The sequence below is a fragment of the Cydia fagiglandana genome, chromosome 17 (genome assembly GCF_963556715.1).
Source record: "Cydia fagiglandana chromosome 17, ilCydFagi1.1, whole genome shotgun sequence".
Taxonomy (NCBI): Eukaryota; Metazoa; Arthropoda; class Insecta; order Lepidoptera; family Tortricidae; genus Cydia; species Cydia fagiglandana.
Window position 1 is genome coordinate 14,481,119 of NC_085948.1, and position 60,948 is coordinate 14,542,066.

The window sequence follows — 60,948 nt, forward strand, 5'->3', positions numbered from 1 at the left end:
TCGGATGTAAATAAATAAAAACTGTTCATTTTACAGTACTTTTTCGGCAACATTCAATATGTTTTAATATTCCACAATATAGTGATATTTTTAACAGATATTATCTCCAGTTAGATACAGTCAACTGTAATGTTTTAATGTTTATTTGGGCACAAACGGTACAATAATGCTTACAGATATTAATATTATTCAACATATGAACCAGTGAAGTTGCCACTAACTACTAACACGTATACAAAAATAAACTACGGTATATTTACAGAGCAAACAAACATTTGTCGGCATTGTTAATGAATTTAAAAACAAAATAGAATAATGAGAAAAAAAAAATCAGTTAAAAGTTAATACATTCTAAACATTAGTATTCAAAGTACTAAGAAGTAATATTTGGGTGTGGCCAACTTGTTCAAAATTATGTCCCATAGTTCTTAATTCGTTGACAGAACTATGGGACATATTTTTGAGATGATTTGTGCACCCATATTTTTACAGTTGACTGTACTTATACAGTTCCTATGATTTAAGGCTTGCGTTGTGGGTACTAGATAACGATATATGTACCTATACCTACCTATAGGTAATAGACAGATGTATACAATCCTTATATACATAGGAAATAGCCATAACTCATGAACACCTATCCCTGATAAACACAAATAAAAGCCCTTACTAGGATTCGAATCCGGGACCTCCTGCTTCGCAGGATCACAACCGACTAACTGCCCGATTCGAATTTTAAGATATGTACGTCTAGTATTACGTCTAGATACGATATGGATTAGATATGTCAGTGTCAAAAGTTCCTTTTTTGTTTGAAGTAACGCCACATTGGATACTGACATATTTAATCCATATCGTATCTAGACTTAATATTTAACGTAGGTATCTTAAGGGGCCACACAGACGGGGGCACAGATTACCAGTTCAGCGGACGACATCAGCCTGTCAGTTGTTCGGAGCTGTCAAATTTTGCTTTTAACTGACAAGCCGATATCGTCCGGCGGACTGGTAATCAGTGGGCCCCTTAAAAGTTCGAAACGGGCCGTAGGTTAGGAGCTAGGAATGTTGACGGTCTGTTATCGAAACGGGTTCCGTTGCCCGACAAAAAAGTTTTTTTTTCGCCACCTATGTAATTTTTTCTACCACTACAACTAAATATCCGACAAAAAACCATGGCGTCGATCTCATGGGGTTTTTCCGATCAAAACAGCACCTAAAGATCATTGACATGAAATCATGTCAAAAATTCCAATCATCCGTATCACCGTCATACTCATCTAAACCTTAATTAATCTTAGATATACAACATAACCATACCCAATTATCGTCGCTATCTTTAAAACACATCTAATATTAAACCGATAGTTCAATAACAATAACATTGTAAGGTAATATCGACTTTATTATGTAGGTAATAAGATAAAGGATTTATTATTTAGGTACGTGTACAGTCAGTATCACGTATAACAACAGTATCTGCAACTATCGATTACTTTTCTAAATATAGATACAATGAAAATGAAATTTCAACTACGGTTCATACTCTGCGTAGTGACTTTACAGGTTATACAACATAACATAACAACTTTTATTATAGGACCGTTCCATATAGTTCGTTTTTTTTGCATTAGAAATAAGGTAAACAATCTTGATGTGTCTTATAATTGGAAACACATTTTAAAAATAAGTTACGGCAAATATGTAACAATTATGAATCTAATACGATCATTTATATTCTTCTGCTTCCATAAGTAATAGTTACTGATTTTTAAAACGCGTTTTTCAATTAAAAGACATGTCAAGATCGCTTACCTTCTTTCAAGGTCTTTCTAATGCTAAAAAACGAACTATAGGTAGAAATGAGCGGCATCGCATCAGCTGGAATTTAAGAAACAGCTAAAACTATACATCTTATAAAACAGTCCCCCGCCACGTCTGTATGTTCGTGATTACCACCAAAACTACCGTACGGATTTTCATGCGGATTTCACCTATCAATAGAGTGATTCTCAAGGAAGATTTAAGTGTATAATTTGTTAAGAGTAACCCGTGCGAAGACGGGGCGGGTCGCTAGTTTTTTTTAAGAAGGTTTTAGTGAAGCCTTGTTTAGATAATCAAATAGAACAATGCTTTGATAATGATATTTTGATTTGTTGACGGCTCTATAATGTTTGAAACGGTTGTGATAGCGATCCTTTGATGGTACTAAATAGATAATTACAAACGGTCAGGTTTGAATAGTATTATAATTGTAACAAACTGTACGTAATAATAAGAGGCGTAATTCTTTGATTAGTGATATTATAATGCTAATTCGGTGAGATATGTACAAAATATCACTTTTTTTCTGAGCCGTATACCTACTGTAGGTAGGTATATCGACGAGAAAAACATATTATAGTACTGTAAAACTATAATTGCATAGTTGGGTAACTTTAGCCCAAAATTGCTCAACTATGGCAAGCGTGGCTCACTCCGCGATTTCGTCGCTTTGCTACAGGCAGCTAAAAATATATCCGTTCCACCCCAATTTTGGGGAAAGCCATAAGCCGCGCGTGACGCTGTCGCCACCTAGCGGCCATATCTGTGCTGATCGGAATAGACGCGTTTTGTTGGAGAGTGAGTCTTCTGTACCTAGTACTATTATTTATTCTGTGACTATGGTCCAAATGTAACTCGAATATTATCGATTAGGTGTGGGTAGGTAATTATTATAAACCAGAAATATTGTTGCAGTATTAGATAAGAGTTGTGTGGTTTTACGGCAGTTACTTGTTACAAAGTAAAAAAAAAAACATTATAATGACTAACAAATAATAATTATGATCTGACCATCAAAGTTTCAAAAATATCCGATTGTTGCGCGACAATAAACATAATTATAGTTGGACATCATTCGAATTGACTGCAGTAGGTCATTAATTATTTTATTGGGCTCTCTATACCTACCTTTAATTTCAGTGCTTTTTATATTAAGTATGTGTGATGTGTTGTAAGTACATATTTTTTAAATCCATTAGCAAAATAAACATCGTAAAGCCGGCGTATATAACTTCACGGTAGCTTATTTCGTGCATCGTGGCGCCATCTATTGGCGAGTAGCGGAACTAAATCACTAACTCTTGCTTTCAGCCTACGTCTTGACGTTGAGAAAATTAATATTATTCAATTAGTTTGTGTCTAGGTAGGTACTTAATATATTAAAGAAATATTATTTATTTACTACAATATAACATATCATAAAACTACCTAGTTATATTCTAGTAGGTAGTAAAATAAAAAAATACAAAGTACCTAGGTACCTACTTACTTAATTACCTTAATTTTGTTATAAATTGGACAACTATTTATTATTACTGTGAGTACTTAAAGGTGTCCCGTTTTTACCCTTTGGGTACGGAGCCCTAAAATTATAGACAAAATATAAATTGGTCCAAAAACGTTTATGAAATACCACAAAGTAATAGCTACAAGTCTTAATAAGTACTTAAATACGGTAAACGTTAAGCCACGTACAAAATACTGAATAAATAATACATTCACTAACATAGGTATTAAGTAGGTAAGCGTAAGGGTCTCCCCAAATATATCGACGCGCATTCGGCAAAAGCCGATAGGAAAAAGCTTTATGTCCGCGCAATAAGAGCGAAAAAGCCGTCGACGCGCTGGCAGGTGCCGGCCGATGCGAGCCGAGCCGAACGACGACTTTTTCGCTCTTATTGCGCGGACATAAAGCTTTTTCCTATCGGCTTTTGCCGAATGCGCGTCGATATATTTGCGGAGACCCTAATGCGCGTAAATATGCGTAAATACGCGTAAATGTTCGACATTACTTAGACGGAGTCACGCGTACATTGTTAATTTGCTCTAAATATTATAGCTTTGAGAACGCTCAATATGAAAGATACTCAACTGTACAGGCTGATTATAATCTTATTGAAATTAAAATATTATATAGACTGGGTAAAGTCGGACCAATGACAAACGGCCCGATTCGAATTTTAAGACACGTCAGTTAATAGATCTAGAAACGATATGGACTAGATGTGTCAGTGCCAAAAGTGACGTTTTTGTTTGAAGAAACGTCACATTTCACACTGACATATTTAATCCATATCGTATATATCCAGATATTGACGTAGGTATCTTAAAGTTCGAATCGGGTAGAAAGTGTGGCAATGCCATGTTTTTGTTTGATGTCATATTTCTATGAAAAAAGGACGTTTATATTTTTGGCGTTTGTACACTCCCTCGCCTGAGCTTTTTCTGTCCAAAGTTAGCTTAATTCATCATAAACGTAGGTACAATAATAAAACCTCACGATTAGCTCATAATTTCCGATAAAACTCGAAACACATCGAATCTCCAATGAATAAAATAAGCAAGACGTATGCGCGAGGCGCCGCCGCCGCCGCAGAGAGGAATGAATTTAGAACACCCCGTAGATTCGGTGTTTTCTTAGTATTAACGTGTAGCGGTTTGGATTCTGCGATGTGTGCTAGGGTTGACGCGCTTATTATTATTAATATCTGGAAGACCGTGCTTTGCTCGAAAAACATATAAAAACTCAAAATTGCGCGTTTTTACGTACAGAGATAAGACGTAGTTAGATCTAGTTTTCGACCCCGAAAATCCCTATAATTATAGCAAATTTCATCGAAATCGTTAGAGCGGTTTCCCGGATCCTCGAAATATAAATATAAACAAGAATTGCTCGTTTAAAGGTATTAGATTAGATTTGTATGTCTTTCCATATCTCAGGACCTTTGAACATACGAGAGGCCGAAGCCAACAGCACAGAGCCCTTTTAAGACAAGTTTGATGTTATGTAATACATTATTTTTATTTAAAAAAATATATGTTAAGAAATAATTATGTTTTATTATACTTAGTCGTTAGTTTTCAAGCCGGCCCTTACGGCTACCACTAAAAGTAAAGTGCTCTAGTGCAGAAACGTGTCACTTTCTGATCATTTCTTACTTTACTACCCAAAGTACTTATATTATTACACAGTTGACAGCCCTACGCGCCCCGCAGCACAGTATGTCATAATTTTTGGCGAACGTGAACAAAAGGCGGCTTAATGAACGTATCGCCTGAAAGCGTTATTAAGCATTGTTGGAAGGGTTCCTTTTATTTAACCACACATTTTGGGAATTATGTGACGAAAAACTTGCGAAATTGGAGGGTAATGAACTTGGGCTGCACTAATATGAAAATATAATATTTTATTCTACTTAATAATGTCTTTCAGCCCGATTGATGTGAAGTGGCGCAGAATAGGGCAGAGTCGCATCCCGGGCGAGACAAGCGAATTTAAAAAATCTTTAAATGCAGGTTTGTTTCTTTAAAAAAAATAATAGAATGTGCCTTGCTTAATAGGTACCAGGAATGTCTTCAATAATAAAGTTATGATAATAAAAACGTTCAGAAACCGTTCGCGACAATCTTCATCACACGTTGCTCTGAATACATGAATGAGAATCAATTTGATTAGACTTGCTTTGCTGACCTTACTCCGTAATGTGTGCGGTTCTTATCTACTGCCTTCGGGACTAAAGTACGGATAGCAGAAAAAGTAAAATTTTGTGTTTCAATTTTTTTGTGAAGTTTATGTAATTATAAACGGGGTTAATTTTTAGCATTGTTATTTGTTTAATAGACTTCAAATTTAAGAGCCCTTCAACGTGCACACTAGCGCCACAGCTAAATAATCGTGATTTTTTAAATTTGACGAAAGATATTGAAAAAAGGGGGCCGCTACGTACTGCATTGTGTATATAAGAACCTTTTGAATACATCAGACTAGTTTTTATGTTGCTGGATTCGTCAATCTATGCGTCCAAAGTTAAAACGGCCGTTTTTGTTTTGAGTTCCTAGATCGACGAAACCAGCAACATAAAAACTAGTTTGATGTATTCAAAAGGTACTTAAATACACAATACAGTAAGTAGTGGCCCCCTTTTTTCAATATCTTTCGTTAAATTGAAATAATCACGATTATTTAGCTGTGGCGCTAGTGTGCACGTTGAAGGGCTCTTAACGGGTAATAAAATTTATACCTACCAGATTATGGATTACTTAATAGAAAGATACTGCCGTATTCGAACTTCAAGATATTTACAAGAGACGACACGTACTAGATCCATTCTAGATACGTTATAGTTTAGATATCAACTGGTTCTCTTTTGCAGCGCAATTCGGGCAAACAATGTCACTTTTACGTTAGATAGAGTAGATTTTGAAATAGATATCTATTAGATATCTTTTAGACATCACCAAGATACGATAAAGATATGTTTAAGATCTAACCTGTCAAATTTGACATTTGCGCGATCCTGGAGATACTCTTGAACGATTTCCACAGGATATGACTTAGAAATCCAATTCACACCTAATAGATAGATATCTTACTCTATCTAACCTTAGATTCTAACGTAAAAGTGACATTGGTTGCCCGAATTGCGCTGCAAAAGAGAACTAGATGATATCTAAACTATAACGTATCTAGAATGGATCTAGTACGTGTCGTCTCTTGTGAATATCTTGAAGTTCGAATACGGCAGTCACTCACATCAAGTGACATTTTTCTTTCGTTTTTTGCTAACGCTCCGTGAATATTTCTCCACATTATCGGAACATCGGGCATATTTGAAATATTCATACGGCAACTAGCGAACATTAATGTTCAATGAAGCCCTATCTGTCTGTTCCTCTGTCACGGTACATTTAGTTTTATTTAACTAGAGTTTTAGTTTGGAATTGAGTATTGTGGCGGAAAATGTGGATATGTGGACTTAAGGATGACTCACGCTAGACCGGGCCGGGGCCGGGGATAACTTGCCCTAGTTGCTAAGAGCAGGGAGAAATATAGCGTAGATTGGACCTGGTGATCCGACCCTTGCCCCTCCTTTTTTTGGGGGTGGGTACGGTACGATCTCGACCTACCTGGCCAAATCAGCTTTTTTTGAACTTAGGAACAATCGTGCCAAGCTGCATCGCCTGAGACAAAAGTGCATACTCACTGCTCTTATTTAGCCTACGAATACAAGTTCGAAAAATATTAAAAACTTTGAAAGGCTTTAGCTCATAAACGATTAGATCTACAGAGACAATTTTAGTGTCGTACTGTAGCCAATTTAGTCCATTTTAAAAACGCCCTTAAAAGGTACTATCAAAAATTAGTATTTTAGGGTTATAATCGCCCAAATCTAAAAGAAAACTGAAATTTACGCGGGTTTTTCGATTTTTGACAAAGTTGTGTTCGGCGCTCGAGGTCACCAACTTGGATTATTCATTGGGCTAACATCATGAATAAGTCTGCAAAATATCAGAACTACCGAATTTGACGCAAAAGAGGCAGGTTACAAAATTCGACAAAGTTACTGGATTACTGTGACTTGGTGGCCGAATGGCACAGGCACCTGCCGCGATAGCACAGGACGCTGGTTCGATTCCAGCCTGGGGCACTGGAGGCCTTGGTCACTTTATCTTAGTATAAGACATTTATTTCAGTTTATAGTAGGGATTGTCAGTCTTTACTGCTTATTTATCAAAATCTCGTTTAATTTATTATAACTTTAAACTGCAAAAATACATCGAAATGGAAAACAAACATTTCTTAATTCAAACTCAATCTGAAACCCACATCAACACTTAATTACACAATTATTCACACATTGTATGGAAGCTTTTAACAAATATCTTAAACAAAACAAGCCTTATTATTATGACGATAGAGTCTAATTTGAATTAGGGTGTCCACAATAACGTAGATTCACGGAATAAATTAACGGAATGAGCTTAGTCATTCGTTTCATTAATTAAGATCACATGCGGAGGCTTAAACCAATCTTGGGAACAATTGCCTTCTTATGCCAATAGGGTGACCATGCTACAGTATTTATGTGGGATATATTGGAAACATGTTACAAAATGAGGCCTGTGATCGTCATAGTTATATAATGAACCTTTATGTAATAAGGTTTACAAAAAACATTTAACGTCGACTTACGACAAGATATTGAAATACGTAATTAATAACAAAGAAGTTGTTTGCCTTCTCACAATCATGTTTAGGCCTAAATCGCAAACTTCAAATGTGTAAAAATAGGTAATAAATAGAAAATGTCCATGTAATTAGCATGGAAACATGGTATGGCAGTGTAAATGTACTATGTAGATATGTATATTTGTTAAAAAATAAAAGTGTGTATGATAATACATATCACATAATAAATTTACACATGTTTACTGGCATGAATAATAAATACTAATACAATGTTTGCAAAAGTATAATCACTATCGTACATCGTACAGTATATGAAATATAAGTATTAGCCGCCTGCTTTAATTAAATTAAGTCATATAAGTATTATTTATTTTTCATTTCATTCCATTTATTTGCTTAGGTTGTTAAATTACGTGATATTAAAATGGATACGTGAAATTGACACATGAAACTGATATAATGCAAGGTAGCAAAGGCAAACTAAGCTCTGTACACGATTACATTTTGCACAGCATATCCCGTATTTTCAAAGCAACCTTGTCACCCTATTCGCAAGACGCCGTGTATTACTCTTACTCAAACTTTTGTATAGAATCATGAAAAGAATGGAAGGGAGGGTGATATCACTCCTGAATAATTCGCAAGAATTTGCTTGCGTGGATTAACCGTAGGTATGCATATTAATGATACACAGTACCGCTGTCAGTACGGAACAAAATTATGCTAATAATAGAGGTTCTTAAGAGCTACTGATTTGACCCCCATTTAAAATAATCAAAATATATTTATTAAGGGCAATAAGAAGGAGAATAAGGAGGAGGGTAAGGGCATTTATTTGTGTGATGAACACTAATATTTGTTCCTGAGTCATGGGTGTTTTCTATGTATATAAGTATGTATTTATCTATATAAGTATGTATATCGTCACCTAGCACCCATAGTACAAGCTTTGCTTAGTTTGGGGCTAGGTTGATCTGTGTAAGATGTCCCCATTTTTTTTTTTTCAAGAAATTAACATTCCAAGAGAAGCAGTACCTAGGTACAGTGATCCCCACACTGGGTTCAGCCTGTAACGTGGGAATCTTAATACAGAATACCGATATGTTGCTGCTAATATTTTAAAAGAATATGTTATAATTATTATTGACCTACATTAAAAATAAGAATTTTTATCATTTGGGCCAATTTTTATTTAGTAGTCATTTTTTTATGTTAATTAGATTATAAATTTGTCTGGTTTGAAGAGCCTTCATTCTGGGCGGAATAAATACGAAATAAAAATTTGTCTCGAAAAACTGTAAATAAGTAATATTCGGATTTAGGATATAAAAAACAGGATTACTGCTGTAGTCTTTCAGCGCGACATCGTATGTTTGTCTAAATCCGGAGGGAACCTTTAATGGTGACAGTTCCACACTTTGCAAAGTTATATTGACCCGACTCTAGTAATTTCTTTGCTGGAATGCTAAGTTTTTTTTTGTTATCTACAAAAGTAACGCATGTAACTAAGTTAAATATCTATAAAAGTTTATGAAAATATGTCAGGAATATATTTGCTGTAAATTAATGTGCTGATAACACTTAGTTATTAAAGAATGTATTGTGATAATGACTGAAGGACTAGAATGCACGGTCATAAAAAAATATACCAAATATATAGCAAAGCGATAAGTGTACATAGGTACCTACATAAACTGTTGTATCGTTCTGTAGTTAGTCAAACACAAATTACTGTATAAAGACTTGGCAATGACAAATGAACTAAATACAATTTGAAGAGCACCAAAGAAACCTGCTTCTAAGTTGACACCATGCGCCTTGTAAGTGCTATCATCATAATCATTCTAATATTGTATCATGCTTGTTGTCAGGAGACGAATAGTATTAGGAAACATATAATCCAACCCCTTGACCATTTTGATCACAATGAAGGCAGGTCATTTAAATTTACGTATTTCGCTGCACCTGATAACGACTATGCGCAACCAAATGCCCCAATTTATATATGGTTAGACAGTTTAATCTCGGACGTTGAGGAAAAACACTTTGTTGATGGTACGACCCTATTAACACAATTGGCAAAAGAGACGAATGGGTCCATGTTCCTAACCACTCAACGATATCAGCGTTATAACGATATGTTGGATTATTTAAAGCCACACGACAAAGATTATTTTAATTTCTTGACCACCGAACAATTATTGGCTGATTTTGCAAATCTTATAAAGAAAATCAAGTCTCAGTCCGGTTTTAAGTCATCAAAGGTTGTGCTTATTGGGACCACTGATGGCGGTCGCCTGGCTGTGTGGATGCGTGTAAAATACCCTGAACTGGTAGACGCGGTTGTGGCCAGCGGCGCTGCGCTTTTGGCTAAAAAAGACTTCAAAGAATACTTTGACGAAATGCACCACGCATATGAAAAATATGGCCCCAAGGAATGTCTCACTAATCTTGAGCATTATTATCATTCAATTGAAGAGTTGTTCAAAACTACCGAAGGCATTAACACCTTGATAAAACGATTCAACCTTTGCGATGACAATAATAAATTTGAAAAGGTCGTTGATAAACAATATTTCTGGTATTCAGTTTTATATCGGATATGTGTTTCATTGCATGGAAAAAGCGACATACAATTATATTGTAAAATGATTTCGAACGAAGTAATTGAAAACGAAAAATGGTGTTGGACTTGTAATGTAAATAAAAGGAAAGAAGAATTCTTTTTCGAAAATTTTCTCTATCAACAATGTTCTGAATTTGGGCAATTCTGGACAACATCCTCGGAGAGGCAACCTTTCGTTCACTGGAATCCTTTAGATTTCAGTCTTCAGTTATGTAAAATTTGGTTTGGTATCGATGAAAAGAGAATCGATGAAGGAATAGCGAAGACTAATGAGAAATTCGGCGGAATAACACCTAACGTTACTAACGTAGTATTCACTTATGGAGAGTTGGATCCTTATCGGCTATTGGGGGTTCAAAATAATTTATCAGATACCGTAGTATCGTTGTCTGTGAAAGGTGCGGGTGCTTTTAATATACTCGACATCAGGGATAACCATACTGAGGAAGTCATTGAAACTAGAAAAGCAGTAGTTTCGCTTATTAAGAAATGGGTATCCCCTTAAAGCGTGCAGCGTTGTCTCATTATTCAGCTTACTTTAATAACTCTTACACCAAGATCATCTATGTGTAAAATAATAAATAAATGAGGAATAATTGTGTTTTTATTATGATCACCTCTTTTATTAATTTAGGCTAAAATATAATGTTATTTAACCAGAGGAGAGGCTTTTGCCCCGCAATGGGACACTAATATAAGCTAAGAAAAAATATTATATTGAGTTATTTTTTCAATTTCATAATTTTTGAACGGAAAATGCTAAGGCGACGTGGAGTGGTGTTTAAGTTTCGTGAATGTTGTGGATTGATTATTGAGAATGGATCGCTAGTCAGGGGCCAAATTCGACATGTACAACTGTCTGATTTCGCATCCACGTCAAATCTACAGTTGATTTTATTGCATACTGAGTGTTGATTCCGTCAACGGTGGACAATATCATTTGGTACAACCAAAACTCAACTGTAAACTAAGGGTGGTTCGGTTTGGTTTGCTTGTCACCCTAACTGTGAATTGTTAATGTCAAAATTTGAGATCGTACGTATTCGAGAACTTATGACTTTCCCCCATCAACGGGAGATCAACACGATACGTCAAACGTCGCTTGTCGAATAGGGGTCCAATAATATTACCTACGAGTCTCTATTGTTTCCCATAAAGTTTTAAGTCATAATGTATTGTTTGTCCGCATTTTTGTTAGTCATAATTTGGATTTTCTCAGAAACGTATCTTTTCAGGATTGCCATAAAACAAAACTAATATAATCGAATATCCCAATATCAATAAATAAATAAATAACCCAATATCTATAGAATAACCTTACGAAAATCCTGAAAAGTTAACAGCTTCAGAATTATGTGTAATAATAATCATTACATTATGACTTTCAATCATTATGTCAAACAAAGGGATCTGATTACTTACATAATATATCCTATTGAGGCATATCTAACCAAAGGTTTTTCGGTTAGTACCGCAAGGTTCGCAACTTTCGTTTTAACTTCCTGAGACCCAGAACCCGTTGTTTTGTTGTTGAATTTGGAATCTTTAATTAAACAATAAAAGTTTAAAATTGATTGTGGAATAAATGTACAAAAAATTGTACAAGGGGTCTCAGAAGGTTGATTTCGGACTAGGCGGAAAAGTTTTGAGGAGTGCGTAGATATACAGCAAAAGTCGATATTTCGAGAATGTTATAAAAAAAATCATGAAAATCATGGAAATTTTATTATATAAACTCTGGAATCGGCAATCTGCCGCTGGAGTCTTGACAGGCTGTACTTTTTCATAACCCTTGCCTCCTTCTTCTTCTTCCTCTTGTTATCCCGGCATTTTGCCACGGCTCATGGGAGCCTGGGGTCCGCTTGACAACTAATCCCAAGAATTGACGTAGGCACTAGTTTTTACGAAAGCGACTGCCATCTGACCTTCCAATCCAGAGGGGAAACTAGGCCTTATTGGGATTAGTCCGGTTTCCTCACGATGTTTCCTTCACCGAAAAGCAACTGGTAAATATCACATGATATTTCGTACATAAGTTTCGAAAACTCATTGTTACGAGCCGGGGTTTGAACCCGCGACCTTCGGATTGAAAGTCCCAAGCTCTTTACCGATAGCTTCACAACCCTCGTATTATCCTTAAACAGGTGCAAAAGCTCTACGATTATTCAATGTTCAAGTGTTTCATTTCATCAAATACCTAATTCTTCATACGGTATGTCTCATCATTATTAGATTTACCCAGTCTGGAAACGAGCATTAACTTTCAAACCCTCATATGTTACTGATTAGCAACCTAAAATATTCTTTATTGTCCTTGAACAAGGTTGGAATTAGAACGAAGTAAAAATCAATTGTGAGGTTCCTAAAAGTACCAAATGAAACGTCTGAGATTTTTATTGAAGCCCGTTGATATGGAGGAAATCGTTTTACAGGATTGATTTTTATTTAAGCAGGACTCTAGTCTAGTCTTCTAATCAAAGTGGTTATAGGACATCATACTCGTATCTATTATTTTATATTAACGCAACGGTAAACCGTGATGTTAGTATTCGCGTGACATTGTTCGGAGAACCTAGGAGCATGACGATATGGAAATGAGATTTTAACAAGTAAGAATATTATAATCAGACATAGAGGTTTTTGTGGCATAATCGATTGTTTGAGAAAATGAAACATCGATAAATCTGTTATCGATAAGTCTGTAACAGATTTATAATTAAAAGGTGTAACATTTACTTAAAATTACCGACAAATTTAAAGAACACAAATCAATTAGGTACAAACTGGTATATAACTTCTTTATTACTATATTTAGTGTACTTAAAAATAAAAACGTAAACTGTAGTATACAGTGCCAAAAGAATAGAAAACTAACAAAATATCAAAGAAGATAGCGAACGTGTCGTCTACTTGACGGTAGCTATGTTATTATACAGTGTTATAAATATCTATGATAAAGTTAAGGTAACATCATTAACAGACTTGTCGATATTACATTTTTTTTATCACTTTATTTTTCCACAATAACTTCTATATCTGATTATTTTAATTACGTGTTGAACTTGTGGACTGTAATTGTTAGTACTGTAGCCTACAGTCTGTAGGGATAAGATGGTCGGCTCTTTATCATTTGTCACCATGCCCGTCACGTTCTAACAAATATGTAAGTGCGAAAGTGACGCATGGCATGACAGGTGATAAAAATGCGACAATGATTCCGTTTCTGGACTATAGTTGGGTGATTTTAAAGTACTGGTCTGGTCTGTACTCCTAAACCACTACCACCAGTTTTGACATTGACAGATACGCTCGCGGCTAAGTAACTTACTTTCTATGCGTCTCGCTCATACTCGCATATTAGTGCAAGCGAGATGTATAGAAAGTAATTTATGTATTTATGTAGTTTAGTTAGCGCCACTTGCACCATCCCTCTAACCCGGAGTTAACCGGTTAAACCTGGAGTTACTATGGTTACCGGTACAATTAGACAATGAGTTAACGGTTTAACCGCTTAACCCCAGGTTAGTGGGATGGTGCAAGTGGCGTTTAGTTAGTTAGCTTACCCCGTCTTAAATATCTAAGCAACTAAAAGGATCTAAATATTTTAACCAAACATGTCCCAATCTCGAAAATCTTGCAAAACTTTAAAACATGGCGTCGACATGTCGCCCTCACGTTTTCTATTAAACACCAACAACCTTAGCTGTCCCTGTCTAATGATCCTTATTTTTAATACCATAAAGTGCAGAATGCAGTGGATCGGGTGCAATTAAATTATTAAGACGTGTAGGCTAACCTCATTCGTACAAAATTACAGTAGACATCTGCGGTTGCGGAGACTTATTCTGGAACCTTTTAGAAGTTGGAAGTCGGACTAAAGTAAAGTAGAGAATTTGTTTTACAAGAGAGCAAAGTTGTCGTTTACCTCAAATTTGAACCACGAGCGTAGCGAGCCTAATTTCACCGTATGTTTTAAAAAATTTCCTCAGAATTACTAAAATTTAATGGTATTATATCTCAATGGTAAATTACATACCTACTTACAGTTTTTTCGGGACATGTTTTGGTTTCGTATTTATTCCGCCCCTGCCCTCTTCAAACCAGCCTTACCTATATAACTTGGCGCCCATAAAGATTTTAATTCTTTTGTCGGCGAGTCAACAACGACACATTCTTAATATTGATCTTGGATCTGCCCTCCTTATTGTATGTGCAGTACTTGCATGAAAATCATCGTTGAAATAAAGAACTTATTCAAAATGAATAAGATAAACAATTGCATGACTTTTCAACAGCGATTACTGCATGCAGAGCCGCTCTCATTTCACATTTATGTTTTTGTTGGGATTGTATTGAAACGACAGGTGTCTACCCTTTGAGTTTGAAAAATATTATAACAACCCCAATTTTGCATTTTTTTCTTCTTCTAAAGATAATGTTTTGTAAGGTGCATGACGTAGGTTTCGTCATTACCAAACTAAAATCGAATCAATGGGAGCATTCCATGAAACTGTCTACCGTTGTCCCGTACAAACGCGAAGTTTCTGAAGATTTAAAGATATAAGAGATTCCTTTTCTATGACAAATGGTCAAAAATATGCACAGAAAAATAATCGCCTGCTTTAAATGCCGAGAAAAAAGTCGCAACACCGGAAATACAATGCGTTTGTACGGGACAGCCCGTGGAATGCTCCATTGGGCGGGACATGTTACTAGGCAGAGTGATGGCAGCTGGACTAAAAATGTTAACAGAATGATGGCCGCTTTCAAATGAAAGAAGCGCCTGGCGTCCGTTGGCTCGTTGGGTGGATGACATCCGGAAAATTGTGGGTCACTTCTGGGTGAGATTAGCTCAGGACCGGGACAAGTGGCGTACTAGAAGAGAGGCCTATGCTCAGTAGTGGGCGATAAAGGGCTGATATGATGATGAAGGTGTAAGATTCAGAATACACCTTCCGCCTTTCAGCGTAACACAGGGAAAAAATTAATAAGCACACAGAATATTAACACCGTTGAACAAATGAGACGGCGGTCGTGTGAGATTGCACGTCTGTCTGTCTGTCGCGAATTACCGCACGAGGCCGGGAAGCGACGAATTCGTGGAGCGGGCATCTTTTTAATATTACAAGCTTTTACAAGCTTTTTTGTCGTTTATTTTTGTTTTACTTCTAGATTTTAGTTTAATAGTTTAATTGTATTGCACAGTATATGGAAACTATTTCTGGAATAAAAACAATTATTTTTTTTTAGGGAAAAATCATTTATTTAAAAACAAGATGTATACAGTGGTATTACTAAAATATGTATATTTATTTATAATTATATATTTCATTTTCATTTCATTTTTACTTAACTTGCAATGTTTGTTGACTCAAGTCAAATCTCGTAAGCTAAATTGGACCCATTCCCATTATTCGTTGAGCTCAAACTTCACATACATAGGTTCAATGCAGTATTATACCAGTGATTCGGTTAAATTATGTTCTAATGTATGGGCAAGAAAAACTAATTATAGCCAGCATTCTATGAATGTAGTATGATACCTTTGGGTATGGTGCTTTACGCACACTAGCGTCCCTCCCCCTCCCCCTGACGCAACCCCCCCTTTTAGCATGAAATATGTTCCGGTTTACGGTTTTCTTTTATTTTTGAGAAAAGTATTAGAGTTAGGAAATAAGTGTCAAGGTAAGAAATAATCCTTAATAAATTTTAAACAAAAAAGCTTATATACAACTTTTTAGTAAGACTCACCATATTCATGTATTAACTTGTTGAAGTTCATTATAAGTTAGTACGTGATAGTACTGAAAAAAATCTTATACGGAAAATAAGCTTGCAAGGTTATTGTCCTGTATGATTTCTTTTAGTACTATCACGTACTATGTTATATTGATCTTCTGCAAGTTTTTCAACTGTTAAATTTTGTCGAAGTTCATCTAGCCATAACATGAATATGGTGCGTCGTATCAAAAAAATGAATATAACCTTTTTTGTTTAGAATTTAATAGGGAACATTTCTTTCATTGACACTTTTTTCCTATATTGTATACTTTCCCCAAAAAACAAAAAAACTCCCAACCGGGACATATTTATGCTAAAAGGGGGGGTTGCGTCTGGGGGAGGGGACGGGACGCTAGCCTGCGTAAAGCACCATACCCAAAGGTATCATACTACATTCATAGAATGCTGGATATAATTAGTTTTTCAAAAAACACAATTTGACCGTATCACAGTACCACCGAAGAACTCTGTGATAAAATAACGCAACCATATTGTGTTTGGTTTTGTTATAATTGTTTCGGTGAGTAGGTATTCGGTTAATGGTAATAATAGAATATACTTACATACTAGTATTTATTCGTAAGCACAAACAATTGAGACAATACATAATAAAAAAGAAAACATAAAATAAGATTAAAGTGCCACGAAATGGCCCCATCTTAATAGAAATAAATTTTATTACAGAATCCTCAAGATAGACAATCATAGGTTATTATTATTTGAAATTATGATTCTTAAAGAAGCTGAAGGCTGAACCCGCTACATCTTAAGAGCCAACAGGAGTGGTCATTTCTCGTGGTCATTTTTTCATACAAACGTACTCGACTGTTTCCTCCGTGGGTTTTGATGCTAGAGCAATGATTTTTTATTATCTGTGTCGGACCGTTTTGCTTTTTTTGATATTTTTGTTTTTTAAGGCACTAGAGCCCTTCAAAAATGACCAAAATGGCCTCATTGACTATGCCGCAATGAGAGGCATAGTATTCAAAACTGATATCAATTAGCCAAAAAAGAAAAACAGTCCGACCCAGATAATTTCATAATCATTTAGATTTCCAAATTGGGTACGATTGGTTAAGTTTTGGGGGAGGAAACAGTCGAGTACGAAACCTCGATTTTTGAGATTTTTACGCAGGATTTTTCGCCTTGTTCTTATCGCACTAGTTTTAGGAGCCGCTTCCGTTAGCGAGACATATTTACTAAAAATATTTAAAACTCATCTCCTGTTTCGTCTTAAAGCGTATCCACACTATTCCACACTTCTGAGATGAATGGCAGCCGTCTGTAATTGCGAACACGGTTGACGTTCGTATTCTTTCCTCACATTTCCTGCAATTTGCTGAAATAGTGAACAATTATGGTCACACTCATCTCCGCTTTAATGAATTTTACACAAATCCCTTTGTCTTGCTGTGTGGTGGGTCTGCAGGAGTACTTGTATAAACTATTACGTAAAAAGGTAAGGGTATTAACTAGACTTGAATTTTAACTGGACACTATAAGTTGAACAAACACATGTTCTAAATAGGGAAAAAACAAGATGCGACATGCAGGTTCTGCCAGGAGTCTGAGGAGACTGCTATGCACATTCTCTGTTCCTGCGAACCACTAATGTCCAAAAGATGTACCTACCTAGGGCGACACATTCTGGAACCCTATGAAGTACAGAGCATTACGGCCCAAAGAATCTGGAATTTCCTGGATTCAACGGGCATTAGTAGTGAACTTTAAAGGACCGTCACAATAGAACACAGCTTGGTCAAAGTGGCACTCAAAGGCCCACAACTCCCCAATAATCAGGGGTATTTACGCTCACTTTGCAGTTTCATCGGCTGACAATGTATGGGAGTGCCATCATGCAAAGAAAATAGAGAAAGAATACCTAAATGTTGTACCTATGTAAAAAATCTACTCGCTCTAATTTTTCCGCATACAAAAAAAAACTAATTTTAATTTGAATTAAGTTTAATTTTAAATGCGAATTTCGTTTGTTTCAACAACAATACAACAAAATAAATGCTATACTTTATTTGGTATATGAAAGAAGAAAACTTGGAACGCAGGGAATATTGTTTTGCACATTTAGGTTTTACGAGTTTAAAAGATTTTTTTAAGTGAGTACCTATACGTATTACTTATACATGCCCCTAAAGTAGGTAATACTCATAAGTAATACAGTAGCAAAGATATATATAACTCCGTATAAGATAAATAAAGTTTAAGAAAAAAACGTGCCACGGAAATCAAGAAAAAGTCATTCTCGAATAGATGGCGCCATGACCTTTGGCCTATTCTCGGCTAGATGGCGTTGACAACACCGTTTGATATTTAATAATTTTAACACATATCAGTGAAAGAACATGGGTCAGTATGGAACAATAAACATTAATAATCATTTATCCGTATACATATTTTGATTAATCTATACATTTTCAATTTTATATTAAGTTTTAATCGTGTGTCGATAGATGGCAGTAAATGTACCGTGGCTACAAAATTTACTATGGCAATAGCCCTCTATACTATCTATTCTCTATATAGCCGGTCCGATTTCTAGGATCAAGTTCGCCATAGAGTTACGACAGAAAAGCAGACAGACTATAAGTAAGTAAGTAAATATTCTTTATTGCACCAATATTTATACATTTTACATACATGTAAAACTAAAAAGAAATTTTAATGGAACAATAGAACGCGGTAACAACAGGCGGTCTTATCGCTAAAAAGCGATCTCTTCCAGACAACCTTTGGGTAGGTACATCAATATGCACTCAAATTAAAGTGATCTTCCACAATTTCCTCAATTGTACACCAAAACGTTATCCACGACCTGATCTCAATGTCACACATCAAAACGCCATTTGAGCCCATGTGAAACATAAGACAATAAGATATAAAACTTCATTAAAATACACTTACGGATGCATTTGGGTAAATGCGATCTGATGGGGGACGAATTACGTGTAGGATACTTTGCTGTCAAGTACCTATTTTAATACGTACATGTTTTGATCAAGTACTACAACACAGACAAGACATCCACCAGACTGAGCATAGTCGCGCTTCCCCCTCTGCCACGCATACGGTAATTTTACTCCATGTTCGAGTCGAAAGTGTCTTTGTGTGACGCCCGTGTCTTTGAACGGACCAATCACGGTACGGGACTCCGCTCACCTCGTCCCGCGCACCCCCGCATTTTTGGCATCGTCGGTTGCATGAAATAATCGCTCTAAACTCGGTCTAGAGGATTCCTAGTCTATGGGGACGAATTACGTGTAGGATACTTTGCTGTCAAGTACCTATTTTAATACACATATTTTGATCAAAGTACTACAAATAATAAATAATATGGACAAACAAAATCATGTGTAGGTACAAAGAGTACCTATAGGCCAAAGTTATGGTGCCATCTTTTCGAGCGATGGCGCCATACCTTTTGCTTATACTCGAGTAGATGGCGACACCTTTTTGACATTTAACAAATTTAACACATATCAGTGAAAGAACAAGGATCGAAGTCAAATGGCGTTCTTAAAGTATTGGCAGGCGGGCGAAAGATGGCAGTTTTACTGTGGCTTTGACAATCCGACTCTATACCAAATTCTCTTTGTTAGGTACCTAGGTATACTTCATACGTCGAATGCCCTATGCTTCACGCGTCCTATGAAAGTTCCTCCAAATCGCTTTTGGATAGGCTTAATTAAAAAAAAATGATTGTAGATATCTAGTAACATCTCACGTGACAGCTACTACATTAATACTGAACTGTCATAGGGTCGTAGTATTCCACAATTCCACCTCAATTTATTTGTCCAATGTGTATTTGTGTCTCATATTTTGCTTAGTGAAAGAGTGAGACGCAATGCACATTGGACCAAGAAAATGGACATGTGGAATACCAACCATAGGGGCCTTCATTAGACACGAGAGGTCAGAGTTTTAAAATCTGGATGTTGCTGTGTTAACAATTTTGTTTCTGATAGCAAATTACTTACTTTGCTAAACGACCCATCTAGCGGGCTACGCGGGAACTAACAAGAAAAGCACGGTGGAAGGTTATAGAGCATGCAACTTCCTCCAACAAGTAGCGTATAGCGTACATTTGATAGTTCTACTATTCTCTCATAGATGGCATCTTAATAAACCTTATAAAAGTGTTTGTTTGCTAAAATTGTTAGGGCTGCCGAATTTTTTTATTTGGAGCCTTGGACGTATATTATTACTATAGATTTGGCAATAAGTACTTAATACGACGACGATGCTGTATGTGTCCCGATTACACTACCTTACGAAGCTCGAGATCGTAAATTATATACGAGTCCGGAATCATCCTGAGGGTCGTGAAGTTGGAATCTCGACACAGTGTTAATTTTTTTTTTTTGTGCTGAGCGTTCCGACTTTGCATGTAGCGACCTTCATCAAGGAGGGGTTTTGGTCAAAGAGTGTCAAGTTCTGACGGTTCCGCGGCCGGCTCCCTGATACGCGGGGTTGCGAACTGCATCGTAGCCATAATTGTGTGTTAGTTTAAATAATTATATATTTTATAAGCAAAGCTAGTCTTAAGGTATTTAATCTACCATGGGCCAATAGTTGCCTAAAAATAAATATTTTCATTTCATTCATTAATACTAAAGTTAGCCTTTAGCTATGCCCTTGAGGTTTTCCGTGTGTTTTGACACTTCACCATTATCAATAAAAGGCATTTGCGATTCATAGATAACAAAGCTTTTATATAATCTAATGGAGCAGCTACCGCTCACGTGATAATATAGTAGGTACCGACACTTAAATAAAATTACTTAATTAATCAAATTTAGGCTTTATTTCAGAGGTTTAAGGTCTTTAAGAGGTGCAAATTTGTAATGGTTGGACTGTAATCTGAAGTACCTCAAAATGATAGCTTGGTTTATCTAGTCAGTATAGAAAGCTTGGTTATGGTGCATTGGTTTAGTGCTTTCATTTGTTTTATTATTTAATTTAGCTATTTATTAATCAATTTATTTAAGTGTCTTTTACGTTAACCGTGTTTTGTCTTTCAAATATATTGTTTTGTTTTTATGGGTAGGTAGTAAATAGTAATGATTTCATTAGATTAAATATCATCAATATCAGGACTTTTTGAGCTTTTAAATATTCCGTCTCTAAATAGTCCGTGCGTCTAAATATTCCGTTTTACGTTTATTTATTTTTTCAGATTTTTTGTAGGTTTAAAGAAAAAAAATTTAAGCACCTGCATAATTAAGAATTCAGTGAAATAATATAAGAATTAATACCTACACTGTGTATTATTGTGTTTAAAACTGAATAATGAAAGTACATAATGTTCTGTGGAATTGACAGTAACGTAAGTTTGTCTCAAAAGATGCTGGATTATGACGAATTGGCGGTTAAAACGAATTGGAGCATTGATTATCTTTTAGACGTAAGTACATTTGTTTCAAATTAGAACATTAGTTATCTCAGGGCGTGGTGGGACTACTATTTAGACGAAGCGAAAATTTTAAGGTGTTAGGGTGTCATAAATACGTTACTGGCCTGAATTAGCTATGAATCGTTTGTCTTTATCTGTCTATTTGACTTATGTTCATACATGACAAATGTAAGAAAGAGATAAAACATAAAGTAACTAAATCAGGTCTCAGGTCCGTAAAGTTTTATGAACAAGTTAAGTAGGTATGTCAAAATTTACAGATCGGTCGGTAAAGCGATGCGATTATCGCTGTGATATTTTAAGCAATGTTCGAATTGAGCCATATCTCGTTTATTTAAAAGGTTTCCATTTATACATCACTTTTTAAGTATTTCACTGTACTTTACGTAGCACTTTTATTTCATTTGCAGTTAGACACATCACAATTCCCTTTTCCAAACACACTATGGCACGTGAAATCCCCAAAAGAAATAGCACTGAAAACAACCCCAATGCTCATCATCGGCATATTTGGGATCTTCCTCAACTCCGTGATTCTGATCACCTTAGCCAAGAACAGGTGGCTATGGACAGCAAGTAACTACCTCATTGGAAATTTGGCGGTGACTGATCTGCTGACGCTGTTGTTTTGTCCCTGGTTCATGTTGGTTAGGGATTTTTACCAGAACTATGTGTTGAAGAATTTCGGCTGCCGTTTTGAGGGATTTATGCAAGGTATTTATTACATTTGTAAATCCATAGTAATATTATAAATGCGAAAGTGTGTCTGTATAGAGATAGTTTGAATCCCGAGAAAGGACATATGAAAGTTTTTTCCCAGAAATCAGCCCTTATACGTGTGTGAGGAATCAATAACTGCTGAACAAATATAGATGGTATCGAGATAGTTTGAGTTGTAGGGAAGGATATAGAATAGTATTTATCCCCGAAAACTTCCCGTAAGTTTAAAAAAGGGAGGTGGAAGTGGGAGTTTGAAGGGAATAAAATAAATAATTTGTTAACAAAAGGACTACCTCCTAAGACTAAGAAATAAAGAATGTGTGTGAATTTTTGTACAATTAGCCGTTCCTTAAGTCCACTTAAAACTCTTCACTAGTTACGTTACTTAGCTAAGTTACAAATGTGCAGAAAGTTCCCAAAAAGTTAGAAAAGTTCTCGGAAATGTCAGGAAATATTCACAGGAAATAAATGCAACTTTCATTCTGGAAATTGTATAGTATACTCCGCTCCCCATACACGAATATGTTTCTGACAAATTTCCAGAGGTAATTTTAGATTATTTTCCTATGGCATATCAGTACACTAAATATTGATTTTTTGGTTGACTGATGATGATGATTGATGACTGACTCAACTTCTGTTTAAGCAACAATGCTGCTGGCAGCAGTAGGTGCAGTGATGCTAGTCTGCTACGACAGGATGGCTGCAGCAGCCTTAACAGCAGACGCGAGGGTCACGAAGTCAGCTGCTCCGAAACTGATCATCATTAGCTGGATCGCCGCCATCTTGTTGTCACTACCCTGGATCATTAAGCGGGAATATGTGGTAAGTTTTGTCTTCCAATAGTGTTACTAAAGAGTCTTACGAAATCTAAATCACCAGTGCTTCTTTGCAGTTACAAAAATTTATGAATGATACTGTGTATTTGTGATTTATATTAAACTCATTTTTTTCTAATGAACACGAATCATGTTGTCCTGTTAGCACATAGGACACTAACTTAAGTACCTACCTATTTCATGAAAAAAATTAAATTTCATATTTAAGGAACGTCAATGGCTGGATCATCTGGAGACGTATTGTGTTGAAGATGTCAAGTTCCTTGGTATCTACTGGCACTTCACACTCAGTATGCTGGTTTGGATTCCTTTGGGAGTCATGGTTTTAACTGTAGGTGTTTCTTATTAAGTATATTTAGTTTGGTGGGACCCGGGTATGTCCTTAAACTACGTCCTAGACCACCGGTGGACGGGCAGCAGCGTCCCTCAAATTCGGTGTACTCGACTGCGATCGCCAACCCGCCTGCTAAGCGTGGCGATTATGGCATTCGCCCCCCAAAAAAGGGGGAGGCCTATGTTCAGCAGTGGACGTCTTATGGCTGAGATGATGATGATGATGATGAGTTTGGTCCTATCAACTTCGAAAATGAGAACGCCAAGAGCTAATAAAACAAATTTTAAATACTTTGAACTTTTTTCTTAAGCTTACAGGTTTCTTATCAGTAAATTTATGCTTAGGTTGCTTTGCCTTCAGTTTTGTTCTTGACCTGATAATACCATAACCCGTGCGCTTAATTTTCGATTTGCTCACATATCCTCTTGTATTTTTCATTTAGATATCGTCAATTTTTATACATACAAAGAAGATATTGACGATTCAAAGTCTCCTACTTACATACTTAACTTTTCTTTTTTCTCTTCTTATTTCATCTTTCAGTACGGCACAATTATGTGGAAGTTAGAATGGAGTGCAAGGAAACTACGAGGGAGCGGTCAGACAGCCGCCAGAGCCCGACGTCGAGCTATGAGGATCACCGCTTGCGTTCTACTCGCGGCTGTCTTCTGCAGGGTCCCATACACACTGCTGATCTATTGGAGGAACAATAATAGCATGACCATAAATTCTGTGAGTGACCTTATTAAGACTTTCTGAGGTGGACAGACTCCCATTCCAGCTGGACTCCGAGCTCTTAGGATTACCGCATACATTCTTATTTGCTGCTGTCTTCTGCAGGGTTCCGTACACTTTGCTGATTTATTTGAGGAATGATAATAAATTCGGTAAGTATATGTGCGTTAATTTATGGATGGAGAAATTTTATTGCCATCACGCAAACTATACAACACCTTCTTTTATACATACTGTATTTATACTGAGAACTATAAAAATATGCGATTTGGTCTCTTTTGGCAGTAAAGGTTTCAGAGTCAACGTGTATTAACATTAGGGCATTTCATAATCCGGATAAGAATTGTTGATGGAGTCGCCATTGCCGGATGCGGCAAGGAAGAGAGAGAGAGAGAGAGAGAGAGAGAGGGTATTAACATATAACATATAACTATCAAAACATTTATTGTTAGCTGGTAAACAATTTGACAAAAGTTCAATGTTTTTTTTTTTTCTAGGTGGACGGTATCTTCTCTATCATCTGGTTTGCTGGCAATTTCCTCATATACTTCAACAGCGCTATCAACCCTCTCATCTACGGGTTCACTAACCTCAGGTTCCGCAGGGCTATGGATAGGACTCCTGGTATAGCCTGCTGTAGATTTGGGTCTTGGTGTTGTGTTTGTGCCATGGTAAGTACAATAAGTTGGAACTTCCTGAATCAGTTGAGCTATAAAATGAAAGTTTCATACAAATATTAAATTATGGTTTGCAATGTCAGATACCAAATAATAGTTAATTTCAAAAAGGATCTTACTATTAAATTTCTTTATTAAATACAACACCCACACAAACACACACTTAGGTGGTTTCACTCGACAATTATCTAACCGTCACAGAGTATAACTCAAAGCTAAACTTAAAAAACAATACCTAATATTGAAATTCAAATTGTCCATGATGTTGCAGTTCAAAAGGAAACAGCCTCCCCCTTCAGTAGGAGACAAGAACTCAGAGAAGATCTTCGTAATTGAGAATTCACCGAAACCAAACCGGAAGTTGACGAAAGCAATCAAGAATGTGTTGCGTATCAATAAGGATACATTAGAGCTTAGTATACCTAAAGCCGATGATATCACCGGGAAACCTACTAAAGTTACTCCTTTAAGACCTGATAACTGAACTATTAAGTTAATGTGCAAAGGTAAAAAAATTGAAAAGAACTAAGTATAGGAAGTTGTAATGCATTAAAAAGATTTCCTTTTTTGTGGAGATTGTTTATATTTAAAGAAATCTAGATCATAAAAATCTTAATTATCAGTATTAGTACAAAGACTATTAAGGTTATTACCAAGCAGGAAATAAAACTTATTATTGTTATAAATGTCTTTATTTCGCAGTATTAATATTAACATAGATAATCTAACGTTTGTAATGTAATAAACTGAGTAAATAATTAAAGCTTATGATGTAACTTTCTTTTCTTTTTTACTTAGTCTACAGATAGACATTCAGATCCATTTTCAGTATCAGTAACTTCTAATTGACTGGCCAGCTCTTGTATCTTTACTTCTAGGGCGTCTTTCATGTGAGGCTCGATTCGGAGAATATTGGCAGCTTCTTGCAGTAGAACCATGCATTCCATTAAACGATCCTATAAAAGAAACATGATTTATTAATAGCCACTAGTGGAAAACTGTACAAAATATTTTTTATGAGCTGATAGCTTTAAAACACCATTCCGTACAACTTTGCAAAAATTCCATTCCATATTTTGATTATTTTTTGTCTTTTTCTACTGAAAAAGTTGGCTTGCCAGAGTATAATGCACCAACGCCTTTCAAATAATGTTATAACGTTATGTTAATTCTAACAGTCGAACGATTTATCACATGAAGTACCGCAGTAGAACTCAAACTCAATATAATTTTAGACATATTAACGCCTGGGCACACAAAGTCGGTTAGCATTTATTCTATTTGGCTGAATTCCAATGTTTAGATTTATGTTTTGTAGAAACTCACGTGCTCGCATTCACAAATGTAAAGATTAATGAAAATAAGAATGAGTAGTTTTTTTACGTCTGTTGTACGTGGAGTAGATTTTTTATTGCACGTGATGAAATATTGGATGAGTATTTCAAGGAAAACGTAGTATCGAGTTAATTTACGTTGCGGGTCTAATTATTTTATCGCAATTGATTCTTCAGGCCAATGAACATTAACTACAACATTTGATTGACTGTAGGTATTTAAATGTGTAAGTTTTTTTCTATTTTTGTATTAATTACCTGGGCAGCAGCTTTAGTCAACTTCTCAGTTTCAAATTCCCTCTTCGTCTGGATAGTCATAGCCGATTGTAAATCTAGAAGAAGAGTGCCTCTGAACCGCGTCCATCCAGGTTCAATTTTGTCGGCAATTTCCAAAAGTTCATGACATAGGTCTATCTTGCGTTGCAGCAGGTTGTCTGATAAGTCTGAAAATAATAGGTAATGAGAAGAACTAAAAAACTGAGTTGTGTCAGTATAAACAGGGGGATATTTACATTTTAAAAGAGGTTATTTATGAATGTTTATATCCTGTATTTTGTGTAGTTAATGAATAAAACATTATTTTATTACGCACAGAGCGTATCATAACTATGTCGTATCAATACGTAGCTGATGAAATAGCAATATTACCTGATAAGGTATATCCTTTGTAATTTCCATAAATCTGAATCAAGGCTAACTTTGCTTGCACTACTAAATGATTTGATGGATGAAGCGTCTGACTATATTTCATAATGAATTCTTCAAATTGTTTGGGGCCATTCCTATCGAGCTTATTTAGGTCTTGTTTCAAAGCATTGTTTCCCCAAAACATCTGTTTGCTCAGTATGAAATGGTCACACTTCTCGCATTTCCAATTTGCCGTTTCGTCCAAAGGATTTGTTGACATCAACATAGCCCCATTCGCTGCGCCCCCTGAATTGCAAACTGAACAGTATATGTTACCAAGATTAGTACCAAATTCGGTTGGGTCCTTACACCTGTCGCAGTCACAATCAAAACATTTGTTTATTTTTAGATGTCTCCGCCTATCCAAGGTACCCCATAGCGACTGTGTGTACGTTGCAGTTATAGGTTCACCTTTAGAAATTGGCACAGTTGCAATCAGGGCCATATTATAATCGTCGCCCAAATAAATGTGACGAGTATTCGGTTTGCAGCTATGGTTCATCATAGAGGCTGTGACATAAATAGCCCGTAACCTTTTCGATCCGTCAGGAGATCTGACATCGAATGAGTTTGTATCAATGATTGAAGCCACTTTCAGAATAGTTTCCTCATCGAAATCAAGTCCGAGAACTTGTATTATGAATGTACTGAGATTAGCTTTGAGAACCGAGTACAATGGCGTACCTATTCTTTCGTCTAAATGGGACTCCAGATTGATAATATTTTCAAATTGCTGAGGATTCGACTGTTTCATCAGTAAGACTCTCATCGGTGCAATAACACAGTATGCTGCTTCACTTTTGTCTGGTTGTTCATATTTAATAGTGCACTTATACTTCTTTTCAGTCATGATTTTGCATTCTGCCTTATGTACTTCAGCTTTTTCGCATTTCTGGTTGCACATGGGCCATAAGCAAGATGTACATTTATAAAAATCAAGTTTGTCTCCGATTTTCATTGGATCTAGCTTCTTTCCGCAAGCCAAGCAGTGTGCTGGTGAGGACATCTTTGGGCCGATCAATGCGGGTTTCTCTTTTAAAATCATTTCTCCTGGTTGGATGTCTCTGGTCGCAACCATGTGTCGTCCGAAGGTGTCGGAGTATTGGATCTTGAAGGCGCAGCATTTGAACTTGTGGCCTTCCCTCCATCCCAGTTTTTGGTGGGCCCTTGAGCAGTAGTAGACCAGCTTGCATCCTCCGCAGGTCTGATTGGCAGGTTTCTGGCAGACCTCGCACTGAGGAATTTCGCGCTTGTGCTCCATGGGTTCTGGTTAAAGCGACACGGCCGGCTTGTTAGAGCTCAACTACAATACTCGTTTTAAATAGATCACATTATTATCACTGGCTGAATCTTGGGCCGCCTGCCAACAAAATGAAACATAACGCCCTGTTATCTAGCGATAGAAGGCTATGCGCTGTTTGATGAGGTTAATGAATCGGAAAGTGAATTTATTTTCGATTACAACATCACATTGACGACATTAAAATGGTGGAAGAATTACAAAACAATGGAAACGATTTTTAAAAGTAACGGAAACAATTTACCAAATCATGATTGATTGATTTCCAAATGACAAAAAAGTATCTCTTGTATTGTATTTGGCCTTAATTACCTAAATATCGTAAGTAATTTCATCATACGCCTATAAACACATAACAATGAAAACGGTAAACAGTAAAAATCGGGTCACCACATTATTACCATCAATATGAATTGCAAACGCGTTGTTTTAAAATAAATTTCTATTAATAACTTGGTAATTAACCAACTGGCACTAAAATGTGAACACTTGAACAGGTGGTCACTTTAGCAGTCTCAATTCACAACTAGACCTGTTTTGCTTGGACATAAATGGTGGTGGACATGGACATTAGACGGTATCGGACACAGTATAGATATGTAGGTAAAAGCAAGGATCAACTACACTGACACTCAGTGCAGCATATACGCTGTAATGGCTCCTCTACAGGATGGACCAACGCCAGCCACTTCAAGGGACGCAGCCATGCGGTAGAATGAGATAGCAATATCACTTGCTCCCTCTAACGCATAAATGCGTCCCTTGGAATGGCCGGCGTTGGCCCATCGTGTAGAGGAGCCATAAGGTATACCACAAGGGTCTTCCTTATCCTGAAGCTTGCTTATTTGGTCTTATTTATTGCCCAAATCTTCGTATTGTGTATTCTCTTGCGGTATGTACATACCTAAATCAAATCAAAAATATACGGTCAAGGATATTGACAAAGTAATTAAATCAATGTCCAGAGGCAAATCCCCGGGTCATGACGGTCTCAGTATCGAGCACCTCCAAAATGCTGGTCCTCACATATCTAGGATATTGGCAATGTTTTTTACAATATGTATGAGGCATTCATATCTGTCTGATGATATGATGCGTACTATCGTGGTTCCTGTAGTTAAAAACAAAACTGGGGACTTGGCAGACAAAAACAATTACAGACCGATATCACTGGCAACGATTATAGCCAAAGTATTTGACAGTGTGCTTAATTCACAGCTAAGTGAGCATATAAAACTGCATGACAACCAATTTGGCTTTCGACCGCGTTTGTCTACAGAATCTGCAATACTGTGTCTGAAGCATACTGTCAAGTATTACACCAAGAGCAAGACCCCAGTGATTGCATGTTTCCTGGACCTTTCTAGGGCATTTGACCTGGTTTCCTATGACATACTATGGGAAAAATTAAGGAAAACCAGTATACCACCGGAAACAGTACGTATGTTTAGGTACTGGTATGGAAACCAGGTCAACTGCTTTAGATGGTCAAATGCGCTGTCGGACGAATACAGGTTGGAATGCGGGGTGAGGCAGGGGGGTTTGAGCTCACCAACGCTCTTCAACCTGTATGTGAACGAACTCATCGAGGAGCTCAGCAGCATCCATGTCGGATGCCATATAGACGGAGTCTGTGTAAACAACATCAGTTACGCGGACGACATGGTGCTGCTGAGCGCCTCGGTCTGTGGCATGCGTAGGCTGCTCAAGATATGTGAGGACTATGCGGTGAGTCACGGTCTCAAATATAATGAGAAGAAGAGCCAATATGTAGTCTCTGAGAGCGGCCGCAACTTCAGAGTTTCCCGCAATATATCTTAATGGCAGTCCAATGGACCGAGTAACCCAATTTAAATATCTAGGTCATGTTGTTGCGGCCGACCTCAAGGACGATATAGATATTGAAAGGGAACGAAGGGCCTTGTCGGTGCGGGCAAATATGATAGCACGAAGGTTTGCGGGTTGCTCCAGGGGGGTAAGGATCACTCTCTTTAGAGCGTTCTGTACTTCCCTATATACCTGCAGCCTTTGGGTTCAGTATTCGCAACGGGCTTATAGGGCCCTTCGAGTCCAATATAATAACGCGTTCTGGGTGATGATGGGACTGCCTCGCTTCTGTAGCGCATCAGGGATGTTTGCTGAGGCGGGCGTCGATTGTTTTCAGGCGACCTTGCGTGTGCGCGCCGCATCCCTGGTGCGCCGGGTGCGGGACAGTCCCAACACCATCTTAAGAATGATAGCGGAAAAGCCAGACTGTCCCATAATGCTCCACTGTGAGGGACTACATTCCCCTACAAGTGTGATACAGTGGTAGCAAAAATTAAGAGTTTGGCTAGCACTGTATATCTTGTGTAAATTTTAATGTGTATATGTTGTGTTTATGTGTAATTCTTGTAAGTTTATTGTTTATTGTTGTGTATTGCTATGTGTGTACGTAAATCACATGAAATAAATAATTTTGAAATTTGAAATTTTGAAAAAGAATGTGTTTTCGTAATTAAATACATGCAATCGTTTTTTGCGTAAAAATTGACCCAAAATTCAAATTATTAACATAATCAGGTTTTTTTTATTACAAATTATTAAAAATTCAGGTTGATTTGTGGAAATCCATTATATACTCGTCGCATCTAACTAGATATTCACTTATTAGCAAAGCAAAGAATTCGCATACAAACACTCATCTTTGATGCTAAAGAAACCAAATTAATCCCAGTTTTACTCAGACATATTTAATATATTATTCCCATTCATAAAACACACACATTTTATTACTGGGTACCTACTGTCGTAAATTTCCAATTTACAATGAGTGTATGCTCTTGAAAATATTAAATGTCGTTGTCGCCGAGTTCCAATTTTATTGCTCTTACAAAACAAATGCGACATTATTTCTTTTCGCAAGATTTAAGTACCATTAAGCTGACAAGATTTTACTAATAACTGATTAAAACTACACTTACATATTTATTAGATGTTTCCAGTATCAACACCTACATGTTTACAGTTTGCAGTTACAGTTAACCTAAACGTTGTTTTCTGATTTATGGTTTAATTCACAAACATCTTTCCAAAAACCCTATTGTCAGTCGTAGAGGCGTGTAAATCTATTTTTGGAAAATTGGCTTGTAAAGATATTTATGAACTCGACTATAGTTTTGCTATAAACTCGCACACTATCTCAGGTGATGTTGATACAGAAGATGATTTTAATTGGTTGCTGAAGCAAAGGGTCACATTAAATTTCGTTGTCGTATGATAAGGTAGGTATTTAATTACAGCGACGCAAAACGTGATCCGACCTGATATTTTTGATATATTATTTTTTCCTTGCCTATTTGAGTGTCCCACTGCTGGACAAAGGCCTCTCCCCTTAATTTCCATGACTCCCGATTTGGTGTATCCTCCGGCCAGTTATTCAGGAAGCTGTCCAGGTCATCCCGCCATCTCCGTTTGGGCCGACCGCGGCCTCGTCCCTCTACCGGCATCCACTTGGTAGATGGACGTCATAGCATCAAAATATTATGTAGATATTTAATGTATTACACACCCAGCTACACGGTACACAAAGCTGACGCTGCTGCTGAAAACGCCGCCAAACTGAAACGGGTTAAATACTCAAATCTGCAGCCGACCTTCGATTTCGTACCAATAGCCTTAGAAACCAGCGGGCCTTGGTGTGCTGATGCTAAAAGATTAGAAAATTAGGTCAACGCCTACGAGAGAAAAGCGGCGACCCCAGGTCTGGCGAATTTTTAATCCAGCGTATTTCGCTAGCCGTGCAAAGGGGAAACGCCAGCAGCGTGCTAGGTACATTTACCGGGTACCTATGGCCTAATAGCATGTAATACCCTTAATTTTTATATTTACCTAGTTATAAGATTACAAAATAAAACTCCATAAACATTAAACAATGATCAAATTTGGCATTCAAAAGTCCGTTCACACTATTACATAACAAAAATGGTTTCGGTACGGGCTCGGAAAATGAGTTGTAGTCTGAAAGAGCTCGGCGCGCGCGCCGCTCGATTCCATGAAAAAAGCGGATCGTGGAAAACTGGACGTTCTAAATTTGAATTCAGTTTAGTGTCTTATAAAAGTAAGTTTATCCGTTAATATGATGAAATGAAACGTGATAGGTTTATTTTTGAGTAATACAACTATTGTGATTATAAAACGTGGAATTTAGTTTATAGTCGTGGTATTTGTGGAATTGTGGAAAGTGGCCGCAAAGCGAAGTGTCGGTTTGTTACTAAAATTAATCATCTTTGTTGGTTTTAATGGTAAAAAAAATAAATGATTAAAGTTTAATGTAGGTCACCTATCAGTGGCGGGGACAAGCATATCTGTTAGGAAAGCCGCTTATTGTTTCTTAGTTATATATTTGTAGGGTGTAGGCGGATTTCCGGTTCGAGCGCCATCTTGATAGTCACGCCTCGTGATTAAATCCTTTGTTTTTTTGCTCATTAATATTGTCTTGGGTCGTCCCATTCGTTTTTCGTCAAGTTCTTAAATTAGTCCTATTCTGCATTCGTCACATTGAAAGCCACCGACGATTGTGACGAATGTAGAATGGGTGACGAAAGCAGAATAGGACTAATTTAAGAACTTGACGAAAAACGAATGGGTCGACTCAAGACGATACCGTTTAAAGTGTCATATCGATAGCATAAAATACAGCAAACTAAATGTGGTAGTGTACACTGAATGCAGAATTAATCTTGAAATGTGGGTAACCACCATTTTGGAGTCAACGGCTGGTAGTCCACGTGCTACTTTTAAAGTCCAGCTATCGCTTTACAAGAGCTAATAAAATCATATCTTGATACTGGCGAAATGGTCCCACTGGACTGAAGGCATAATTACAAAAGAATGAATGAATCTGCAGGATATCATTTAATATTTACCAGTAGCTTTTCGGTGAAGGAAAGCATCGTGAGGAAATCGGACTAATCTCAATAAGACCTAGTTTACCCTCTGGGATTGGAAGGTCCGATGGCAGTCGTTTTCGTAAAAACTAGTGCCTACGCCAATACGTGGGATTAGTTGCCAAGCGGATCCCAGGCTCCCATGAGCCGTGCAATATGCCGGAACAACGCGAAGAAGATGATGATTATTTTTCCTTTATGGTCAATTGCTGCTCAGAGCAGTCGGGAGCTGCTGCTCTGAGCAGTGATATAATTGATATATACATATACAGTAGTGTTACGTGTATATCAATTATTAAGGGGAGTGCTCCTTGAGGTTGATTCAAATGTAACAATTTGATATGATTTTGATACGACCTTGACGATCGACTTGGCTCTTAATTGGTGCCCATTGTCCATCTCACGCTCGATTTTCACTTTATTTCACATGCACCAACCAGCGTGAGCGATATTCAATCGTATTCGTATCAAAATAAGATCAAACCCAAAACAAGTTGTTAAAGATAAAGATAGTTTTTAGGGTTCCGTAGCCAAATGGCAAAAAAACGGAACCCTTATGGATTCGTCATGTCTGTCCGTCTGTCTGTCTGTCCGTGTATGTCACAGCCACTTTTTCAAGTAGGCTACAATGCGCTTATGAACGTCAAATAAAGCTACATCGCCTCTGAAACCTACACCTCTGCCCGAGAAAATTTAAATCCCCCCTAAATTGGAAGAGTGTATCCCTATATGGGACCGGCAAGAAACTCGGCTGGCCACATCTTTTCAAAACACGTCTCCTAATTAACATCAATTAAATAAAAAAAAATACAATTTTAAAACTGAATCAGATTCCTACTTCCTTGTCAAACAATACAACTTTACTCACCTCATTTCCCGTACGCGCGTACTACGCGATGGTGCCGTTTAAAAATGATTTAGCGCATCTATTTCTGGGGCAGGTATTTTGTGAAACGGAGTTTCTCCCAGATTCCAGCTGTTCAGAATTTCAGTACGCGTTTCAGCTGCAGTTTGTGAGATTAGGGGCCCGATTCGAATTATGAAATAGACATCTATTAGACATTTTTTAGACATCACCAAGATACGATATGTTTAAGATCTAACCTGTCAAATTTGACATTTGCGCGATTCTAGAGATACTCTTGAACGATTTCCACAGGATATGACTTAGAGATCTAATTCACATCTAATAGATATCTTACTCTATCTAACGTAAAAGTGACATCGGTTGCCCGAATTGCGCTGCAAAAGAGAACTAGTTGATATCTAAATTATAACGTATCTAGAATGGATCTAGTACGTATCGTCTCTTGTGAATATCTTGAAGTTTGAATACGGCAGTAGGTCATTCAGTGTGTATGTTTTATTACTTGGCACAGGCTACCAAGGATAACATGGCATAATACATGTTTGGGTCATAGTAAATTATTGGGCACTTATTTATTTAGTGGCCCTAAAATTAGCCTTTAAAGGCTCATGTTATAAGATGTCAGCAGGAAATTAAAAGCGTAGAAAACCCTAACTCATACTAATAAGTTTTATTAAACTTATTCGTACCAATGACCTTATTAATGCTTTATAAATTAATTTATGCAACGTCTAACATATGTTAGTAGCACTCAAGGCTGTCAAGAATACTGCCAATGTTTTGACAGTTCACTGTACTGAATGACCGGCATTGAATCCTGTGCAAGCGCATGCCAAAATGCCGTTACGCTATTTAGTAGTATTTTCGAATTATGAGTATTTTTCGAAAGTAGACTCTAATCCTATGGAAATAAAATTTACATTTTCAACACCCGCCAACATTTAAACATTATTAAAATATTAGTTATGAAATGAACTTTACGGGGGTATCATACAGTCTAATTTCCAACAGTCGCCTAAGCTTTCATTCAATGACTTTTCAATAGAATATACCAAACCAGTTAATTCTAAAAAGTCCTAACTGCACCGTATTCATAGTTACTGAGGCCATTTTCGAATTGATATCAAAATTAAAGTACCAAATTAATCAGCTCTCTAAACTGACAATTAATTTGAGCATTGACTATAAACTATTTTGTCAAGCACTATATCGAGTTTCTTCTTCTTCTTCTTCTTCGTCGGTATCACTCTTGACAGAGTGGTCGTATATCGAGTGGTATGGTAGTGTGGTATTGTGGTAGTGTGGTAGTGTGATAGTGTGGTATGGTGGTGTGGTAGTGGTATGGTGGTATATCGAGTTTAGCAATAGTAAATTATCAAAGCTCTTATATCCCGCACAGTTCTCAAAGAGATACGAGGTATCCGCAATTACTGACTTTAGGAAAACCTTGTCTTACTTTATATAGACAAGTGCGAGTCGGACTCGCGCACGAAGGGTTCCGTACCATAATGCAAAAAAAAAACAAAAAAAAGCAAAAAGAAAACGGTCACCCATCCAAGTACTGACCCCTCCCGACGTTGCTTAACTTTGGTCAAAAATCACGTTTGTTGTATGGGAGCCCCATTTAAATCTTTATTTTATTCTGTTTTTAGTATTTGTTGTTATAGCGGCAACAGAAATACATCATCTGTGAAAATTTCAGCTGTCTAGCTATCACGGTTCGTGAGATACAGCCTGGTGACAGACGGACGGACGGACGGACGGACGGACGGACGGACAGCGAAGTCTTAGTAATAGGGTCCCGTTTTACCCTTTGGGTACGGAACCCTAATTACCGAGTATAAGCACCAGACCACCTGTATAAGACCTCTTGATACGTGTACGTATTACTGATATCGATCTCATTTCATACTAGTCCATTCGCCACTCCAATTTTTAGGGTTCCGTACCCAAAGGGTAAAACGGGACCCTATTACTAAGACTTCTCTGTCCGTCCGTCCGTCTGTCACCAGGCTGTATCTCACGAACCGTGATAGCTAGACAGTTGAAATTTTCACAGATGATGTATTTCTGTTGCCGCTATAACAACAAATACTAAAAACAGAAAAAATAAAGATTTAAATGGGGCTCCCATACAACAAACGTGATTTTTGACCAAAGTTAAGCAACGTCGGGAGTGGTCAGTACTTGGATGGGTGACCGTTTTTTTTTTTTGCTTTTTTTTGTTTTTTTTTTTGCATTATGGTACGGAACCCTTCGTGCGCGAGTCCGACTCGCACTTGCCCGGTTTTTTTACCGCTGAGCTCAACTTAAAAAACCCCTAAAACTGTAATTATTTTGGAAAACCCACTAAATAAAAAATAAAATAATTTATTATAGATTTTCCAAATTTAGAACATTATTATGATTTTCAACCTGTTCCGACATTTTAATGATCATACATATGAACGTTATATATAGATGATCAAGAAAATCTTGTCAGTAGAAAAAGGCGCGAAATTCAAATTTTATATGAGACGATATCCCTTCGCACCTACATTTTTTTCAAATTTGCCGCACTTTTCTACTGTAAAAAAAAACCCTAAAAAAACCACTAAAAATATTCAGCCCCTAATTAAACCCCTAGCTGGTTTATTTCCCCCTAAATTTAGTGGTAAAACCACTAAGTTGGCATCCCTGCCATTCGGTGAGGAGATTAAAAGCTCGGCATTAGTTACTTACTCAAACTCGTATAAAGGTATGATTATAGTATAAAGGTACGATATTTTGAAGTGCATCAGTAAACCTTGACATATTTGCGAAGGAACGATGCCAACTAGCGATTTATCACTTTGCGTTTAGTTAGGGGTGCGAAACTCCTGACTTCGGTCAAACTCGGCTCCGCTCGGCGCAGCATTGCTCCGAGCAATTATTAGGGTTGGCACCACTTGACTTCCTTTTGCGTGCACGACCACAGATAAGATAATCACTTGATTTTTGACAACCCTAAATAGCCGAAAGGGATAGTGCCATATATTAGAAAGGGACAGCATGATTCGACCCTGAACCGCTGTCAAACTTCGGTTTTGCAGGAAGCGTTCTTTCTGTACGGTAGTACTATTAATTATTCTGTGGTTTAGTTGGCTGATTGGGACAACATTTGAATTTATTAGCAGTAAACTTGGCCCCTATTCGATACGTGCCAAAGTGATACGGCTGCCTTAACCTTTTCACTTTGGTTTCAAATATTGTTGGCATGGCCAGTAAAATGTGGTTTAGATGTTGGTCTAATATAATCCGCCTTATAATAACAGTAGGTACTTATTAAGTAGGCTTAGCTAAGCCTACCCGCAATAGGGTAAAAATTATGTTAATGCATTTAATTAATTTTTCAGCAACATGGGGCTAGAAAATGGCACCAGCGACGTCTTTGAGGTAAGTAAATTAAAATTACAATACTTATTTTGTTATTCTGCACGCCATCTATACAATTCTAGTGACACTACTTACGACACTTAGGAACGGTGAAAACCGAACTGTGCATGAAGGAGCTTCAAGGCTTAGTAGTTTAATATTTGACCAATAGAGGGCGGGCTTTATTAAGTTCACACGTCGCCGCAAGATGTCGCTGAGTGTTAGAAAAATAAAATGATAAGTATAAAACCTATAAATACTAATTCGATCGGGATGCAATTAAATACGTAACAAGTGTCGATGAACAGTAGTGCAATAGCAATGTTACGGCTGATAGATGAGAAGAACGTTTGCTACGAACATGTATGTCATTTTTAATTATTTTTATTACTATTTTGAAAAATGTAGATTACATAAACATAGGTAGTTAGCGTAAAAGTAATTTAATTAAATTAATTTAATGTAAAATAGAAACAAAAAATTTTAATACCTATGTAATTAGATAATTATTCTTCTGCTGTGATTTGTATCTTTATAATGACTATCTATACCTACCTACTTCGTTATTGTAGCATTAGGATAGGTTAGATAGTCAATCTTCACGTTTTTTATTGAAAAACGCTGTTTGAAAAAGTGACTAATTATATTGACTTAAGTATAACTATTCTACCTATCCGTGGTCTCTGCCTACCCCTCCGGGAAATAGGCGTGATTATATGTATGTATGTATTCTACCTATACACTCTTATTATTCGAGTGTTTTTCAATTATTATAAAAAAACATGGCAAGATAGTTTACCTTTTTTCTAATGCTAAAAAAACGAACTATGCATAGCAGTAATATGACTGTATTACTACCTAAAACAAATGTCAGTACCTAAGTAGGTAAACTAAAACTGTAATGTCATGAGCGAGAATACGCCACAGAATACGCGTTTATTTTGTTCTTAAGGAACTTTTTAATTGCCTATTTTGTTTTTAATTGTTTTTTTTTTCATATTACTTAGGTACTTAACCTAAATGAAGCGTTGTTAATTAAATAACTTTAAAGAGTTTCTGTAAGCTTAGTAACCCGATAAGTTTGTTTAATTACAAAATAACTTCAAAGCGATTTACAGCGGCATCTTTTATCAGACCAACGGCGCGATTCGGGAAATGAATTAGAGATTAACTAGATACGATATAGTAAAGATATATTACGTCCCACAGGTAAAGGTACCTTATGGCAGTGGCGCTTACGCTATTATTAACGCCGCTCCAATATTTTTGCGGCGCTATGCGACGTAAGTGCCGGCCGCCATAAGGTACCTTTTTTCCGTGGAACGTCACATATCTTTACTATTTCATATCTAGTGAATCTCTAAATCATTTCCCGAATCGCGGCACCAGCCGCCATAAGGTACCTTTTGCAGTGAAACGTCACATATCTTTACTATTTCATATCTAGTGAGTCCCTAATTCATTTCCCGAATCGAGCCGGATGCCTTTATTCGACTTTTTGACCTTTCACCTGACCGAAAAACAGGGGTTCTGACTAACGGCGAAGTTCAAATGACTTACAGTCAATAATACCTAGTAGAGAATAAGTTTAGTAGGTAATGTACATGTTAGAAAGGTCAGGAAAAGTCAGGTCAAACGATCCCGACGCCCAATTTTGAACGCATGACTGGATATCTTGTGACGCTGTTTTATGACAGAATAAAGGAGATCGTCGATTTTGTTCAGCACTTGGGCCCAGAACAAAGTTGAGTGTTGCAACGTCTTATTAAATGCGTATATAATTACTGTAATAGTCCGTACCATATACGCGATGGTTTTTCCTCTGGATTTTAATATTTAGTGAAGTGACAAGTTTATCCAAATCATTCTAGAATTCTAAAGCGGCGTACGGAATTTAAATAGTTATTTAATTTAAAAGGGGGCAAAGTTGTTGTTACTTCTTAACTCCTGGTGATAATATCAATACAACAAATTATTCAAATTTGTATGCTGCTTTAGAATTCTAGAACGATTTGGGAAACAATCTCGCTAAATATATTTACTCGAGCAAGCCCAAGATTCCAAAATTTAACCGCGAGCATAGTGAGTGGTTCGAAAAGGGGAATCTTGAGATTTGCTAGGTGTGTAATTTTTTTACACTTATGGTAACATTCCATTTCTAACCGCAGCTGCACTACCGGTACTGTCGCTGTCATTGTCAATTTCCATAGTAAAATGAACAGTATTGCAGCTGTCGTTGGAAATGGACTGTCACCTTTATTCAACTCTATTTTTGAACTTTCAGGCTCGCACCTCAGAAGAGCTCGGGCGCTACCTCATCGCGGCCCGCGATCTGGCCCCTGGGGACCTGGTCCTCACCGAACGACCCCTGGTCTTTGGCCCCAAGGCCACCGTTGTCCCTGAGGCCACCATGCCGTGTGTGGGGTGTTACAAGCCCGTACCTACTGATGTTGGAGAGAGATGCTCTAAGTAAATCTCTTTTTTCTCTAGTGCATTGTAATATGCCTACTTGAAAAATAAACTATCTTTAGCTAAATACCTGGAAGCTAAAATATAGTTTGCATTGCTGTTGGCATTTCTTTTACTAATGTACCTTTAGGTACAAATATTACTTAAGGGGCCCACTGATTATCAGTCCGCCGGACGATATCGGCCTGTCAGTTAAAAGCTAATTTTTTACAGCTCCGAACAACTGACAGGCTGATGATATCGTCCGGCGAACTGGTAATCTGTGGGCCCCTTTACTTTGTAAACGGGTTTTAACGTTTATTCAAATTATGTCCATAGGAAATCACATTAACTTAATTTTTATTAAAATTTCTTTATTAAAGACAACATATGGTCCATACATTAATACTTACTTACTTACGCCATTGGCTCAGCGACCCAAAATTAGACTTGGCCTCCGAGTCTCCGACACAAGACAGCGCCACTTTTCTCGGTCCTGACCTCTCGCCAATTGTTGACTCAAAGTTCGCACAGATCCGCCTCCACCATGTCGCACCAGTTCTAAAAATTTATGACCCAATAATGAAATGAGCAGTTTGTTAAGTACATATATCCTGTACAAAATGACCCAGTTTCATTTATTCCCTGAAGATAGCCAATATAGCGGCGTAGCGTAACTTAGTTTACGATGTTTGTCCAAAATAAGAAAAACTGATTAAGTATTTCTTTAGGGATTGGCAGTATACGTAGGCAGTCAGCAAGTCGGTGGTGGTGTAATAAGCAATTTTTTAAATACGCGCTACCTATTACGCTCACAAAAAAATTAAGTAATATCTTAATAACGCACACAAACATAGCAAAAGTATTGACTGTTTGTTTTTTAACATGATCAGGCCTTTTTTTGGCGGAATGGGAATGCATTTTTGACGGGACATGACATGATCAGCCCTGCCCCTGAGTTTATATGTCTGTATCCTCGCGATAAGCTCAAAAACTACTGAACAGTGTGATAGGCAAATGCACATAATATCCACACGTAGTATGTAGTAGACCACGTAGTAGATATTAAGCGATTTACATATTAATAAACAGATAAATCACCTCTCCGCCAGATAAGGGATTTCCTCTCAAAAGCACGTAGATTAACAGTATATACCTACGTATGTATATAGGTAAGCATTATACGCATAGGGGGAAGTAATGTCATCATAAATCATAGTACTCGTAAAGTAGGTATCACAGTTTATGTTAAACTCCATCCCAGCGCATATTACAACGGATTTTCATGCGGTTCTCATCTTATCAATAGAGTGATTCTTGAGAAAGATCTTGGTTGAATTTAAACTACATTAAGGATGACTAACGCTAGACCGGGCCGGGCCCGAGCCAACGCGTCCGACATGTAATTTTCTATGACCTTATACCCTTTGGGTACTGAACCCTAATTTAGCTTACAGGTCTAGATGTAGAATTTGTTAAGGTTTTGTGCGAAACCGAGACGGGTTGCTAGTTATTCATAATTTTAATTCTAATCCTCCGTCTGGCAGGGATTCCAAGGAAAAATTAATATCGCATTTCAATGCAAACGAAGTTATCTGAATACTAAATTGAATACAAAACCTGACAAAACTATGCAGACATTGTCAATGCTGATGTCAATCAACTCTTGTTTATGTTAAACATGTAAATAAAATAAATAATACTACGAATAATAATCGTTTATGAAGGTCAGGCGTCTTACCATAATGTCTATTGCGATTTTGTTTAGGATCTAAACTAATTTGCTAAGGGACGGAGTTCTTCTTCTTCCTCGCGTTATCCCGGCATTTTGCCACGGCTCACATAGGAGCCTGGGGTCCGCTTGACAACTAATCCCATGCTTTGACGTAGGCACTAGTTTTACGAAAGCGACTACCATCTGACCTTCCAACCCAGAGTGGAAACAAGGCCTTATTGGGATTAGTCCGGTTTCCTCACGATATTTTCCTTCACCGAAAAGCGACTAGTAAATATCAAATGATATTTCGTACTTAAGTTCCGAAAAACTCATTGGTACGAGCCGGGGTTTGAACCCGCGACCTCCGGATTGCAAGTCGCACGCTCTTATCGCTAGGCCACCAGCGCTTCTAAGGGACGGAGTTATGCGACTTATACAGGGTGGAAAGGCACGACGATCCTTTCCACAAAAGGCGGATTGTTTAGCCTAAGCTCTACATTTTCTCCATAGAAACTATGTTAATATGGGCAACCGTTTCTAAATTATGGCCTTTTAAACATCCATACAAAAAACTACTTTGTTCTAACCCTAACAGGTGACAAGGTCAATGAACTTACTAGTAAACAATCTGTATACGACAGGAAATTGTACTAATTTGTTGCCATCCAACTATTCTTAGGTCTGCTTACAACACGGTAAGAATCGTTGCAGGATTTTCGCTTTCTTAGTGGTTGCACTTGTTCAATACTTGAATGAAGTAGTTATGTTATTCCTTAATATTAATAATACTAACCACAACATTGTTTACAACGACAGTTTAAATTGTGACATTGACAACCACTCAAAAGTACGCAATCGTCTTATAAATATCTCTGGTTTCCTTGACTGATAAAAAGGTTTTAGTTTCTTAACACGTTTCACAAAATTATTTTCGAAAAATTGGAAACTATCTAAAATAATAAAAAAATACAAGTAGGTGGGGTTTGATAGACCAAATGAATTTGCAAAAATGAAATATCTACTAAGAATACACCAAGAATAAATAGGTACTTCTTAAATACCTAACTAACAAACCTTCTTGCGTGGCAGGAAATAGGTAGACAAGATCACATCGACACCCCATACTTTGATAAATTATGAAAGCCCTTGTTACCAACATTGAGGCATAGAAATAATCTTATCGAATTAAAATGACTGCTGTTGCATTTTGGTGGCACATACCATACTTGCTTTTAACATAGACGTATTATACTTACTTTTCTTTAGGTTGGTATGATTGGTAGTAAAACGTCAAACGTCATTTGAATTGTCGTGAACGTGAAAATACGTGGTTATTTTTTATTGTAATTGGTAAAATAACTTTAGCTGTTATTTAAATGGGGGCCAAATCTTTAAGGAAATGTGAAGTTTGTAGTGGGTGTGTAAGAAGACTAACTACTGACGCATTTTTGGCCAAATTTCCAACTTGATCCGAACAGGTCGGTAAACTGATGTTTGTATGCAATATTTTCATTTTTTACTTTGAGTCGTTAACAGTTACTAATTTAATTAGTTTTAGTCGTGTACAATCCATGATTAAAACGAAAATATTTTGTGAATAAAGTATTTTTAAGTAAAAAACTAAGTAACTTATGACACGAATAGTGTACGACCAATTTTATCGATAATCTCTTTATTTCAGATGTCGATTATGGGCAAAGCTGAGGAAAAGGAAATGAGGATTTGGCGTATTTATTTACCTATTCAAAAGCTGAATGGAAACAAGTTCATTTGTGGAAATCATTCTCCATCCAGTGCCTTCAATAAAAAGGGACCAGATTAAAAAAGAATGCGCGCGAATTCAGCATATTGTAATATGCCTACTTGAATAATAAACTATGTTATTTTTATCATGTAAAATAAAATTGTTTATATATATAATGTTCTTTTATTTTATTAATAGGTAGTACAGTAGGTAAATACAGCAGCACGTATCGCACATTTATCGATATCGATAAACAGTAGGTACTGGAAGTGTCGAGCCCTAGCGTTGTTTTTTTTGTGTTGGTAGTATTGTGTGGTTTTTCTTTTTTTAACAATTATGGCCTGGATGCGAGATCTTTAAGCCTGTATTTGGTGTGTTGGGATATGTACGTTCATAATTCGGTTCGAGGATTGTTCGAGAGTGCCGACTCTTAAAACGTAGTGATTATATGCTCTTTGGACAAGATGTCTGATGTTTGAAATTAAATTGTCATTAATGATGTGTAATATTATGATTGTATAAAATGAATAATAAAAATTACTTAATTGTCATTGAACTTTACTTATCTAATGTCATATTCTTCAAATAAAAATACCGTTGTTAGATGCTCGTGGTTATTTAAATTTGTGGGACTGTGTAAAAGTATGTGTACCAAACGGAATGTGAAACTGCGGACGAAATGAGACATTAAAGGCTAATTGCTGCTTTTGACAATCTGCGGAGGAAAAATGAGGAACATTATCAAATATCTACTACAAAACTCTTCTCTTTCTTCTTCAATGGAATGACATGTGGGCAATGTGCGCGGGCTCGGGTGCGGGCTGCGGCGTACATTATAAGACACGGAGGTACATTTGAAAACTGTATGTGAAGAGAAGATAGTGTTAAATATTGGCAAAAAGTAATTATCTAAGGAAGTAATAAAATTGTTTGTAATATATTTGCATTCATTTGATTTATTTGTCATTTATGCGTCATTCATACATCATTGCGATTCTGTCAACGATCGGAGAAAAGCGTAAAGTCCCGAGCTTTCCCGACGGAGATCCTTAACCTAGCCGTCATGTGCACATGCTATAGGGTTATCACCACAGTTAAAAAGTAGAAAATTTGGTATTTTTATTTTTTACTCAATTAACGATTCTTACCATTACCAATCTGCTCTGTATCACTTAAACGACCTAATACTTCCGGGAAGGATCGTCGTGCCTTTCCACCCTGTATAGCTCCGTCCTTTAGCAAATCAGTTTAGGTCCTAAACAGAATCGCAATAAAGACATCATGGTAAGGCCCCAGACGAGCGAAATGAATGAGATTTAGTTCACTTCATTATATTGTGTTAGAAAACAATGAACGTACAGATTAAATCGAGGTTGATAAGGGTTTTCGGATCTGTCATTAATTTTGTTTTGTGTACGTTGTATATTATTTAGATATTCATCATCTCAGCCATAGGACGTCCACTGCTGAAGATAGGCCTCCCTCTTGGACCTACATTCGTACCGGTTGGAAGCGACCCGCATCCAGCGTCTTCCGGCGGGCTTGATAAGGTCGTACGTCCGTCCATCTTGTGGGTGGACGTCCTACGCTGCGCTTGCTTGCTCCGTGGTCTCCACTCGAGCACTTTTCGACCCCATCGGCCATCTTCTCTGCGCGCAATGTGGCCTGCTTCAGCTTGCTAATCCGGTGGGCTATGTCGGTGACTTTATTAGTTCGTTTACGGATCTCCTCATTTCTGATTCGATATTTAGATATTACGATGCCTTTAAGAGCCCTTCAACGTGCACACTAGCGCCACAGCTAAATAATCGTGGTTATTTAAATTTAACGAAAGACATTGAAAAAAGGGGGCCGCTACGTACTGTGTTGTGTATTTAAGTACCTTTTGAATACATCAAACTAGTTTTTGTGTTGCTGGTTTCGTCGATCTAGGAACTCAAAACAAAAACGGCCGTTTTAACTTTGGACGCATAGATTGACGAATCCAGCAACATAAAAACTAGTCTGATGTATTCAAAAGGTACTTAAATACACAATACAGTACGTAGCCGCCCCCTTTTTTCAATATCTTTCGTTAAATTTAAATAATCACGATTATTTAGCTGTGGCGCTAGTGTGCACGTTGAAAGGCTCTTAAATATACCAATTATCTAAGAAACAGTACGGCATGTAAGTGTAATTATGTACACTTTATTATAACAAAAATTTGTAACTAGACCCGGACGTAGTGACATATATTACTCTGTCTAAAGGGGCCCAGAGATTACCAGAGCAGCTACCGCGAAAACTGAAATTCGCACATTGCGGGGATCTTTCTCTTTTACTCCAACGAAGGCGTAATTAGAGTGTCAGAGAAAAATCCCCGCAATTTGCGAACTTCGATTTTCGCGGTTATAGCCCTGTACGTCGGACGATATCAGCCCTGTCAGTTCTTATATAGGAGCTGTTAAATTTTGCTTCTAACTGAGGGGCCGATATCATCCGGCGGACTGGTAATCCGTGGGCCCCTTTCTGGTCTAACGTGTCTTTTGTGACTAACCTACATAAAACAAGAACGTGCCCCCATTCTCTGAATTAACTCTCCTATAGACTCATTCGTATTTAAAAAGCCACAAGCTTAAAAAAACGTAGCTATAGTTGCTACAAACTTTCATAGAGCAGTCTAGTGGAGGTTAATGGGCATCCAGCCCAACACTCAACAAGGCGGTAAAGTTACCAATTGCTTGGCGAGACACTGTAGAGTATTACCCCCTTATTGATAATACTTTTCCGGCCTGATTTAGTTAAATTATGTTTTATCCCTTTCATACAAATACATAAGTCAAAATGACTGATAAAGACAAACGATTATTAGAGGTTTTGTAGTGCGTTTATGAATAGGGGTGTAAAATGTTATTTTAAATACGAGTCTGATCTCTGGTCGGCTGCGGGAAATCTCGACATTTTCTGGCGCAGAATATGATATGAATGTGTTCTGTGTTTCTCAATTGTATACTTATTGTTTACTTACTTCGATATTGAGCAAAAGCCTGTTTTTTGCATTTATCTATAATTTACCTATATTAGGTAGATGGCTTGAGCATTCGACTCGCTGGCTCTTACTACGCCAGTGCAATAACATCCAGGTCAAGTGCTGGTCGACTACAATTTTATTTCATTTACACGTTTTTGAGCGACGAATTTTTATAAGGTTTCATAAGTTAAAACTCTTGAGCTTTTAGTAGGTAAATAGGTACTGCTTTTGAGGACCAAATTATGTCATACAATATAATAATCTACCTGTGTCTACTAGTTTGTCAGTATGCTATTAAGTGCTTGTATATTTTATATTATACTGTATATTGCCGCTATAACAACAAATACTAAAAAGTATAGAACCCTCAGTGGGCGACTCCGGTTTTTATTATTTTACCTATTAGACGTGCTTACTTCAAGTAATCCTACCTTGTTCATCTTTTGTTTCTAAACATTGAAATGCTTAAACCATTTTATTTTTCAAATCGTTCTTGGATTTGCAAGAGAAGTTCAAATAATTGGATTTAGCAATTTTACATAACAAATTCCATTTTGCGTAGGATTCGCTGTTTTGAATTATTAATCATTTTTAGGGTTCCGTACCCAAAAGTGTAAACACGAGAACCTATTACTAAGACTCCGCTGTCCGTCTGTCCGAGTGTCCGTCTGTCTGTCCGTCCGTCTGTCTGTCACCGGGCTGTATCTCATGAACCGTGATAACTAGGCAGTTGAAAATTTTCACAGATGATGTATTTCTGTTGTATAATTTAAGCGGTGCTTCCATACAAAAAACGTGATTTTTTTTTCCGTTTTTGCCTGATGTTACGGAAGTTACGGAACCCTTGGTGCGCGAGTCCGACTCGCACTTGGCCGGTTTTTGTTTCAAGGAAGCTTTGTTTTGTTTTTGAAATGATTTCAAAGTAATAATACAGATCGAAATATTGAACGTCAATTACTTTCTGGTCCTAAAAGAAGAAAATAATATTTTCTCTAAATATTATGGCTAAGACAAAGCTTAGGAAATAATAATTTTAGCAGTCCGTGTAGGTAGGTATATTTTTGTTTTATGTAGTGAGGCTGGACTTCCCCCTAGGCCTACAAGGCCCGGGCGGAGGGCCCCAGGCAACCTAGCAATGGTTTTGAGATGGGAAGGGGGCTCAGATATCTTCCATCTCTTTTTTTACTACTTATTAAGCATTATAAGGTGGATACCTGGAGACAACTTCATCACGCTGCACCCCAGCCCCAGCTCTTGAATTGAATGATGATGATGATTAAGCATTATTGAGGCTGTGGGCACCAATGAATTTTACGGAACTTAAATATGTGGGTACGATAAATCATATTCTTTTCCAGTAACTTTACGGTGAAGGAAAACATCGCCAGAAAACCAGACTAATCCCAATAATGCCTAGTTTCCCCTCTGGGTTGGAAGGTCAGATAACAGTCGCCAAGTGCTAACGCCAATTCTTGACATTAGTTGCCAAGGCAACTCCAAGCTCCCTTGAGCCAGCTGAGAGAACTCGAGATTATGATGTTGAAATGATAGGATGATGCGAAAACTATAGTGACGATTTTAGACGTTTCTGGCGTACAGAGATTTAAATTTTTTGTCCCTTTCCAGATGTGGCTGGCCAGTGTGCAGTGGTAACTGTCCAGGACTGACAGACCCGAGACACCACGGAGCCGAGTGCGTCATACTTAGTACGCGGCCCGAATGTGTACTGGACAATATGCCTGATTATTACAGGTAAGACAGCTTAATTTTGAAACTGTACTGGACACTGTACACAGCCACAGAATAAATAAAAGTACTAGGTACAGAAGACTCACTCTCATAACAAAACGCGTCTGTTACGATCAGGGCAGGCATGGCTGCTAGGTGGCGACAGCGCCGAGTGCGGCTTATGGCTAGCCACCAAAATTGGTGTGGAACGGATGTACGAGTACGTTTAGCTACCTGTAGCAAATCGCAATGAAATCGCAGAGTGAGCCACGCCTGACACAGCTGCAAAAGTGCATACTTTGGAGGATGGAGTTCATTCATGAAGTGCATATGCACTTTTGCAGCTCACTGTATCAAAGCATCCTTGCTAGTTCTCTCAAATGATTTTAAGATGATCTGGATGACATTAGGACAAGTGGCGTACGCGAAGAGAGACCTATGTCCAGCAGTGAGCTGATATGTTGATGATGATGAATCATTGCAGCCATACTTTAACCCTTGCAGCCGCCCTTATCAAGCGTAGTCTTCGACTTTCCCAAGATCATTGGTCAATTATGTTTAAGACAAAGAGAATTGTTTAAGATTTATTTTAAATACCAGCCTGAATCATTGTTAAATATTTTCCAGGCATGACGCTCTCCTGCCTCTACGATGCGCGCTGCTGCAGTCGACTGCACCTGAACTGTGGATGAAGCTGTCAGAAATGCAGTCGCATATGGAGTGCCGTTCCCCGGGAACAGAAGCTTACGAGTGAGTCGCTAATTCAATGAAAAGAAATATTAAATACCACCTTAACGCTGAAAATAGTGCTGTGTGGTATATAATTGTTCAATAATTACAAATACAAAAGATCAATATATTAGATGACAGTCCATTTCCAATGACAGCTGCACTTGCACTACCATTCATATTATGATGGAAATTGTCAATAACACCGACGCGTTCGGACCAGTAGTGCAGCTGCGGTCAGAAATGGAATGTTACCCTTAAGTGGTTAAATAATCACAAATATATTTCTTTATTTCAGTGAAGCTAACGAGTTCATCGTAGAGTACCTCATGAACAACTTCATCAATAAGCTTGACGAGGAGACGAAGCAGAAATATTTTCCAGAAATGTCAGCAGAACACCTTCACGTATTCTGTGGCATTATTGACACTAATGCACTCGAAATTCGCCTGCTGGAGGGTACTGAGCTACTTGCACTATACACTAACACTTGCATCATGGAACATAGTTGCATACCAAACACAAAACATACCTTTAGTCACGGGACTAAAGATAGGAATGATTTCTTTAAAATCACTGTCAAAGTTGTGGTTCCAGTGTTGAAAGGGAATCATATAACAACAATGTACAGCCACGCTTTATGGGGAACACAAGCGAGGAGAGAGCATTTGAAGGATACCAAATATTTTGCCTGTCGGTGTGAAAGATGTGCTGATCCAACTGAACTTGGAACGTACATCAGTGCTATGAAATGTCTAGGAGATGGAGATAGTATCTGCGACGGAATACATTTGCCTGAAGACCCATTAGATGATGAAACTGATTGGGCTTGTAATAAATGCTCAGTAAAAGTTAATGGATCACAAGTGCTAATGTTAATATCACAAATGGCTGAAGAAATAGAGGCTGTTGAAATGATGGGAGGAACAATACAGATGTTGGAAGATTTGCTTTGCAGGTTGTCAATGTTTCTGCATCCAAATCACTATCACTTATATTCGATAAAGCACTCCTTATTACAGCTGTATGGTCGACAAGAGGGTTACACTTCAGATGAAATTTTGAATAGAAAAATCAAAATGTGCAAGGATCTCATTGATATTACCATAAAACTAGATCCAGGTAACGCTAGACTGAGTTTGTACATGGCTGTCTTGCAACATGAATTACATTCTGCCTTAGTTATGATTGTCAAGAAAGCCAACAGTGAAGGAAAACCTTTGGACGATTTGAAACCACTTATTTCAGAAGCTAAAACTGCTATTAACGCAGCATTAGACTCATTGAAAGATGACATGGAAGAAATGGCCGGAAAAAAGTTGTTTGCTGTCATTACTGAGAGCAAAAAGGATTTTGATAAATATTGTAAGAAAAAGAAGATTAACGTTTGATTTTGTTTATTGGTTTTTGCTTTCATTAGTAATATTTTTATAATAGTTTGTTACCTTATCTTTAAATATCACAGTTGTTTCTTTGTTCACATTTTCTTATATCTACATTTTGTAATCATAAACTATATTTTTAAAGAACTTGTTTCTGATTTTAGTTAAGCTATTTTTATTCCAACGGTTGCGACCATTTATGGCCAAAACTTTTCAACTTTAAGACTTCAAGTAGAGTTAGACCAAATGAAGTCTGCAACGATATGATATTTTAAACGTCAAACTTGAACAATGAAATTATAAAGTATGAAATAAATAACACGTGTACTGCGTATGCTATTCAAATCGTTGCAGAATTTTCTTGGTCTAGCTCTAGCGCTCTCACTTCTTTTTATATTAGCATATTGAAATACTACAGTATTTAATTTTAGTTACTTCTTCCCTAAATTCCTGAACCAGCTAAATCCACTCCTTCCCTTATCACTATCGATGCTGTTGACGATCCAGTCAGTGTACTTCGACACCCTGGTGTAGATCCCAGGCATCCTGGCGCGCGCGCAGCCACTGCCGGTTGAGACCACGCCTACTACCATGGCATGGGTTTGGTCTTTGATCATTAGTGGGCCGCCACTGTCCGCCTGCAGAAGTAAGGTTAAGGTATTTCGGTTTGTAAGGACAAGAAAGTACATTTTTAAGAAACCGGAGAAACAGATATTTGAAACAGCAAAAAGTCACGTCATTCATCACCACCATTAAATAAGTTCTACTGCTAGTTATGAAGTTTTGGCTGAGAACAGCATGTTAGTGGTGGCACAAAATTAAATAGTGGTCGCGATACTCTTGAAAATGAATGATGAAACTAGGAAGAAAAATGCAATGCTCGATACAAGCCGTTGCCCACTACTAGTGACATATGTTCGCTGATTGCAAAAAAGTTGTTCCCAAGCTAGCCCAATGCGGATTAGGGGGAATATTGAATCCTAAGGAAATTGGAGTCGTTATATTCTAACTCTTATAAATGTATTTACCCAGCAAGAATCCCGGCCTCCGTCCTCGTAGCCCGCGCACATCTGACTGGCGATGACGTTGACTTTCTTCCCTTGGCTCTGGTACCACTGGTTGCATTCTTCATTGGTGACCACTATTACGTCGGTCTTTTGGAGGATGTTTGGCCTTGAGCCTGGAAAAGACAATGTTTTGTTAAGTCTACATACTCGTATTGATGGTTTTCTTGTGCATCGGTTTTTTCATCACTGAATTCACTCAAGGTCGTGGCATTGAGGAACATAATATAGATCAAGAGAATAGCGAATTTGGTCGGTCCATGGCATTGAAATTTTGCCTCTCCCATTTTACCAACTATTTTAAGTTATCCCTGTCTTTACTAGTATTGATGTAGTAATTTGGCCTATAGCTCCGTATCGCCTATGCAGTCTTAAAACAAAGTCCTAACTTTTGTTTTAGCTTGCTATGAGAGACTTGAGTCCGCTATTACTTAAGTTACTGCCAAGAATTAACGCAGGAACTAAATTATTACGAAAGCGACTGCCATTTCGACTTCCAACCCATCAAAGCCTTTTTTAAATTCCCTTATCAGGTTTGTCTAAGTTTCCCATTACCAAAAACTGGCACAGTCGCCATCGGAGCAGCCAAGGTATTCACAATATCTGAACAAGCCCTCTAACTCCTTAACAATCTATAGCTATAGGTTTGCTCAGATATTTGTGAGCACCTTGGCCGCTCCAATATATCTAATGGTGACTGTACCTACTGACTGTTTACATAAACATCAATTTACATTTCGTACACGCATAAACTTACTTCTGGTATACTTATTGATACATGAGCCGGGGCTCGAACCCACTTCCTGTTTAATAGACACACATGTTACTGTGTACTACTTATAAGACTTACACAATTACTAAGTCTATCAAATTAATCCAAAGGCTTACGGTTACTTTCAAATCATCTTATATGTACTTTGCTACAGTTTAAAATTAAACTCTATTCCCAAACCTGAAGGTATATTGTAGGTTAATGTATTTAATTTTCACTTTGGGAACTAGTCGAAATTGTTTCTCAATTAGTACTTTAATGGAAATTGAAATAATAATTGAATGAACCAATTAGTGGGTGTTGAGTATGATGAAATGGAGATTTACCTCCTACAGTAATTATTCATGTTACACATGTTATCACATAATAATATGTCGTTATTATTACTACTAGTAGTGTATGTTAGCTGTAGATCTGGCGAACCCCCATGGCTTCGCCATTTTGATAAGTTTCCACCATTTAGATTTTAGTTACCATTTTGAAAGTGATAGCTGTACTTTACAAAACCCGGAGGTTGACTAAAGAATATATGGCTAAAATATTTTCTAAACGATCAGGCCAATTCCACCGTACACTGACATCAAAATTATATTTAAATGATGTCATTTAGTTATCGTCTTGCGCCAATACATGCACGGACAAATACGAGTGAAATTAACGATAACTAAATAACATCACTTAGATATTATTATGACATTAGTGTACGTTCGAAGTGGACTGGATTTTGCCACTTTGAAGTCCAACCGGAAATTCAAACATGGGTAAACACGGGTTTCTAAGTGGCTTGAACGCTGCAAACGACATGTACAAGTTATCATATCACTAGGGGTCGGACAAAAAGTGCGGATGACGTCAAACCACTTATAGGATGTCAAACCACTTATAGGATGACTTCAAATAGTATTTTTGATTTTCATAAACAATTATCACTTATCATTTATCAACCTCTTTATTAAACGATATCGCCACTTGAAATGAGTAAGTACGTTTTTGACTGACACATTGTCAATCAGATGAACAATAAATTGACTTCGTTATTGTTTAGCTATTGTATCTTCACGATTATATTTAGCTAAAATTTATATTTACTAATGTATAAGAAAACGCTCTAAAATGTCATCTTTACTCGAATATTGTGTCAATTTTCCGTTACTTCATTAATACTACTTTGTTACTACATGACATGTCACACGGAAGTTTAAATACAAACTCAAACATCATCCTGTGTGCAAGATTACGTCATTTTTACGTCATCCGCACTTTTTGTCCGACCCCTGCATATCACTATCCCGAGGATAGTGACGTACTAGTATGAGTAAATAAACAAATGCTCATCGGAGCGCGAACACCCAATATCTTTCTGTGGAACCGACAGCGTGAAATGAAGCGAAGTAGAAGTATGTCGTACACAACGTTACTGTTTACATTCAAGTAAATATCGGCAAAAGCAACAGGTTGAATAGAGATACAAGAGAAATACTTCGTTATTAGAGTTAGACCGCGGAAGTCTGCAACGATTTTGATAGCATACGCGGTGCAAGTGTCATAATTTCATTAAGTTTGCCTTTTAAAATACGACTTGCACTGCGTGCTATCGAAATTATTGCAGACTTATCGCGATCTAACTCATATTTGGAATATTTGTTCGGATCAAATCTTCAAGCTTAGTTAGACGCACTTCCCATTATTCGATTAAGCAAACAACCAACTTTAATTAAGTAAAGTTTCCTTCACTTCCTTCAGTTGGTTGACAATGCAATATTATGGTACCATCGAGCTGATCTGATGATGGAGAACTCTGTGATAAAACAACGCAACCTAATTGTGTTAGGGTTTGTTATAAATTGTCTTGATGATTATCAGTTGCCTGTACCTAGAAAGAAAAGTACAGTCAGCGATAAAAGCTTCAATGAAAAATATTTTTTTTGACATAAATCTTCTCTAAAATCTGTAGATAATGAAGTTAGGTTCTTGTATACGTCTACCATTTTATGTAAGAAGTTATTATGGCCAGCAACGGACTAGTGAAGCCTTCACTGCATAAAACGTATTCTGTCTCTATGTGATGTCAACTCAGTAATCCATTGAAGTTGGAATAAAGGTACTACGCGAGCTTATTCTTCATCTTAAAGTCTGTCCAAATTTATTTAATATTTGAATCAAATCATGCATGAATTGAGGAGTGTCTTTTCAAAAGGGCTTATTTTAGTACGGTGTTCCTAGAGAAATAAGCCCTTTTGAAAATACTCTCCTCACTTGAGATAAATACTAGGTAAATCTGAGTTTTGACGATTTCAACAAATCCTTTCGACAATTCGAGGGTTTATACTTGATTTTCTTTTATTCTTATTTGCCCTACTAAAATATTTAGGGACTATTTTTATTGGGATAGATATTAAGTATACATGTATGTAATTCTCAATATGACATGCCGATTCGAACTTATAAATTGATGTCAATTTGATCTCGTTTTGTTATATTTCGCTTGTACATTTTAATGCTGCGAGGGAGATGGGCTGCTATTAATATCAATCATCGCATTGTCTCAGCCTTTTTTCACAGTTCATGAGATCCTGGGTTCCGCTTGGCAACTAATCCCAAGAATTGGTGTAAGTACTATTTTTACGAAAGAAACTGCCATCTGACCTTTAAACTCAGAGGAGAAATTAGGCCTTATTTGGATGAGTCCTGTTTCCTCACGATTTGCCTCTACCGAAAAGCGTTAGGTAAATATCAAATGATAAACATATAAATTCCGAAAAATTCATTGGTTTGGTAAGCTGGAATTGGAACCTGCAATCTCCGGATTGAAAGTCGCTTAGCGCGGAGCGAAAGTACCAGCATGGATGCAACGGGCATTAATAATGAGCTTTAAAGGGCCGTCACAATAGATCAGTCCTTGGTCCATGCTGCACTCAAAGACCCATAACACCCCAGTAAGAATAAGCTACCAGCGATCTTACCAGCGCTCGCTGCGAGTAATATCAATAACAGATACTTAAAGTTCGAATTCCCCCGCTAATATTATTCGAGGAGAAGATATTTAGTAATAAAATACAATTTATGAAACAAGATTTTTCTTTGATCTTGGGTCTTTACTGAATAACAAATATCTAAAAGACTCTTTATTTTATATCATTCGCAAATTTGTTCCAGAAATGTGTTTTATAGACTGCCACTTAAAATTAGTATCATCGTGTGCAAAAGAAAAGTCGTGACTTCAAACCTCAGGCGCACAGTGGTAGTCGTTCTAACTAAAAAAAAATGGTGAAAGATTATGTATAGTATTTTGGACACGTCCAAAATAAGGGTTTTTACCTTTACCTCTATCTTCATTAGTGAACCCTCAACCAACAACAGTAGCAACAGCACTGCTAAAGTCCTAAACTTCATCCTGCTGCGGAAGGCGGGTGGGCCTTATACTTCTGAACCTTTGCCTCTCAGCCGTATTTGAACAATGAGATACGTCAAATACTAGATATTAAGAAGAAGAGATACTAGATATCAAGTACTAGATAAACGATATGGATTAGATATGTCAGTGTCAAACAAGTGTCAAAAGTGACGTATTTGTTTGAAGAAACGTCAATTTTGACACTTGTTTGACACTGTCTATCTTCGTTAGTGAATCACCAACCAACAACCGTAGCTACAGCACCGCTGAAATCTTGGGCCTCCGGCTGTGGAAGGCAGGCGGGTCTTATTTTTCTGAACCACTGTAACTACCGTAATATTTACCTTTCCCTCTATCCTCATTAGTGAACAGCAACAGTAGCTACAGCACCGCTGAAGTCCCAGCCTCTGGCTGTAGGAAGCAGACGGGCCTTATATCTCTGAACCACTGTAACTACCATAATATTTACCTTTCCCTCTATCTTCATTAGTGAACCCCCAACCAGCAACGGTAGCTACAGCACCGCTAAAGTCCTGGGCCTCTGGCTGTGGAAGGCAGGCGGGCCTTAAATCACTGGACCATTGAAGCTGCTGGATTGTTTTGAGGAGCGCTACGTCGTTGGATTTGCCGTTGCATCTGAAAAGTATTGAAGGTATAAAGTACCTATATTTTTAAATTTATTTGAGAAATGGATCTGAAATAGATAAAACAGTTTGTAAACGACTAAAAGCGTGACGAAAATCTTAATTGTGTCAAATTTCTCGTATGGAAATCAGAATTAAAGATAACTCACGCTAGAATGGCCCACGTCCGGGCCGTTTTAGGGATAGTCATCCTTTAAACTACGATGTTGTATCAATATTTATTGATATTACTATAGTGCCCAAAAAAAAATTGCCAGATAATTTTAGTTAATGCAAAAATAGTTGTAGTTAAGTGTTACTAAATGAATCGTCGTCTTGTCGGTGTAGCTCTCTCCATTTGACTCTATCCAGGGCCGCCTCCTTGATTTCCTTATACGACATACTCATTCATTTTTTTACTATATTAAATTTAATTTACTATAATAGAAATAGTCACTACCAAAGAGCTTTAGTATCTTTATTATATTTAAAATTGTAGCAATAAATATTTAGGAATAAATTATCTCCATTTTAAGTAGGTAGGTACTTTATTTTATTTCAAGCGCTTTGATTCAGTATTCTATATTTTAATCGGAATAATTTATTATTCATTAACTAAAAGATGGTTTATTTTCTGATGCAACGCCCACGTAATCCTGGTTAAATGCAACTCTAAAACATAAGGAAATAAAAAATAAAACTAAACCTTCACAAAGTCAAAGGACAAAGCAGAAATCGCATCCAATGACTTTAAAAATAAAACATTTGCCAAACGGTTGTTTTATGTCTGCGGCTTTTCTTTGTCTGCGACAAAAGATCAATCCATTAAAAATAAATATCTAACAACAGCGCAGTGGAAGGGTTCGATTGAGTCTATGGGACATTTTAAATTTTTATTGCAATTTATTATGTATTTGTTTTTTTTTTAGAAAGAACCAAATATTTATTACAACAATCATAAGTAATACGTAGGCAAAGTGTTAGGTAAGATATATGTACGTAGGGTAGAAAAGGGGTTTCAGACGACGATGTGTGGAAGGGCGGCAACGTCGTCGAACCCAAGCCACCTGGCGGTGGACTTAAACCGGTGGCGTGCCGTATTATGAATATGTGTTGTCAGTATTGACTTAAGGCGTTATTCTAATACAGTCTGTCAAGCAAAGTACGTCAGTAGCAATGTACCTATAACAAAGTGAAGTAAGGCGGTAGGTATACTTCCGTAATGGCTGAATCTATTACAATGCAATCGATTGATCAAATTTCCAATTGTTTTAGAAATTGTACAATTAATCTTGCGATTCCCTTACCGTTACAATTAATTCCTTAAGCAAGTTTGAACCTAAATCAAAAGTTCGTCCAAATGCTGATTGTACAAAGGAGAGATTAATTTGGTGTTTGTTTGAGTTCAATTAAGTAGACGAGGTTATAGAATAGGTATGGGGTTGGCAAGTTAAAGTCAGGTAAAATATTAATATTACGCATATCTCATGCATAAATAACTTCTGTATGGATATTAGTTTTATTGCAATCTCTAGAGATGAGACAATTTTAGTCCATAATTTAGTAATTTCCTTATTTCACTTTTGTCGTAATTTTTACTACATAATCATTACTTTTTTTTATAAATTTACTATAGCTTGATGAAGGGCCTAACACATTGCCTTGAGGTAACCAGTACCAAAACCAGCATTAAATTAGTAGTGTAATGTATATAGCGTGTGGCAAGGCAATGTGTTAAGGCCTTATTTTACTCCCATTTTAATAGTACTGAGTCATCATAACAAAAGTCCGGGTCTGGGCCCTCTATGACGCGTGATAGTTGATGATCACATTTCTATAGAAAAAGAAGTATCAAACACCTCGGCCAGGACCCGCTTCATTCTAGCGTGAGTAGGTAATCCTAAGGGATACCGAATATCGAGGGGACCTAAGGTTTCGGTAAATTTAACCCACGTTCCGATCGCTTTTATATTAATATTCAATTGAATAAAATTACATTAAGCAATACTTACCTGTATTCAGGATGCGGCAGTATCCGCGATAGCACCATGTTGTCTTCGTTGCTGGTTATGTCCGTGTAGCCGACTACCACCGACAATTGTTTGGATTTGTAGAACTCGTGGAATACACTGAAATCAAGAAAGAACAAGATTTAGTTTTCTTGCTCTCAGTGCCATCTCCCACCGGAGGTCAGCAATCATGAGGGCTATATGATGAACTTTAGACACAGCTGCGCGGAATAATGAGCGTGTGCTCTATTTGAACCGTGTTCGGAGATTTTTGAGCCATGAGTTACGTCTTCGTCCGGATGACCTTGGATCTTTCCTTGTATAAAGTTGAAGGAGTTCATACTTTTCGTTTCGCATGATATGTCCAAGGTACTGTAGCTTGCGGTTTTTGATGGTCTTTAACACCTCAACCTCTTTATTTATTAACTGCAGCACTATTTCGTTTTAAAGACTGTCCACGGAACTTTAGCCGGCAGGCTAACCGGCCACGACAGGGCATATCGACCCCGCACTCCTAGGTCTTGAACCTTTGGGTCTTACTTTGATTCGTGTTATTCTTATTATTTACCTGCAAACGCAATGTCCAGCAGTCAACAACCATCGGTCGCTAAGCACAGTAGCGCCGCACTGATGCGCCCCCTGCCTCCAAAGGCTGGCCGCCCACGGGAATTCGGCCGGCAAACTATCCGTGCCCCCAACGATGCGGCCACGGCGGGCCGTATCGATCCCGCACTCTACGTCAGCCACTGTGGAAATTAGGATCATATAAAAAAGTAATATGTTTTGGATTTGTACCAATTAAGGATGTTATCGGTCAAGGTTTTTATTAATTACTTCGATATCTTAGCAAAGGTTGTGTAAAGTATTGGCGTCTTTACCACACCATATGTCCTTAAACAGTTTCTATTTATGATATTTTGTTTTAATTGTAAGTAACTAAGAAATGGTTCTATTATATGTCATTGTATATTGAATTTCAGTAATGTGTATTGACACCGTAAGATTGTGTTTGTTGTGACCCGTTTATAATCTAACGTAGGTTAGGTTAGAGCCACCCCACACTTAGCGTCTTTCAAGCGTCGGCGTTAAGTCAACTCTATGGCTGCTGCTCGGTGCAACGTCGACGCAACTGCGCAGCAACGCCATTTTCCATAGCGCTGACTAGACGCCGACGCTTGAAAGATGCTAAGTGTGGGGTGGCTCTAACTAGCGAGATTATAAACTGACGAGTGTTTACAATTTTACGGTGACATGTATAGAAGAACGTCAAGTCGAAGAGGGGTAATTTTTTTTAAGAAATAGTGTACCTACGAAAACTAATCTGTTAAAAGCTTTCAAGTTCAGATTCACAAAAATTTTAATAATGAATAAAATTATATTTTTTTCTCATAATACTTGGAGCATTTAGGTATAATTTAAAATAAAACTCACAATTCAAAAAGCATTCTCCAAAATCCAACACAAATATAACAAACACTAATAACCGGATCATTGTCACCAACAAAAACTAACACTTAAAATAAATAGATAAATAAACTAAAACTAAATAAAAACAAAAATAAATAAAACAATCAGCGCACGCGCGTCTCAAAGCGTGTACGCTAACTAAATTTAAATTATATTCATATGATTATTTAAAGTCCTGTGATTTGTACTGAAATGCCCCTCCTTTGCTTGTTCGAAGGCCTGACCCCTATATCTCATCCTAGTGATGCGGAAAAAAATACATCGATAGTGCTATCGAGATAAGTAGTGGACGAAGCTTGCGGGCCGGTGCTCGAGGTGCTCGCGTGTACTCATCGGTAATATCTTACCACTTGATAAAAAATGCACGTTTGTATTTACACTAAGGTTTAGATAAACTCAAAAATAAGATCACGACGTTGACAATATAGTGCCATAATTAATATCACAATAAAATTAGCTTTCTCGTGGGAATACCAATTGTTAAACATAACGATTCGATCTTTGCGCACATTTCCTACATTGGACCACAATTTTTTTTTAACCCGGTGACGTGAACATAATGTTTCTAATTGTCATAATTTTCCTAGATGTAATACGTTAACCGATACAATATATATTCAGTATTCATAAAAGATCCTTAACTACTTTGGACACGTGGCCAGACAGGAGCCGGACAACCTTGAAAAGCGAGCTTGAAAGGGGTAGTAGCAACCACTAGTCTATAGTCTAGATAGTATAGTCTAGTATAGTATAAAATATAGTCTATCAATCGAGAACCTAAAGATGGCTTACTATGGTTATTTTCACTCGATATTAGTTCAGGGAGTGGAACTGTGGGCCACCGCTGCTGATAAGGACAGGGCGTTCAAAATGCAAAAACGCGCCATTCGTGTAATTGATGGAAAGCCTGTGGACCATCCGGCACAACAATTGTTTAAGAAACATAAAATCCTTACCCTACCCTGTGTATACATACTGGCCGCGTGTATGTACGTTAGGCAAAACATACATAACTATAAACGTGCTAGTAGTGAGCGCCGTCCCCGGCTACTTGCCCCGAGGCGCCGACTCGCCAAATCACGACGGTCACTCAGCGTCATAGGACCAACTATTTACAATTCGTTACCCTCAGATATACTTAACTTAAATAGTGACCAAGTATTTAAAACTAAACTTAAACTGCTGCTTATAGAA

General features: G+C 37.3%; 4 protein-coding genes across 6 annotated transcripts; 2 read left to right on the forward strand and 2 right to left on the reverse strand.

The window, feature by feature from the left end:
* The first annotated feature begins 21,712 nt into the window (after window positions 1–21,712).
* On the forward strand, window positions 21,713–25,646 carry LOC134672745 (red-sensitive opsin). Its single transcript, XM_063530689.1, has 7 exons — window positions 21,713–21,840; window positions 22,260–22,563; window positions 23,216–23,394; window positions 23,617–23,739; window positions 24,286–24,474; window positions 24,975–25,148; window positions 25,426–25,646. Exons 1-7 carry the CDS (start codon window positions 21,739–21,741, stop codon window positions 25,636–25,638), a joined length of 1,284 nt encoding a protein of 427 aa, XP_063386759.1. The 5' UTR covers window positions 21,713–21,738; the 3' UTR covers window positions 25,639–25,646.
* A 273-nt stretch (window positions 25,647–25,919) lies between these two features.
* Window positions 25,920–28,533, reverse strand: LOC134672562 (SET domain-containing protein SmydA-8-like). The gene is made up of 3 exons (XM_063530504.1): window positions 27,137–28,533; window positions 26,747–26,931; window positions 25,920–26,110 (listed from the first exon to the last, which is right to left on the reverse strand). The coding sequence occupies exons 1-3, from the start codon at window positions 28,434–28,436 to the stop codon at window positions 25,949–25,951; spliced, it is 1,647 nt and encodes a 548-aa protein (XP_063386574.1). The 5' UTR covers window positions 28,437–28,533; the 3' UTR covers window positions 25,920–25,948.
* Window positions 28,534–32,478: 3,945 nt separating this feature from the next.
* Window positions 32,479–50,563, forward strand: LOC134672587 (SET domain-containing protein SmydA-8). 3 transcript variants are annotated; one of them, XM_063530534.1, is made up of 6 exons: window positions 32,479–32,574; window positions 37,646–37,685; window positions 39,949–40,133; window positions 48,213–48,338; window positions 48,942–49,064; window positions 49,342–50,562. In XM_063530534.1, the coding sequence occupies exons 2-6, from the start codon at window positions 37,650–37,652 to the stop codon at window positions 50,432–50,434; spliced, it is 1,563 nt and encodes a 520-aa protein (XP_063386604.1). In that variant the 5' UTR covers window positions 32,479–32,574; window positions 37,646–37,649; the 3' UTR covers window positions 50,435–50,562. The 3 variants fall into 3 exon arrangements, with proteins under 3 accessions (XP_063386604.1, XP_063386605.1, XP_063386603.1); XM_063530535.1 differs by lacking the exon at window positions 37,646–37,685; XM_063530533.1 differs by lacking the exons at window positions 32,479–32,574; window positions 37,646–37,685 and adding an exon at window positions 37,901–38,027 and having other exon boundaries at window positions 49,342–50,563.
* A 293-nt stretch (window positions 50,564–50,856) lies between these two features.
* On the reverse strand, window positions 50,857–59,970 carry LOC134672836 (trypsin-1-like). The gene is made up of 6 exons (XM_063530791.1): window positions 59,719–59,970; window positions 58,856–59,033; window positions 58,291–58,407; window positions 56,125–56,291; window positions 51,454–51,605; window positions 50,857–51,063 (listed from the first exon to the last, which is right to left on the reverse strand). The coding sequence occupies exons 1-6, from the start codon at window positions 59,777–59,779 to the stop codon at window positions 50,857–50,859; spliced, it is 882 nt and encodes a 293-aa protein (XP_063386861.1). The 5' UTR covers window positions 59,780–59,970.
* Window positions 59,971–60,948: the final 978 nt, after the last annotated feature.

Excerpts from the sequence above, each read along its gene's own strand:
- LOC134672562 (XM_063530504.1), bottom strand. The coding sequence starts at position 28,436 with ATGGAGCACAAGCGCGAAATTCCTCAGTGCGAGGTCTGCCAGAAACCT. Across the intron at positions 26,932-27,136 it reads CAAAGGATATACCTTATCAG|ACTTATCAGACAACCTGCTG; the intron begins GTAATATTGCTA and ends TATTATTTTCAG. Across the intron at positions 26,111-26,746 it reads TGACTAAAGCTGCTGCCCAG|GATCGTTTAATGGAATGCAT; the intron begins GTAATTAATACA and ends TTTCTTTTATAG.
- LOC134672587 (XM_063530533.1), top strand. The coding sequence starts at position 37,965 with ATGAACAGTAGTGCAATAGCAATGTTACGGCTGATAGATGAGAAGAAC. Across the intron at positions 40,134-48,212 it reads GTTGGAGAGAGATGCTCTAA|ATGTGGCTGGCCAGTGTGCA; the intron begins GTAAATCTCTTT and ends GTCCCTTTCCAG. Across the intron at positions 48,339-48,941 it reads AATATGCCTGATTATTACAG|GCATGACGCTCTCCTGCCTC; the intron begins GTAAGACAGCTT and ends AATATTTTCCAG.
- LOC134672745 (XM_063530689.1), top strand. The coding sequence starts at position 21,739 with ATGTTCTGTGGAATTGACAGTAACGTAAGTTTGTCTCAAAAGATGCTG. Across the intron at positions 23,395-23,616 it reads TCATTAAGCGGGAATATGTG|GAACGTCAATGGCTGGATCA; the intron begins GTAAGTTTTGTC and ends TTCATATTTAAG. Across the intron at positions 25,149-25,425 it reads GGTGTTGTGTTTGTGCCATG|TTCAAAAGGAAACAGCCTCC; the intron begins GTAAGTACAATA and ends ATGATGTTGCAG.
- LOC134672836 (XM_063530791.1), bottom strand. The coding sequence starts at position 59,779 with ATGATCCGGTTATTAGTGTTTGTTATATTTGTGTTGGATTTTGGAGAA. Across the intron at positions 56,292-58,290 it reads CTGCCGCATCCTGAATACAG|ATGCAACGGCAAATCCAACG; the intron begins GTAAGTATTGCT and ends AATACTTTTCAG. Across the intron at positions 51,606-56,124 it reads TAATGAAGATAGAGGGAAAG|GCTCAAGGCCAAACATCCTC; the intron begins GTAAATATTATG and ends TGTCTTTTCCAG.